This window comes from Macrotis lagotis, chromosome 4 (genome assembly GCF_037893015.1).
Source record: "Macrotis lagotis isolate mMagLag1 chromosome 4, bilby.v1.9.chrom.fasta, whole genome shotgun sequence".
NCBI lineage: Eukaryota > Metazoa > Chordata > Mammalia > Peramelemorphia > Peramelidae > Macrotis > Macrotis lagotis.
This window is the reverse complement of record NC_133661.1, coordinates 72,489,977-72,562,065: the sequence shown is the minus strand read 5'-3', so window position 1 is coordinate 72,562,065 and position 72,089 is coordinate 72,489,977. Positions and strand designations below refer to the sequence as shown.

Sequence of the window (72,089 nt, the reverse complement as noted above, 5' to 3'; positions counted from 1 at the left end):
TTCAGCAAATATTTATCTAGTCTACCATGGGCAAAGCACCATCCTCATGGAATTCATAGACACTAACATTCTAGTCCTTCAAAGCATCTGTTTTATAGGAACAGTAGTATAGGTGAATAATTTTTATCTTTTAATCTAAAAAAGTCACCCATAATGTGATATTTTCTTAGATCAGTTCAAGTTGCCATATAAAATTATAAGCAACTCCAGACTTTGAACGGTTCCAGAACTCAGGAGCAATCTATTGTATTGTAACTCTTACCTAGTCAAGAAATGCTGATCACTTCAACATCTCTGATTAGTGGTCATCCCCCATTCTTTACTTAATGACTTTCAATGAGAGAGAAAAATCTGCCTGGAGAAGCAATTCATCTGACTTCTAGATAGCATTAAATATTTCATTCGTTTCTTGTGTTCCCCATAAGATACATATTATCTCCATCCTTGCCTTTTCAGAGAGAGAAGCTGTGTTATCTCTAGTTGTTGGAATCTCTAGTTCCCTTCAATGCTCATCTTGTGACATATCCTTTATGAGAACTTTACAGATTTTTCCCATTTATTAGTGCCTCTCCTCGATGACTTTGTATTCTATAGATATTCTCTATTCTGCTGATAATATGTAAGGTTGGTGAAGACAGACACTGCTTCAATTTTATATTTGTATACTCAAAAGTGTCTGCACTTATTACATACCAATACTGGTGGCTAATTGCTTGCTTGAGATATTATTTATTTATTTATTAGTTCTCTCTACCCTCTCCCATTATACAGTGAGGTTTTATATTAAGCAAATTCATAGTTGTATAAAGAAAGAAATTCAGACAAGAAACAAGAGATCTAATAAAAATCACAGCATTTTTGGAGTTAATACAACCCTTCCGCCAAACGCTAACAACCCTTACCAATATTGACAATATAGTTTTGGACAAGTTTCTGGTCCAACCTAATGGGACAGAAAGAATCCCTGACTCCCAAGTACACTATATCCCATAAAGGCAGAAAATCAGTTTATAACTTCAGAAAAATGAGAAACAACCAGAAGAAAAAAACCCTGGATCTCTGTTTCCCAACTTCAGTGAAGCTCCCAAGATAATTTGCAAACAAATGTAGACTCCACATCTAATTCTAGCAAACGATAACTGAGTTAAAACATATCTTGGTAGCAAGTCAGGCACTTAGGGAGACACATTAGCTCTGGGCTACCATTACTGCAAAGCAACAGGAATGAGCTCAACAGCTCCCTGGCGGCCTTCCAGAGCAAACTGGTCTCCCTCAGCACCCACATGACTGGGCAGTGACTTCAACATGGGGAGAGCTCAGTGAGCATTGAGTATAACTCTGTTAAATAATCTTAAACAGTATTTATCATTTATGGTCTCTCTTGATAGCACGATTCAGAAACGATATTAAATCTGTAAAACATCATAATGGCTTTGTACATTTCTAATTCTGGATATTCTATCATATTTCCCAAGGGCTGCCTCTCAAATAAGGTATCTGTGGGTTAGCAAGCTAACAATATACTCACTTAAGGAAATGTGATGTCCTTTTTTTTCAGTTTTGACAATAGAACATCCAAACCAAATAAAACAAAGAGATCTCCTATCATTTGGGTATCATTTTCAATGAAAGAGGTGAAATCCTTATATTTAATCAGTACAATTCAAAATTCCTAAACTGGGAGGTCATGGTATATCAGTTCCCAAAAAGAAAAATGTGATATGGCCCAAATTGTATAAGAGGGGAATTTTTTGATCTCTCTGCAACTATGTAACATTCAAATCTGACCAAATACATATAACTTTTCCAAGTATGTATTCTGTTATTCAATTCCTTTTTTTTGTTTTCACCATTTACGTAGTAATATATCATATAACTTATTATGTCCAATGGGACAGTAACTACAGCTTTCTGAATAATATTTTCCAAGTTTTTACTACAGAACTGGGGGGAGGGGTTCAATTGTCAATGGAAATGGGGTAGAGGGGACTATGCCCTACATTTGAGAGTACACCATTGGATAAAAACCAACTATTCGAAAAATATTTACAAATGGCTACAAAATATTTCAGACATTGTTCCAAGAAAAATGAAACAAACCATATCCTCAAAGAGTTTATCATTTATCCCTGTAGGCAATTTTTCATATGCAAAAATGTATGTATTCATATATGGAAGTGGTTTTGCTTTGGAAAACTATTGATTAAAAGCTCAGTAGGATTCAATAGTGTAACAAAGTCAACAAAGGAATCCATAGATTGGCAGAATCCAGGAAAAAGAAGGCAATAATTTCACTCTACTCTGTGATGGTCAAAACATACATAGAGGACATGATCTGCAACACAGTAGAATATAAGCATCTTAAGGCAGGAGTTCTTTATTGCTTTATCTTTTTATCCCCAGTGTCTAGGACAAGCAAAAATATGATTGGTGGGATTGTTTTGAATCCAGAAGGCAACTTGAATGGGGAAGTATCACCAAAATATTTCACAGGAAGATCAGCTGAAGTAACAGGATGTTGACCTAAAGAGAAGAAGCCTCAAGGGGCCATCAGAGTTCTTTTAAGCATTTGATAGTCCATCACAGTCAAGACAGATTCAATTTATTCTGAGACACTCTAGATAACATGGGACCAATGGGTGGAAATTAGCTGAAAACAAATATCCACTTAAATATGCCAATAATGAAAGCTGTCATGTAATTTAAAAAAAGAGAGAGCATTGGAATTGAAATCAGAAAGCCTGTATGTTTGAGTCATGGTTCCCAAACATGCGTGCATACCAGACATGTGACTCTGGACAAATCACCTTAAACTATTTCCTCATCTACAAAATAGGAAATATGGTATTCCTACTACCAACCTCACGAGGCTGTTATGAACAGAGAGTTTTGTAAACCTTGCTTGTTGCCTGTCCTCAAACAACTAAGTCAGGAAACTTGTGAACCTCAGTTTTCTCGTCTTTCAAGTTGAGATTATGTACCTCATAGGAATAATATGAAAATCAAATCAGATAGTGTATATAAATTGCTACTTGTAAAGTTTTATAAACGTCACTTAGTAGTAATATTATATCATTGATCAAAGACTAAAGGGAGAAATATGCACATGCATGTATTGATAGTTTAAAAATTTTACATGTGTGTACTAAAAATGAATAATTGATATTTTATCAATAATTAATGTTAAGAGGAAATATGAAATAGTAATAAAATTAAATATTAGATTTTAAGGAATAACAGTCTATAGGGGACAGAAATGGAATCTCTTTTTTTCTATTGTTTTCTCTCCAGATCACATGAAAAGAAGTATAACAAATGTCTTTGAACAGTTTTGGGGGGGTTGGATAGACCTCAAAGAGTCCATCAGAAAACCTGGGTACTAATTCTGCCTCCTTGACTGTATGACCCTGTTTTAGGCATTTCATACTGGATGGACTACAGGAGATCCTGGAGATTTCCTCTATCACTAAATAAATGAGTCCATTATCGGAGATGATTTCAGACTGCTCTCAGAAACAAATGTACCACTAGTAGTAAGCATGAAAAGATATGGAAAATAAATGAATGCAATTCAAAAATAAAATGTCTATTTTCAATAATCTGAAAAACCAGTAATTTCTCAAAATTGCTGTCTCTTTACATCTGCAAAATTCTCTTTTTCCTCTCCTTGCTCCAATTCTCACCATTAAACAAGTGCTATCAATTTTACTTCTCTCCTATCCAGCTCCTCTCCACTCACATGATTGTTAAAAAATGGTCCTGGCCATTTCACCTGGACTATTGCAGTGACTTAATTGAACTTCTTGCTTCTGGTTCCTCCTCCCAACTATCCTCTAGCTACAAGCAATCCACAACACTCCCCAGGGCTATCTGAATCAGATTAATATGTAATTGAGAAATATCTAATAAAATAAATTAAAATACAATAAAATATAGATCATATTACATCTTAAAACTGTCAATACGCAGTCTGCAGGGATTCTTATATATGGAGTAATGACCCTTCCTCCATCTCTGGATGAATTTGACACTATCACTCTATAATTGACAATCTTACTAATCTGATCATATCACTTCTTTCTCCAAAAATATTCAAGCATTCTCTATCGTCTCCAGAATAAAAACCTTTTTCTTCTAGTATTTAAAGTACCTGCTTCATAGTACCTACCTCCTTTCCTAGACTTATTGGACATGCAATTCCTTTCATACACTCTAGGTTCCTGCCAATCTAGTTCTCTTGCTGCTCCCTGAACAACACTTTAGTTTTTACCACCTTTGTGCTCTCACAGGTTGCTCCAGTGTTGGGCCAGGCATATCCCTCCTCATCTCTACCTCACAAAATACTTAGCTTCCTTATCAGATCATAGCTCTGAGGCTGAACCTACCTTGGAGGTCTAGAGGCCAGCTCTCTCATTCACAATTGAGAAAAGTGATGCCTAAAAATAGAAGAGTCAAGAGCCAACAGCTTTTCCATTGTGCCACTTTGTTTAGTCTATGTGACATCTCCTACATGAAGTCTTCCTTCTTGATCCCCCATTTCTCTCTCTCTTGTCTCTGTCTCTGTCTCTGTCTCTCTCTCTCTCTCTCTCTCTCTCTCTCTCTCTCTCTCTCCCTCCCTCCCTCTCTTTTTTTCTCTCTTTCTCATTATTTGCTTTGATTGCATACCTTAGTGTCTAGAAAAATTCATCATTGCTCAGGCAATTTCAGTCATGTCCAACCCTTCATGACCCTATTTTGGTGGTTTTCTTGGCAACGACACTTAAGTAGCTTGCCATCTACTTCTCCAGCTTTTTCATAGATGAAAAACTGAAGCCTTGAAAAGAGTTAAGTGACTTGTCAAGGGTCACATAGCTAGTAAACATCTGAAGCTAGATTTGAACTCAAAAGTCTTTCTGATGCCAAAATCAAATCTCTATACACTGTGCCATGTAGCTGCCCTTGTCTAGCAAGTAATAGGCACTTAATAAATACAATTGGTTGACTAATTCTTGACAATTTCCATAAGCTAAGAACTTAATATGCCCACTTCATTTTTAGGCAGATCTTATTGTTAGGTAACATGTCTCATTGTTAAAAATATACTATTATGCCCAAGATATACTGAAAATTCAAATATATGGTAACCTAATTACAATATTCCTTGTTATTGTTTGTTCATTGTTCTGTAATCAGGAAGGTAATACCATGATATGCAAGTGATTTGGATTTAAGCGAGAGAGGGCTGTACAAAATCACCAGCCTCATTTTCTGGGTCCAGTGGCCAGATATAAATTGGGATAGCTAGAGATGGTCCTGGATATAATGGGAGACCTGGGCCTTTTTAAACTTAGTTCTTGGATATTTCCTTGTTAACTTATCTGAAATATAGAGGCCTATTAGGGTATATCATAAATAGATGGCCAAACCTTTTTTCAAATTGTACTTATTCTTTATAAAAGCAACCCATTAAATAAATCAATTCATATAAAACAAAGAAAATGGAGGCTTAAACCATACAGCTTAAGTGAGAAAGAGATTTTTAAAAGCATTTTCAAAAGTTATAAAGCTAGGACCTGATAAGGAATTATAACACTGACCAAGGGAAATAACATACAGATTGGTCATAAGCATGTGATGATGACAACTTGTATGATGCAACATGGATATACGTGGGAGTCAGGCATGTTATGGTGACTCTGGCACTCTATTTATAATCTTATTATTAAAATGGAGAAATGCAGTATGATAGTAAAAAATTTTGGAAATGGTGGCTCTTTGGATAATGAGGCATCATTAAATTGTGATTCTAAAGTTGAAATAACAATAGCCTTATACTTTTTAAACTAACCTAAATGGCTAGAAAATTTTTCTTTCCAAAGTAATTGCTAACTTGGAATTTATGATAATTTGAGAGTTTGAACTAAATAGGAAGTGATAATTTTATTTTATGGAAATTATGAACAAATAGGAATTTGATTTTAAAAATGTAAAAATATTTTAAATGGAATATTTAAGAGAACATACTATCTTCAAGAATTGTAGATGCATCTCTTTACAAGATTTGCTTTCACTACATAAAAGTGAAATGCTCTTGAAAAAGCCATTTTAATAAGCCTCTACTTCCTTAACTGTAACTACAAAATGCAGATGAAATAATGGAGAGATTTTTTTCATTCTATGAGTTGCCTCATCATTGGTGTCAAACTCAAATAGAAATAGTGACCACTTAATCTATGAGTCACATATTGACTTAGAAACCACATTAACATTGCATCTGGGAAGCAGCTAGGTGGTGCAGTGGATAGAGCACTGGCCATGGAGTCAGGAGGATCTGAATTCAAATCTGGCCTCAGACATTTAATAATTGCCTAGCTATGTGACCTTGGGCAAGTCACTTAACCCCATTGTCTTCCAAAAAAAATTGCATCTATTCTATTGTATTGAGGGTGGGGGACAGCTAGATGGCACAGTGGATAGAGCAAAGTGTCTAGAGATAGGGATATCTAAATTTAAATCTGGTATCAGACACTTACCAGCTATGTGACCCTGGGCAAGTCATTTAAACCTGTTTGCCTTAGTTTTCCTCATCTGTCAAATGAGTTGGCAAAGAAAATGGCAAACTACTCCAGAATCTTTGCCAAAACTCCAAATGGGATCATGAAGAGTCATGACTGAATATCAAATTTTTATTTTTTTTAAAGTTTCTAATTACATTTTAAATCTATTTAATTTTTAAAACTTTCCCCCAGCTATATGCAAAAGCAAGTTTCAACATTAACTTCCAAAATCCTGAGTTCCAAATTCTCTTCCTTCCTTCCATCCTACTTCCCCTTCTGAAAAAGCAAGTAATGGTATAGATTAAAAATGTGCAGCCATGAAAAACATTACTATAATAATCATGTAGTAAAAGTAAACATACTCCCCCACAAAGAAAGAGAAACCTCAATAAAAATAAAGTGAGGGCAAAAAAGGTATGCTTCAGTCTGTATTCAGACTGTCTTTGGAATGAATGGCATCCCTTATATATTCATCAGAGAAATTGCTTCAACATTTTCCCCCCACAGTTACTATTGCTAACTGTATTTCCTTCCATCCTACTTCCCCCATCCCCATTTATTCTATTCTCTCCTTTCATCCTTTCCCTCTTCAAAAGTGTATTGTATTTGACTACCATCTCCCATAGACTTCTCTCTCTTCTATCATCTATGCCCCACTGCTCACCTCTCCCTGTCCTGCCTTTCTCCCATCCCTTTATTCTCCTATTTTCCTCTAGAGTAAGATAGTTATCTATACTCAATTGACTGTGTATGTTATTTATTCTCTGAGCTACCTCCAATGAAAGTTAAGGCTCACTCATTCTCCCTCTTCCATTCCACTGCAAAATCTTTTTCTTGCCTTTTTTGTGTGAAATAACTCACCCCATTCTTCTCTTTTCCCTTTCTCCCCTTTAACTTCATCATTTTAATATATTTTTTCCTTGAAATTCAACTCCCTTCTGTGGCTTGTCTACATGTGCTCCTTCTTACTGCCCTAATAAATGAGAAGGTTCGTGAGTTATCAGTATCTTCTTCCCATTCAGGAATACAAACAGTTTAACATCATGAAATCCCTCATAATTAGTCCTTCCCATTCCCCCCTCTGTGCTTCACCTGAGTCCTGTACTTGAAGTTCAAACTTTCAGTTCAACTCTGGTTATTTCATCAGAAAAGTTTGAAAGTTCCCTATTTCATTGAATGTTTATCTTTTCCCATGAAAAAGTATCTTCAGTTTTGTGGGGTAGTCAACTCTGTCTTAATCCAAGCTCTTTTGCCTTCTAGAATATCATATTCCAAGTCCTATGAGCCCTTAATGAAGAAGTTGCTACATCTTGTGTTATCTTGACTACAGTTTCACAGTATTTGAATTGTTTCTTTCTGGATGTTTGTAATATTTTCTCCTTGAGTTGAGAATTCAGATCTCTCTTTCAGGAGGAAATCAATGGATTCTTTCAATTTCTATTTTCCCCCTGCTTCTAGGATAGCAGGGCAGTTTTCCTTAATAATTTCTTGAAAATGAGGTCTGGGCTCTTTTTTTGGTTATGACTTTCAGGTAGTCCAATGATTTTTAAATTATCTCTCCTGGTTCTATTTGAGATATTTTACATTTTCTTCTAATTTTTACATTTTTTTGGTTTTGTTTTATTGTTTCTTGAGTTCTCCTTAGCTTCATCCTACATTTGAAGGAATTCTTTTCTTCAAAGAGCTTTTGTATTACTTTTTCCATCTAGCCAATTCTGCTTCTTCCTCCTCATTGGTCTTTTGGGCTTTTTCCATTTGACCTAAACTGGTATTTAAGATGCTATTTTTTTTCAGTACTTTTTTATATCTCCTTCACCCTGCTGCTGACTTGGTTTTCATGATTTTCCCACATCACTCCCATTTCTATTTCCAATTTTTCCTCCACCTCCCTTACTTGATCTTCAAAATCTTTTTTGAATTCTTCCATAACCTGAGACCAATTCATATTTTTCTCAGAGCCTTTGGATTCAGAAGTTTTGACTTTGTTATGTTTTGTGTATATATTTTGATCCTCCATGGGACCAAAATAATTGTCTATGGTAGGATTTTTTTCTTCTTTTGTTTGCTTATGTCCCCAGCCTATGATTTGATTTTAATTCTTTGTTAAGATGAGGCTCTGCTTCTGAGACACACTTCCAAGTTGCCAGGTCTCCGATATCTCTCATCTAAACTGATGAAATCAAAGTTCCTTATAGAATATTAGTATTAAAAAATCAATGTGTATTTAAGACTTGCAAAGCACTTTCTGTTTTGCATCATCTACCTCACTGATATGTCCTTAGACCAAAAAAAAGTTATTTTAGGTTCTAAAATGTTATATTAATGTGAATATAATTGTTGCTGGTGGTGATCAGTCATTTTGAGTCATTTCTGACTCTTCATGACCCTAATTGGAAATTTCTTGGCAAAGATCCTAGAGTGATTTGCCATTTCCTTCTCCAGCAAATTTAAAGATGAAGAAACTGAGGCAAATAGAATTAGGTCTTATCTAGGTTCACACAATTAGTAAGTGTCTGAGGTTAGAGTTGAACTCAGAAAGGTGAGTGTTCCTGATTTTAGGCCCTGACACTCTATCTACTATAACACCTCACTGCCCTGTGATAATAATTATTACTATATAAATACCATTGTAAGGGAAGTAGAATCAATTGCTTCTTAGGTAGGTGTTTTAATATGGAATTATACATTGACCCCAAACTTTTAATTAAGGAAAAGACCTTACTACACAAATTGCTGCCAGTTTAGACCTAGTCACTATAAACAGTTGCCTGTAATCTGGAACAAATATTTCATAATTCAAGTTTTCCACCAATTTAAATTGCTCATCAATCTAATTTATCATAATCAATTCCACAAATACAGAATTCCACATCCAAGGAATGGATGACTCTCCAAGCTGATAAGTTCCCCATCACCATGTGTTCCAATGCAATGCAAAGGCTCACTTATCACACATATTATCTTTTGAGGAAAACTTAATGTTCACCAAGAGTTCAGAAGATATCTAAGACTGGTACCACACACATAGCTACCACTTACAGTATGCCAAGAAAATACCATTCAAACCCAGTAGGAGCCTTTCTATCTGGAAGCTCACATTCTAAGTTAATAGAATCACCTTGCAAGAAGGTATATACAGATTCCAAGGCACATAGAAGACACAGTAGATAGAATGGCAGACCTGGAGTGAGGAAAACTTATCTTTCTGAGTTCAAATCCTGCCTCTGACACTTATGGACTGTGGGACCCTGAGCAAGTCACTTAACCCTGTTTACCTCAGTTTCCTGATTTGAAAAATGAGCTAGAAAAGAAAATGGCAAATCATTCTAGTATCTTTACCAAAAAAACTCCAAATAGGTCTTAAAGAATTGGACACAACTGAACAACAGTAGCAGAACAGAAGTTGATTATAAGACCATAGAGGAAAATAAGGAAGGAAGGTGGTACAACTATTTTAGATAACTGAAGCAATGGAAGAAGCCTAGATTTGGAGTTAGAGAACCTAGGTATAAATTTTGTCTTTACCATTTACTACTTATAGTTTGTTCATTTATAAAAATAATGGAATAAAGGGAATTTCATTCACATAGTGTTTAAGGTCCTTTCTAACTCTATATTTATAATCCTGTGAATAAGAAGAAACCATTGGAAAAGAAGTATTTTGAAGACATCTGAAAAATATCTCCTTAAGGTGATTAAAGCATCTAGGTTCCCCCACTTGACAAAGAGGCCTCTGCCATCATAATATCTCTTGACCTTTGTACTTTTTCACCTATTTCCTTAGTTAGAAAAGAAAATGACTTGCAGTCTGGAATTGAAGCAGGAATTTGAATACCATACTTTTTACAATTATATCATATAATTTTGTTTGCAGTTCTGTGAGTATGTTGTGGGGATAGGATGTTATACATCTTTTAACATTTCCAATATTTCAAGTATAAAGGAGAGACCTACAGTGTCAGAATGGATCTCCAATACTGGAATCATTGCAGGATCAAGTCTTGAAAGGAGTATATTGTCTGACATTTATATAATGAATTTTTTTTTAAGAAATAGCATGGCATAGTAGATAGATTAGTCTAGGAGTCAGGAAAACCAGAGTTCATTTCCTAAAAATGATTATCATAAACGTTTTGCATAGCTCCTTAAGGTTTATAAAATCCTTTAAATATTTTAATCTCATTGATCTTTCATATTAGATATTGTGATCATGGGCAAGTCCCTTAAACATTTTGTGATTGTGGTGTTGAGTCAATGAAGTACAAAAGAATTTCTGATCTCCAATGCCAGGAGTTTTCACGCTAGAAGTTCCCTACTCCCATGAAATCAGTGTTGGATTTGCAATTTAAAGATTTGCAAAGCACTTCACATGTTACCTCATTTGAATCCATAGTAATCTAAGAGGGAGAAAAAATATTCTTGCCAACAGAGCATATAAAAATGAAGACAACTCACTGCACAAAACTAAATGGAAAATTCGTTTAGGAGTCCAAAGCTCAAAGAAAATTTTCAGTAAAATTTATATTCTATTATTAAGTAAGTAGAGAAACTGCTAATGAAGCAAAACCTTAAAACTGTATTGTTATTTGCATTTCAGTAACAAAACTGTTTTATCCACAGGGTGCTTATGAACTTGCAGAAATTATTTCTTTTTATGCTTGCATTTAAGCTTGCATTTATGCTTGCATTTTTATTGCTGCATGTAATTATGAATTACATGCAGAGATATATTTGAAGTATCTGTTTGTTTTAAAGCCTATATCACAAGATTTTTTATAAACTCTACTTGATTTTTATTATAACATTGGCACAATTTCTGCAGTCTCATTTTATTGCTTTAGGATACTTAAATAGCATTCTTTCAGAATAAGATAAAAAAGAAGAAATTATAGCATATGGAAAATTTCACACAGCATATGTTGTATAGAAAAGAGAATAAAAACACAAAAGAGGAATTTAAATCACCTTAAGTAGATCCAATTTCAGATGTAGCTCTCCTTGAGTTGAAGAGCACAGGGCTCCAATGATTATGCTCATATATTCTTCAGTGTTAATGGTGGAGAGTTGTTCCAAGATACTTAAAGAATCACTTCGATAGCATTCATCATCCAGAAAAATCTTGATGAAAGGAATCATACCATGATCTTTCAGGACAACTAGGAATCACAAGGAAAGTTTAAGAAGTGAATGAAAGAAAATGGTGCAAAGATAATAATACGACTCTATCTTACAGTGCAATCCTCAAAGTTCACTTTTCCCTTGCTAGACTACTTTTTTCTTTTGATGACACATAATTTATTTTTAAAAACATATTCTAAAAAATTAAATGGCAGCAAATTCAAAGATTTTAAGATAAAAGCAACAAGAATATATTTACTCTCCTGACTGATGTTTTGTGTTTGTTTAAGGAAAAATATCCACCATCAAAGTCTTATCCTGATGACTCATCATGACATGAAAGGAACCCTATGCTATTAGAATATAATTTCTATCTTACTACCCTAGAAAAGTTTTGAAAATAAGTACAGTCATCAATTGTGTCTTTTTTTTCCTGAAGACTAGCTTCATCAAGTTCAGAAAAGCTCATTACCAAGGAGACTACACAGTGTAATAGATTTGTTTGACTAGAACTCCCTAAGATCATCTGTGATCTATGTCAGCAATGCATACATATATAAAACACACATATACGCACCAATGAAATCACAGATAACTGAAATATAGGCATTAAAATATAGATATAAACTATATGAGCTACCTCTAACCTATTCTTGTTCCCATACATTATGCTAACTTTATGAAATGTCCAAAATATTAGTTTTTATTTCACCCCATTGATATTTCCAACTTCATTCAGAAAGATATAAAACTAAATTCTGGAGCATTTTCCTCTGCAAGTCATCATAGGAGAGTAGCAAAGAAACCCAAAAGCTAGTTGTAATAGGAACCCCACAAACTAGACAAAGATTTATTCCATGGGTTCCTTTGACTTTGAGTAGGTTGTTTTTAACATCTTAAAATCTTCTTTGAAACTACGGATTGATGGAAATATTTCACACTTTAATTCCCCCACCTCTTTTGCCAAGAGGTGGGAAGTTTGTTTCATCATCTATCCTTCATGATCAAACTTATTCTTTGATGTTTCTTTACAGTAGATAATATTTGAATTTCTCAGAACAAAGAAGCCAAATACATCCTTGTTTCGTTTGATACTACTTATATTCATAGACTGATAGAAGATTAAAGCTAGAAGGAATGTTATATTGATAGCTCTATTCCCAATCTAATACTTTAGATACTTAACTAAATACTCCATAGGCCCTAAGAAACCTATTAAATGCTGAAAGGACTACCAACAATACATGTATGCATTATTTTCATTATGAGGTGTTATCACATCAAAATAATATTTAATGAGCCAGGCAAAAACAACAAATTTGAGTTTTTTGTTAAGTCATTTCAGTCATATCTGATTCATTATAACTCCACTTGAAATGTTTTTGATTAAAATACTGGAATGTTTTGCCATTTCCTTCTCTAGGCTATTTTATAGATGAGAAAACTGAGTTAAATGATTTACTCACAGTCACACAATTAGTATATGTCTAACATCGAATTTGAACTCATGAAGATGAATATTCTTGATTCTTTGCCTATTTAATGAACTTCCTAGTTGCCCATTCCTGTATCTTCTCTTCTGTTATTAAAGCTTAAAATATTAATATTTTTAATTCAGGAATCATTGGAGTGAAAAATCAGTTGCCAATAAATCCACTAATTTGTTGATGTTCAATAAAATCTTATAGCTACCGGATGTTAGCTATGATGTCTTCATCAATGACTACTCAATTGGAGAATAAGCAGACAATAGGTAGATGATAGATAGATAGATAGATAGATGGATGGATGGATGAAATAGAAAAAGTGCATTCAGAAAGAATTAGGAATTCTGTTACTTCCATATTTCCTAACTAATTCTTTCTGAATGCATTTTTTATATTTCCATCCTTCCATCCATCATCCATCTACCCATCCATCTATCCATTCATCCATCCATCCATTTATCTATATATCCATCTATCTATCTGTCTATCTATCTATCATCTATCTATTGTCTGCTTATTCTCCATTTGAGTAGTCATTGATGAAGACATCATAGCTAACATCCAGTAGCTATAAGATTTATGAAGTATTTACATTGTGAATCTCTCTTACCTGCATTTCGAACAGAACCCTGAAGTAGAGAAGCCACAATTTTCAGCATCACACAGGTCAGGTCTTTGTCCATATACTCAAAACTGGACGATCCTCTGTTTCCTTCCATATAAAAAATGAAATAATGATTGTTTTATATCACTATGATTTAAGACCTTTTATTTTAAAGGATAAGAGAAGAACAAACTTGTGATTAATCTGCATTATTTGTAACATCATAATCAACTGGTCCAAAGTTATTACCAAGAAAAGAGATTTTAGACAGCTCAGGTATATTCATTTCTCAGAATTTACTGTATAAGAGTCTTACATGTTCAACATATCAATACAAAAAGCTCTAAATACCATGTCTGTTCTTCCTCAAGGCATGCAGATTTAACTTTTAGTCTTTGGCCTGATTGCTTTTCTTTTTTTTTTTTTTTTTGAGTCCTAATTGCTTTTCCCTTGCTGATTAAGAATTCTAGATATATAGGGGGGAAATAGTGAGGGAATATTCAAATGAGGTCTGGAATAACAGATCAAGGGCTAGCCTTAGAACCAGTAAAACCTAGTTCAGATCCTGCTTCTAAAACATAGTAATTGTGTGACTATGGCCAATAACTTAATACCTCTGTGCTCAGGTAAATTTCTAAAGTTATGCTTCAGATGAGTTGCTGAATTTCACTGGTGAAAAAAGTTTTGAGGCTGAGAGTTCTTAAAAGAAATAAAATAAAAGTCAAATCTGTATATTTATTTTAATAAGGAAGATATATGAGAATGACTATAAACTGATTCATTTTATGCTTTCAACAGTCTATTAAGTTCAAAATAATTAAGTTCACGTAGAGTGGACAAGAAAATGTCAATTAACTTGGCATCTCCTCTTACACCCTATATCTTCCTATTGATTCTGGAAAAAAATGGGTCCTTTCAGGTCAGCTTCCAAAAACAGAACCATGAAACAATTCCATTCATAAATATTTACTAAGTGTCAGCTATCTGCCAGGAACTGGTGTTATAAAAAGAAGGAAAGATGGGTTCTGCCCTCAAGGAGCTTGCAATCCAATGGAAGAGACAAGATAAATAGGAAATAAATTAAAAAGGGGAAAGAAATGAAATTAAGAGAAGTTAGGGGAGGCTTCCAGCAGGTAAGATGTTAGTTAGGAGTTAAAAAAAAAAACCCAGCAAGGTCAGGAAACAGATTATTCTTACTGCGATCTCTGAACCATACCCGTCTTCCTCATGATCTTTGCCTGTTTTCGTAGCTGTGCCAGCAAGAGACCCAAAAGCCCTGAGTCCCTGAATATGTCAGTAAAGAGTAAATTGTGAGCAATGATCCTGTGGAGGCTCCGCAAGGCCACTAAGGTACAGGATGGTACTAGGCTCTCCTTGATCAAATTCTGCACTTTTTTGAGAATTTCATGTGGAATAAAAGACAGATCAAACACCACAAACTCCAGCAACTGGAAGAGCTGCATCTGAGCCAGGGCAGGCTTCAGGTGGATGATTTCCATAAACTGGGAGATAGGCTGCAGGGTCCACTCCAAGAGGAAAAAGTTCCTTCCATTCCAGGTCCATATTGTTTTGATGCTGGATAATATTTTTCGACAGAGAAGGGGATTACTGGTTTTCAGGAAGGCATTTTGCAGCACTTGAAAAGCCTGGAGGTTTTTCACTGTCATCTCTGCAGAGAAAATGAAAATACTAAAGGCTTATATATTTCTTGAAATATTTGTTGCACTAATTATAATGTTAAAAATAGTTAAAATGGTATTCCTTTAGGGAATTAGCCAGAAAAAAATGGAAGAAGACTCAGTCTTTGACTTGTTAGAGTTTTAGTGTGAATTAGGTAAAATAAACGAATAGTAACAATAATATTTATATAGTGCTTAATCCATAACCAGGAACTATATTGCATTTTCACTTAATCATTTTTCATTTGTATCCAACTCTTCATGACGCCATTTGGGGTTTTCTTGGCAAAGATACTAGAATGGTTTGCCATTTCTATTCCAGTTCATTTTATAGATGAGGAGACTGAGGCAACAAGGTTAAGTGACTTGCCCAGGATAACACATACCTTCAATAGATACAAATTCACTGCACAGTCCCCCACCTTTTGTTTTAGTTTAGACGTTTGATTTCATGAAAGTAGGGGATTCCCTCTGTCAAAATGAATCAACACCATTTTTAATCTATAAATTCTGCTAGGAAGTGTCCTAGGATGGTAAAAAGTTAAGTGATTTCCCTAGGTTTCCAGAATGTGTCATAGAAAGGACTTAAACTCAAGTCTTCCAATCCGTAGGTCCTAAGGGAGGGTTTGGAAAGATAAATTATCCTTAGTGAACAGAACAAAGCTTCTCCCCGCCAAGGGCCCCTGGGCTCACAGTTAGACTAAGCCCTAGATCTCAGGAGACATTTATAGTAAATATATTTTGGTCCTCTTTTCATGGAGTAGGGGGAGTTGGTCTTTAAACTTTTATTTGGCTCTTTCTGGCATGAATGGCGAGTTCCTTTGTAGTGGGAGAGGCTGTCTTTGACCTTCCAACCTTGACTTCATACATGTAGATATAGATGAGTTCTGAGTAAGATGAATTTAGATTGACCCCTATAAATGTATTAATCAGTTGATTAATTAAAATAAAGACCATTGGGTTGATGCAATTCATGTAACAAATCACTTCTCTTTATAAAATAATAGTCAAATAGAATGAGTCATTTAAAAGCAAAAATATTGTTTTCTATGTGTAAGATTACAGGAATTAAGGCCCATTTTCTAGGTCTATCAGAGCACAGCAAGCCACAATACTTTACGGACCTCTAATTCTATGAGCATCATGGCTCCTCTGTGACTTAGTTGATGGTCTCTAATAACAATGTCTGTGACAGTAATATAATCATGTCCCAGTGACTAGCCTGGCAATGTGCTTCCTTAGTTGGAGCTGGGCTGGTCTAAGGATAATGGAAGCCTCTCAGCTTGGCAGAGGCAGTCAGAGTCTTGGATCTACTGCCTTAGTCTTTGGGAACCTGGAGTCATGTCTACCCCACAATGAGCCATCTGAGGAAACATTCAATGGAAGCACAACAAATCTCAAGAATAATAAACTACTAGACAAGAGAAGAGAATGAGAAAATATACTCTACCTGAGGGTTCATACTGGAACTTAAAACTATCTAGCTGAGGGTAAGTGACACTGTCAAACACCTTCAGGTCTGTCCTCCCACAGATGGTGAGCCATACCAGCAGCTCCAAAAGCTCTTCCAGATTGGGCTCTGCTTCATTGTCTGAAATTTCCCCATACCTAGGGAAAAGGAATGCATTGTGTCATTGGGCAAATATGCCAAAGTCATTGGTTTACCCCAAACAGCTCTTTGGGGCTATAGATATACCTAGAGGATCTGTGGCTAAACTAGACAAATTGTCACGAGACACCTATATCTGCTATAGAAGGTGAAGACAAGAGAAAGCCACTAGCTATACAGGTTCAATAGCAGCAACATCAAAAGGGCACCCTCTCCCAGAAGAAATTAGGAGTTCCAACAAGCCGGAGGAGAACCAAGGAAATTTCCCTTATATCCTTGCAGTGCAGAGTACTCTATAATTCAGATGGGGGACGTTAGAACTCTGCCTCAGTTTCTAGTTCAGCTAAATCATTTCTTTTCTTTATGAAGATTAATAACTGATAGTATATTAGTAGCACTCCCCGTTAGGATATTATGATTGCTTGGTCATGTTCAGTTATATCTGACTTTTTGTGACCCCATTTGGGGTTTTTCTTGGTAAAGATACTGGAGTAGCTTTCCCTTTCCTTCTCCAGCTCATTTGACAGATGAGGAAATTGAGGCAAACAGGGGTAAGTGATTTTCCCAGGATCATACAGGTAGAGATAATAAGTGTCTGAAGCTGTTTCTGAACTCAGGAAGATGAAGTTGTCCTGACTCTAGTCTGGTACTCTATCTACTGCAGAAATATCCTCTACCAATGCAGATCAGCAACATCTTTATAAAAGAGTTGCCCCGGGGTACTGAGAAGCCCAGTACTTGGCCCAAAATCACATATGCAGTATGCATCACAGGTGATACTAGGACCCAGGACTATCTGAAACCAAGGGCATCCACTTGCCATAATTGTCTCTCAATCAACCATTATATAAACACGCTTCTGATTATTCACTCTGTGGTACTATGAGTTCAGCGTAATAACGAGATAACATTCTCATTTTTCATATCAGGAAATTGATGAACAGAGAAATTATCAGAGGTAGGATTAGAACCCAGGACTTCCAAGTCCAGTAAATCCAAGTCCAATAGTATATTCACTAGGTCATACTACTATAGACTTCCTTCTTTTATACCATGTTTACTATAGTCTTTTTCTGTGGAAAAAGACTTCAAATCTGGTATAACTTCAACGTGATTTTAGGCACTGAAGAGAGGATATTGAGTTAAAATGACTTATAATCCCTAAAGCTGGAGTAGAACATTTTAGTTCCTTTCTCTCTGCACATTTCAGTCTTTTATCTATTCAATACAAAGTTGACTATCCAAGAAACCAACTATTCTTTATTGTGGACAAGTTCTGTAACTTTAGGCATATAGCCTAATTAGTCCGTGCACATCTTCCAGAGAGGAGGACATAATGCTGCACTCTTCACCTGCTCCCTTCTCCAAGCGAAACCTAGGGGTTTCTCCTATTTGATCAAAAAGTTCAAAAGTTCTTCCTGTGGAGTCTAAAGAGTTACCTAGGAAAATGCCAGAGGTAGAATGTTTAAGAAGACCAAGGATCTCAAGCTGGAAGAGACATTGGAGGCCACCTAAACTGAGCCTAGCATTTTACAGATGAGGGGCTGGAACAGATTCTGAGTCACACAGATAGCAAATAGCAGCTACCAGCCAGCAAACATTTATTAAGCACCTGCTGTATGCCAGACATCATATTAAGCCCTGCCTACATCTTCTTATTCCAGAGTCTGTACTCGTAGTCTTACTTACTAAAGGTTCATGGAAACTCAGAGACCTTCTAGTCCAAACCCCAGAACAGAGGTTCTGAAAGGGGACATCATTTATCCAAGGAGCCATAAGTGGTAAATAAAAAAGTCTGGATCATCTGACTCCAAAGTCGGTATTCAAAGTCAGTATTTTAAGATTATAAATTTAAAACTTCAAGTAACCTTGGAGATCATATATTCATGATTCTAAAGATGAGCAAATGCAAACGCCATAAGGTTAAGTTCACATGGAATAAATGAGTAAGAGATCTAAGATTAGAAGTCAGGTCCTCTTACTCAAAAAACAAGGTTCTTATCACTGTATCCCTTCTCCTGAAAGAGAGACAGACAGACAGACAGACAGAGACAAAGACAGAGACAAGAGACAAGAGAGACAGAGAGGGAAAGGCAGAGACAGACAAATTCAGAGACAGAGACAGAGGGAGAGAGAGGTTTATACGTGTACAGAGATATGTATGTAATAGCTAAGTGAAGATTTATATACACATCTACTTATATACATGTGTGTGAATGCAAGTGTGCAGATAGGAAAAGAGATGTGTATATATGTATGGTAGATAGGTATAGGTATATACACACATACAAACAAGAAAGAAAACAGAGAGAGGGAGGGAGGGAAGAAAGGAAGGAAGGGAGGGAGGAAGGAAGGAAGGAAGGAAGGAAGGAAGGAAGGAAGGAAGGAAGGAAGGAAGGAAAGAAGAGAGGGGAGGGAAGGAAAGAAGGAAAGAAGAGAGGGGGAGGAAAGGAAGGAAGGAAGAAAAGAAGGAAGAAATAAAGAAAGAGAGAAGAGGGAATAGGAGAGAGAGAGAGAGAGAGAGAGAGAGAGAGAGAGAGAGAGAGAGAGAGAGAGAGAGATGATCATGGATAGATAGATATGGATGGATGGATGAATAGAGCTCCTATACCACATTCTGGTTATCTAGAGCTCTATAAAAGTGATATGATAATATGATAATAAATGTTCGGATGTCATTAGTGTCTCTGATACAAGAATATTAGTGCATATTCACTTCCCAAGTATTCATTGAATGACTCCTGGAGTCCCAGCAGATCCTTACAACTGTCTGCTGGACAGCAGCACTAACCTGAAGCTAAAGGAAAGGCCAGTGTTCACAGATGACAGGTTTCTTCATTCTAGTCTCCTCAAAGAGCTGAATATCAATTTTCTTTTAATGGACCATAGGTTCCCCATCCTCTGTATTTTTAGTAAAGCAGGCAATTTCTTTGGATTTCTGAAGCCAAGCCCAAGGGCAACACACTAGTCAGCCCCATGAGAGACCTGCTCCAGGGGCCACCCAGAGAAGTAGAATTTCAATTCTGGCTAAAGTCTCACTTCCTCCAAAATTCCATTTAACTGTGAGCTCTCTAAGAGCAGGCACTTAATAAATACTCATACATTGATTGGCTCACCTTTCTGCTGGAGGATTGCTACCACCATGAATGGCAGGAAGTAACTTGAATCACTGCCCATCTTATGAAACTTGGTTAGAAATGACTCTATTAGTCAGTGAGTCAATAAGCATTTATTAAGCCAGGCAGTGCTAAGCCTGAGGATATCAAGGAAGACAAAAAAAAAAAAATAGTCCCGGCCCTCAAAGAACTCACAATCTAACTAAAGGGAAAGTTTGGAGCAGATAATGATGTTTGTCTTTCACCTCTAACAAGACCACAGCATCAGGGAGGTGATACCATGACATGCATGTGGATTGGATTTGAGTGGTGGGGGGCGGCTGTTCCACCAATCTTACTTTCTCCTCCATCTGGATCCAGGGGTCAGATATGAATCAGAAGAACTGGAGGTGATCCTGGATGGGAGGCAATCAGGGTTAAGTGATTTTCCCAAGGTCACACAGCTAATAGTATCAAGGATTCAAACTCCTGTTCTGACTCCCGGGTCAGAGCTCTGTTCACTGTGTGACCTATGACAAAGTGGATAAGGCACTGGCCCTGGGGTCAGGAGGATCTGAGTTCAAATCCAGTCTCAGATACTTGACACTTACTAGCTGAGTGACCTGGGGCAAGTCATTTAATCCTAACTGCCTCAAATCCAGGGCCATCTTCAGTCATCCTGATCCAAATCTGGCCACTGGACCCAGAAGGCTCTGGAGGTAAAAATATGGCTATTGACTTAGCCCAGCACCCTCCCACACCCAACCCAAATCCAATCTATATGCATGTCAATGGCATCAACTCCCTGATGTCATCTTCCAAAATGAAGGACAAGCAACAACAAAGAAAACATGCAGCAAAGAAAACCTTGACTGTAGAGTTCTTGGGCTTGACTTTAAACCTTACTTCTAACATTTACTTCCTGTGTGACCTCTGGGTTTTCTTTTACTCAACTATAAATAAAGAAATTGGATTGGATGACCTTTGAAATTCCTTCCAAGTCTAAGTCTATAGGCCTATGAAAGGGCCTTCCAAGCCCCTAGGGGTTAAAATATTTATTTTCTTACCCTGGATCTCCTACCCTACCAACACCTCCCTCCACATGGGCTGCCATCTAAAAAAAGCTATACTTACCGAAGTAAAATTTTGAGCAACATAGGGTAGCCGTCACTGTTCTCAAACTCAAGAAGCAGCATGGATGAAATGGAATGGGAATCCTTCACAAAATACAAGATGAGGCTGGCCACTTCACTGGCTTCCCGGGGACACAAGGTGTCCAGCAGTCTTGAGAGATTCTGGATGGCCATTTTAATGGAATTTGAAGCTGCCAGAGAAAACAGTATGTTTGCTTAGCTAGTTCAAAAACACCAACTCCTACCAATGCTGGTCACAGACCAACTGGACTAAAGCCCTCTAAATTACATCTTGAAAAAAAAAATCAGTAAGTCAACCAAAAAAGAAGCTTTTCAATTTAGCTTTTTGTTCAAAGAAAAGTAAGGATCATTTTAATGGTGAGACTTTCATCTAGCCCAGATGAATAGACATAAAATCACTGCTTTCAGCCTTTTAAGTCAATCCTTTTATATGTATGCACATATATATATATATACATATATATATTATATACGTGTATGTATGTGTGTGTTTGATGCATGCATATAAGTGCTTACATGCATATATGTATAGCCACTAAGTGTATTGAAACTTGTGTGTATTATTATATATGTGCATATATGAATATCTAAGAATATATTCACACACAGAGCAGCAGCAGAAACAAGTTGTGTGTCTGCTTCTCTATATGTGTCTATTTATATATCCCAAAGATATGCACCTAAGTATATACTTTCTTACTTACAAGTTTAATATCTATGCATGTATGTATAATATATATTCACACATTATTATCATCCAAGATCTTTAATTTTATTAGTATAACAAACTCCTGATGAGGTTTTGCCAACACAGAGCCATGTCTTGTCCACACCTTAGTTCACTAAGAGGTTAAATGAGAGTCATAGTTCCCATATTGTCAGAAGCAGCTTGACCCCAAGTTGTTCTCAGCCAACTTTCTATCTCCTATTCCATGCTGCCTATCATTAACTTAAATTCATCAGGGCAGGCCAGCACACTGTGCATGAGCAAGGTATTCTGAAGTATAAATTGACAACACTGACCTATGTCTAGTCTTCCTGGATGAAATTTCCCTTAATACACTGAGCATCTCTCAGTTTTCCTAGATTTAATATCTCAGATTTGTGAAACTACTTCATTAGTGACCAATAGCACCTATCTAAAAAAATAGGGGTGCCATATTTGGCCCTAAAACATAGCATTGTTAATTGGTCTTATGGAAACCTTGAACCTCCAACCTTGCCTCCCTTCCCAACTAGCTTCCTTCATGGTTCATATTAGGCGCAACCTCCTATATGGATTCTTAATTGTTTCTTCTAATTATTAGCATTTTCACCTCCAATTATCATATATTTACTTATCTATTAACCTAATGTACCCTTGCCCCCTCCAGTGCCATACTCCCCTCCCTGGGGAGAGTAACTATCATTCATTTTATATTTATAAAGGCTCTTGAATTTGCTTGTTGAATTGAATTGAATTTATTTTTATCTCTGAATCAAATCCATCTCTTCAAGTCCCCTTTTTGTGGCTGCAAGTGGAGAGGAAGTAAAAAGGGAGTGAGAGAAAGAGAGAAGGGAGAAGGGAGAAAAGAAGGAAGGAGGAGGATGGGAAGGAGAGGAAAGTACCTAAATGTTACTTTCCATAATTTGTAGACTCAGACAAAAGTCGTCTATCAAGAAATCTGAAACAGTGCCATATATCTGCATAATATTCTTCCTTCTTGAGCTGTTATAACATCTGACACATCTGGGCTTCACCTTTTTTAAGCCACTCACCCCTGCTGTCTCTGAGCAACTTTTACTATATAGCCATATTTACTAGCATGGCACGATGCCAGGACAATGCTATACAATTTAAAGTCCTCAAGTGATCCATGGTCAGTATAACCATCAATAAATAATCTATTGAGCTGAGAGCAGTCTTGAAGTAACTACCAAACTTGGAAAGAAAAACACTTGGTTGCATCTCCTCTCCCCACTCATGAAAGTAAAGGTCCTAATGTCCATATCAGTGATGGGTCTATTGACGTCCTTACCTCAGAAGCTAGATTTGATTTCTAAAAACCAGAGTCAACTGGATCACGGAATATTCATTTTTTAAATTTTTTTCTGTAAATAACTCCCTTTTAAGGAAGTCCCAAACTATTTTCCATTATCTTGTCTGTTTCCAGCCAGAGGAAAGGATTTCATTGGTTTCATTGTAAGAACTGGTAACTGTCCTTTCCCTTCTTGATTGTGCTGGAGAAGCATCCCTCATCTGCAGGTATTCAGAGACCATGGAAAAAGTGGATGCTGAGTCCAGGGGCTGTTGCTACTACTACTACTACTACTACTACTTCTACTACTACTACTACTACTACTACTACTACTACTACTTCTACTACTACTACTACTACTACTACTACTACTACTAGGCAGGAACAAATAACTCTTATAGGCATGTTTCCCCTCCCAGTTGTTCAATATTTCTTTAAATCTATGACATAAATCTGAAGATTGATCACCAACAAAGCAGCATCATTCTTTAGCCATCAGAAAGAAGAGTGTGCTGTGGATGGCAGTGACAACATATGGGCCATGCTCAGATGTGGTCTAGTCACACACTCTTATTTAGGGGTTTTTCAGGTTATTCTAGAGGGCACTTTTCACAATCTGGCCCCTGCCTAGCTTTCCATTCTACAGTGATTCAGTCATAATTGTCCACCATTTGGTCTATACATAATGCTCTATCTCATATCTCCACATCTTTGCAGTGACTGTGTCCTTAGTCAGGAATAAGATTATTCCTCTTCACCTCTGCCTCATAGAATCTCTAGAATTCTTCAGGATTCAACTCACACACCGCCTTCTGCAAGAGACCTTTCTCTACCCTCAGCACTAAATACTGGTTAGAATAATTGGAAAGACACCAACCCAAAATAGATCAGAAGACACCAGAGCAATATGACTGGAATAAGAGGAAGGTTCATGAATAGGCTCTATCTAGTTGCCTGGTCTGTCTGCCTTTTATGACAAACTCTAATAGGATTATGGGTTACACATTAAGGATAATTTATTTTGTGTATCTAATATATAAATCCAAATACCTTTCTGTTCCAATCTTTTCTCTTAGATAGTTACAACTCTCCTCTAGATCACTTTTCTAATCAGGTACAAGAAACTATATAGACAATTTTTTAGTTTAAAAAAGTATGGAGATAATTGAAATTATATGTGTCAGTTCTTTGGCAAGAAGGTGTTATATAATGCCAAAGTCATAATAACTTCATTATTATTAGGTTATGGGGGCTGCTAGGTAGTGCAGTGGATAGAGCACCAGCCCTGGAGTCAGGAGTACCTGAGTTCAAATCCGGCCTCAGACACTTAATTACCTAGCTGTGTGGCCTTGGGCAAGCCACTTAGCCCCATTGCCTTGAAAAAAAAAAGAAAAGAAAACATAATATATAATTAAGGGTTATTGATATAGACCCTGGAGGAAATGGCTTAAAATTGAATTAATTTTTAAACCTCAACTCTTAGACATAATGTATTTGCAATGAAGATTTGTTATGAGGAATTCAAAGACAGCTTTTCTGTTCAGCCAAGTTCTATGAAACCTACTTTGTAAGTAGCTGATGACACTTGGGCTCTGGGCCTTTGAGATGGCCTTAAGCACAGTGAAGGTTGGTTCTTTCCAGGAAAGGCTGCTCTGTTCCCAAAGAGAAGATGTTGCAATCAGAAGAGACTGGAGTTCACTGCCAAGGAGAAGTTCTTCCACCCCCTGTGGGTCACTGTAAATGTTAAGCATCATCTGAAAAAGAAAATCCAATTGTTTTCTGATTAGAGAAAGTGTATCCTACAAAAATCTCAGGACTTACCTGACCATATAAAATATAGCACAATATCATTCATAATTTTATATAGAAATTTAATGTCATCTCTATGCAGAATTCCTAATATGGAAACTTCTCTCAGATCTCCTGAAGTAAATCCATGGGGAGAGGGATTAACTGACCAGTCCAAGGTCATAGGGCTAGTATTTGTCTTAGGCAACACTCATAACTAAATCTTATAAACTTCAAGTTCATCTCTTTATCCATTGCCAAGATGCCTTCTACAATATTGTTATTCAGTCATTTTCAATCATGTCCAACTCTTTGTGACCCCATTTGGGGTTTTCTTTGGTGGGGAGGGGAGGTTAGTAAAGATTAGTAAAGATTCTGAGTAATCTTAGTAAAGATTCTGAGTGGTTTGCTATTTCCTTCTCTAATTGGGGAAACTGAGGAAAAGGGTGATGTGACTTGTCTAAGATCATGCCTGTTTAACTCCAGATTTGTAAACAGAATATTGGAGCAGAATCCTACTTTAAACATGTGCTAGCAGTGGAACCTTGGATTATTTTTTCTCTCTGAGACTGACTTTTTCTCATATTTAATAAAAAATAGCAGCACTTTCCCTCTCTTGATTAGCTCCAATTGATCTGGGTTGTGTCTTATATGTATATGCTTCAGTGTTGTGTCCTCCATAAGACTGTGAGCTCTTTGAAGGCAAGGACTGTTGGGGTTGGGCCTTTCTTCCTATCCCCAATCACAACTCATAAATACTAGTTGTCTTACTGATTTCTTTTCTTTACTATCTATTTCAAGCAATAATACATCAGTATTTAAAAAAATAAATTTGTAGCAGACACAAGGAGTCTATAACTTTTACTAGCCATGTTTTAGAGTCCAGGAGAAGCAGAATCAAGAAGGGTTTGGGTGGTAAGTGCTCTGTCACAATGAGAGTGATTGGATAATAGATTTGGAGCTGGGGAAAACAAAACCAAAAAACCTTAGAGATCATCTAATCTAAGCCAACTCTCTCACTTTACAAATGAGAAAACAGGGACTTTAAGGTGGAATGACTAGCCTCAGGTCGCATCGGTAATAAGAATCCAAACCCTAGATCCTCTAGCACCCACTTTCCATTATTCCATTTTGAATTTCTGGATACAAATTACAATAAGTAACTGACCATGATGCCTAAACAACAGAAAGTACAATATAGCTAGAAAAGACTGAGTGAAGTAAGATGGATCAAGAAAATAGGGATCAATTTACCCATAAGCAAATTACCCACAAATCATTTCTGTAGATGTGAAATAATGGAAATTTTTCATCAAAAACAGAATTGAAGGCAAAGGAGCAGGAACATGGATGAAGGAGAGGAGGGAATGTTGAAGAAGTCAAGAGAATTGGTCCCCGAAAGAGTCAATCTTGCCCTTAGCCAGAAGTTGTGCCCCATTCTGCCACAACTCACCTGCACAAACATTCTCTGAACTTGAGAGTCACCTTCAAACAGCTCATCTTTATCCAATGGAAAAGCAAAAAATATATAAAGACATTGCAATAGCAGACCTGGGAGACCAGATTCGATGACTTTGCTGAGTGTCTCCTGAAAGGAGAAAGCAAAAATCATATATTTCAACTGTCCAATCAGTAGTCAGAAGCTGCAGCAGCAGCAAGAAGAATTTGTTGTCAGTCCCATTTTGCTTCTAAGAAACTCTCATTTCTGCTTTACCCCAAAACACTCAGAAGCTAGGGGTGACTATGGGATGAAATCAGACAAAACTTTGCTCTGGTAACAGTCCAAGAACCAGTTATTCATTGGTTCCCTGGTCCTTCAACAGGCTTTTCTCCCTCTTCCACTTTTTTTATTCTCCTTTTTCCTTTTTCTTCTTGTTCCTTGAGAGTTGTTTAATTGAAACTTATACAGCTCTGAACTATTCTGCTATTTATACTTTTCAAGAGAATATTTTTGGTAGTCTCATTTCCCATTTCTTTCCCTTCTTGTCCTTCCCTCCCCCCAAAAAAATTTTCTAAGCTAAGTCTCTTATTCCAAACATCCTTATTGCTGGTATTTCTAAAGGAAGTATAGGGCTAGAAGGTTAACGAAGTGTCATAACTCAGATACCCACTAGATTTTTGAATCTAGATAAGCTTAGCTTCTCTCAGCCTCAGTTTATTCATGTATAAAATAAGGACAATACGATCTATAGAGCTTACCTTATAAGGCTTCATCAATATCAAATTTAATAATGCATATAAAGTACTCTGGGAACCTCAAAGTGTTATATAATTTTCTATTCTTAAGGGGCATTTATCTACAAATTATAATCATAGAAAACTGCCCAGTGGTGAAAAGTCAAACAACTTATCTGAGTCTTTTAGAATTTGTTTTTAGATGAATCCAAGTCTTTTTTTAATTCTTAGGAAACTCCTAGTGAACTTGATACAGTGCTTTGATAAATATCTATCATTATTGTTATTATCAATGTCCAGAGTAGGGAGCAAGATTTACCAGGTTCTTTCTTCCCCCTCCTCATGGGCACATATATCCCTTTATTTTCAGAATTAGACTCTGTTGTTTTATGCATGACTATTTCTCTCATTACATAAGTAAAAAGTTAACTGATAATAAATGACTAATGGAAACCAAATCTTCAAACTTATAAATGTCACCATTCCAACCCAGAGCAATGATGACGATGATGTTGATGATGATTGTGATGATAAAAATTGAAAGGACTAGTCATTAGGGCAGTCCTTATATATATTTACACATATGTATGTGTATACGTATATACACATATCTGTAAAATGATGTTGTTCCTTCTGATCCTAAATCATTGAATCTATGATACTAAGACCTAATGAGATCAGGAGACCCTAAGTGACATTGGGAGCAGAATTCCCCATCAATATCCACAGGGATAATTAATCAACAATTCTACTTCTCATTCTTAAACCACTGCTCTTTCCACATCATCACTTCCTCATTACCACCCTGTTTTAACTGATCCTGAACTTGTCCCAGAGATGTTTTTTCAGCAAACTGACAAAAGATAAATTTACAAACCAATAATTTAATTCAACTGAAAAAATAACTATTTTATCTGAATGAAAAAATTGTCTGCAGGACATTAAATATAAAAAAATGAATAGCATCTAGGTGATACCCTATCTGAATTCCATCCAAGAGCATAAGAAAAACCAAGAAAACATTTAAAACTTCTCCCTTTCAAAATCAAATTAAAAAACAAAGGATAGTCAAAGAAGAGCAAATTGAGGGAGAATTGATGAATTGAATGGAGGAGGAAATAGGTGAAGAATTAAATAACCAGATAAAATCATAAAAGAAAAGGAAAAACTGATGATCTAAACTCCAAGAGGAAAGTGATAATAAATGTAAGATAGGTAGCAGGGATGAAATGAAAACAACTAGTGATAATAGGGTCATCTTAAAAAAATTAAGCTAAAGTAACTGAAGAGGCATAGTACTGAGTTTACTGCAGGAGGGGGAAAAGTCATAACTTGAAAAAATATTAGAGAAAAATTTTTAAAAATTATAACTGATAACTTTAAATATGAATGAATTAAACAATCCAATAAGATGAAAAAAGTATCAGATTGAATAAAACTTTACAATAACAAATAACAATTATATAAGTTTGGAGTTTGTAATATATTATAATATTTGATTCAACCTTCATCTTATGAAGAACCTACTACAGAAATTAGCATCTCCATTTTACATATAAGGAAACTGAAACTGAGTGGTAAGAAATGACCCATCTGTAGAGGTACAACTATTGGGTAGAGAAAGGGGGCATGAAAGTAGGTCATTTAAGTTTATTTCCTTTTTTACAAGACATATTTCGTCTTCTGATTATACTTTTGTTTTGCAGGTCAGACCTACTCCAGAAAATGTTGGTAAAGAATTCAGTAAAGAAATCTAAGCCGGGGCAGCTAGGTGGCGTAGTGGATAAAGAACTGGCCTTGGAGTCAGGAGTACCTGAGTTCAAATCTGGTCTCAGACACTTAATAATTACCTAGCTGTGTGGCCTTGGGCAAGCCACTTAACCCCATTTGCCTTGAAAAAACCTAAAAAAAATAAATCTAAACCATAAAAGGCAAGTGTACCTTTTAAAATATTAAGTAGGATCTTTACCCCAATGATTCCATTTTTAGCATAATATCTGAAAGTGTTATTAAAGCAAAAGAAAAAAGGGGTGAAGGAGAGGGTCTGCTTGCTCAAATAATTTCATTAATATGTTAGTGTATCATATACACTAAACCAATGATAAGGGAATGGTCAAATAAACAATGGTAAATTAATAGAATTAAATGCTATTATATTTAAGATAGGCATATGTAGAAAATAAAAATGAAAATAACATTATAAAACAATCCAAAACTTTAAAATGTAATAATAAGATACAAATAAGTATGAGCATATCAAATTGACTGTTTGACACAATAGGAAAAATATATTAAAATAGACAAGAATTTGAATGGGTATGTAGAGGAAACACCTAAATAATTGTAATACTTCATTAATTTAGTTGATTTACAAGCTAATGTCTCCTAAAGAACTTTATCCAATTATATTTGATGCTTATTTCTAAGCATTTTAACAGAGCATTTAATCTTTAAAGAAGAAAATAAAAACTTACAGAATCAGCTTGGGTAAGTAAATATACTGATTTTAATAGGAGGTAGCCATCACTTTCTTCTTCCCCTTTCCATTGGAGCAGCTTTCCAGTTGCCAATCGAGCCTCCTCTGCCATCACAGTGTCATCATGGGGAAAGGATATCATAGTCAAAAAAACATACTATTTCTAAAAACCTAAGAAAATATTCCCATAATCTCATATTCTTAAATATTGCTGTTCCATCATACATGGTCCTGTTCATCTGAGACAAGGTAGAGGCCAATGAAAACCTTAGAGATTTTTCTGAGGGCAAAGATTTTATATATCTTGACCTGAGATGTAGGAAAGTTAGACCTATAAAAGTCTAACACCAACTAGAAAATATCCATCCATATTAAAGAGATGGACCCAAGAAAATAGGGATGATATTTTATAGTTCACCTCATTAATCTGTTTTTTTAAAACAACAAAACTATTGTTTATTCTATCCTGGCATGTTAAAAGAATTGATTTCTCAATGATATTCCACAAATTTTATCTCCTCACACATACTTCCTTATACTCACACAATTTTAAAAAGTGGATTTATTACTTTTCCCTTCTTAATCACAAGCAGTCAAACATCAGCAACCATCATGTGCAAATTCTGAAGCCTAGGAAAGAATACTTGAAAGAAGTAAGCATTCTCTTTGCCAAAAAAGAAGGATATAATATTTAATATAAAGAATACTTCTTCAGCTACTCTTGCCAAACCTTCAAAAAATTTGCTGATGGTGATAGCTTTGGTGCTGGAAGTCTTACTCATTACATATAATCTCATCCCAGGATTTTTCTACACTCTAGGGTGAATCTACCTCTCTCTCTTCCTGCTCCCAAAGCCCATCGCTTTAGACCTTCTCAGTCACCAGTGCATTCAATAGGGTTTAGCAAACTAGACATCCTGGGATGTAGTAAAAATCCATAGCTTTTTTTCTGTTTGGCATTGAGGGAGGGAGAAAACTATTCACACAAGATATCCAAGAGATAGGTTAAATTTATGCCAGGATAAGCAGGTGTGGGTTCCAGATGAGTTAGAATAACAGAGAATTTTATATCTATAAGGAATCTTAGAGGTCATACAGTCTGATTTTCTCATTTTACAAATGAGGGATTTAGGCCCAGAGAGTTTATTAAATGACTTAACCAAGGTCACCTAGATAGTCTGTGTCAACAGAAGAGTCAAATTCAAGGCCTATGATGTTAGGTTCAGAACTCTTTCCATTATATTTCCTATGGCCAATATGCATACAAAGAAACTAATATAAAAGAAAGAACATGATAAATACTAGATAAAGATTTAGGTAAAATGGCCTGAAAATTTAGAGGGAAAGATTAATTTTGTCTTGGAATGCCAGTAAAAAAAGGGATTTTGCCAGTAAGAGCATAAAAATGATAAGTCCATGGATTTTCTTACCTGCTGGCTTGCCCCTAAGGGCCTTCTGTATTTCTTGGGCAAAATGCTTTGAAATCTCTTCTGCAAACTCTTGAATGCTAGGAAAGTAGATAATACCAGCAGATTTTTCCCAGGCCTGAAGAATGACAAACAGGGAAAGGTTTCAGCAGAATTTGATTTCAGACTTTAAATGTTAAAAGCAATCCATGATTGATATCTAGGAGGAGTCAAGATGGTGGAGTAGAGAAAGCCCTCATTTGAACTCTGCCAACATTCCCCACCAAATGCCTGAAATTGAATTCTGTAAAAAGCTGTCCACATCCAAAGAGATATCTGATGAACTTTGAATGTAGATTGAAGCATACTCTTTTACTCTTTATTTTTAGTTCTATTTTGTATTTTGCAGCATGTAAATATGAAAATGTTTTACATGACTTCATATATATATATATATAAAATCGAGATCAAATTGCTTACTTTCTTAAAGAGAGGAGGTGAGGAAGTAAATCTGGGATTCAAATTTTTTTAGAATTTATTATGAAAAATTTACATGTAATTAGGAAATATTTAATGAAATAGATGGTTTTTTAAAAAATCCATGATATCTGCCTCTTCCTTTGACAGAGAACTCATTATTCAGTTCCTTCTTTCCATGCTCATTAAAAAATTATATTTTTAGAGTTAGAAGGGTTCTCAGAACTCCTTAATTCCAACTCCCTCACTTTATAGATGAGGACATACAAGACTGATAGACATAAATTATTTGCCCAAGGTCATACAGGAACCAAATAGCAGGTACTTGAAATGAGGTTCTCTGTCACCAAGTCTAAGATCTAGTTTATTCTCCTCTACTGTTTTGAATATCCTGTACAATCTCTCTCCAATATTCAGTCAGTGACTTTAGTTCTGAGTCAGGGACTGTCTTTTGACTCTTTTTATTTTCAGTACACAGTACCTAATTATTAATGTAATAGTCACTTAAATGTTTATTGACTGACTGATTGATTAACAGAAAAGGGCTACACATTTCCTATACACCATATATGTATATATATATATATATATATATATATATATATTATATATATCCCTTCAAAATTGGGATTATTTATAAATTTGTCTTTTCTCTAGTTAATTTTCATCTATTCAATATATAAAATATATATTTATGTACCTACTCATATATATATATATTGTCTCCCTCATTAGAATGTAACCTTCTTAAAATCAGGGATGGGAGAATGCTTATTTTGTTTTTCTTTATATTTCTAGGATATTATACACTTGATAGATGTTTTTTGATTGATTAATTAATGGTGAGAAGTCATGGCAGACCCGAAATAAAGCAATATTAGTTAAAAGTTCATTACTATATGCAAGGCATCACAATTATCTTCCTATACAACCAAATTTTCACCATATTGTATTTATACCCTAGCTTGTATATCTTCTTTTTCTCTTCAGAGTTTGTCTTCATTCGATTGCATTGCATTTATTTTACTTCTAGGCACTGTACCAAGAGGTAGAAAAATGATATGGTTTCTACCCTCAGGAAGTTTACCTTCTGCCAAAGGAGAACAAAAAGACTGGTACTTAGATTTAGACACTAGTTACATGATCCACACCTTATCATTGTATAAAGACCTTATAATTAATGACACTGTACTTGTGCTAGTGAACTGTGTATTCTTCCAAGTTACCCTACAACAAGTTCTAAGTATCATATATGCCAACTAAGAAATCATAATCCAACATATCAAAAGCCAACAGAACTTTTTGCTAATCTACATTTTGGTTAGATTATTTGTTGCTTCCTTGCTTATGCATTTGAAAAAATCTGAAATGTGATTCATTTTATTTCTTTCTGTTAGGATGAGATGTAATCTGTTCTCTTTCTTATTTTGCACTGCATGTGTTAACCCATCCTTCCACGAGACATGTCTAAAAATAAATTGACCATAAGATAGAATATGATGGAATAAAGGCAATTCCCATAGTTCTCATGTCATTAAAAGGAAGAGAAACTTGTTTTAGCTAGGGATGGCATTGTAGAAGAAGTAGTATAGAAACTTGAAAAAAACAGAAATGGATTTTGATGAGGACCAGTGTGTTCAAACGTAGAAAAGTGGAATATGAAAAGTAGAGGTGGCCAATTTGGCAGGAATGTAAAGATTATGGAGAGGAATATCAATAAGGCAGCAAAAGTAGATTGGAGCCAGGTTACGATGTGGCAGAATATTTGTAGTTATGACCTCTTGACTTCCAAGACATTTTGCTTCCTTTCTCAGTAAGTTCAGTGTCTTCCTCCCAATCTTTCTCTCTACCACTACTCCTACACTCATTCTAGGGGATTCAAGATACATATTGGTATTCTTTCATGTATCATAAGTTCCAAGATCTACTTATTTCCCACAACCTGTTACTCTACTCCACCTTGGCTACTCACAGGGACGATCATACCCTTGAACTTGCCATCACTTACAAGTGTTCTATTTGCACATTTGTGAATTCCAAAATTCTTTTGCACAATCACGATCTTTTAATATTCCATCTTTCCCTCTGTCTTGATCTGTAATCTCACAACCACCACCACCCCCATATCATGAGCCCTGCAGTGGAGATCCTGACTTCCCTTCCCTACCCTGAACTGGTTCCAGTCATTTTTTGCTCTACTATGCTCTATCCTTCAATACTTGCTCTGTTGTCATTTCATCCTCAATGCTTTGCCAAACCTCAATCTCGGATTTTTCTTATTCATGTACTGATGACCAATCATGAAATTGCTGACTGGACATGCTACAAATTTATGTTACATTATCTCTTCTTGGCTTTAAATATAGCAAGGTATTTTTTTTTCTTTTTCTTAATTGATTCACCATAATATTCACCACAATGGTTGTTCCAAACACTCTTGTTTCTTTTCAAGTTTTCCATAGCAACTCACCTCCCAGCTAAGTATTTTACCAAACATTTCACTGACAAAATTGAATCCATTTACCCTTCCTTCCCATTTGTCAAAACAGCACCTTCAAATGCACTCTTAATCCAATCATTTCCAAAAGATTCTCTCTCCCTCTCTCTCCCCCTTTCTCTCTCTGGCCCTCCCTCTCTCCCCTCTCTCTTCCTCTCTCTCTCTTTCCCTCCCTCCCTCTCTCCCTCTCTCTCACACACACACACACACATAGACTAGCATGCGCTCTCTCACATTCGCACTCACTCTCTCATCTTCAGTCTCTACCTACTAGTCTACTTGCTTCATTGTCTATAAACTTGCCCATGTTCCTCCCCAATCAGATTATGATCACATAACTGCCAAATCTAATGGGTTTTATTCTATTCTTATCCTTTATAATTTTCTATCTGCAATTTTTGTCTCTGAAGATCATTTTCTCCTCCTGAATACTCTCTCCTCTCAAGATTATTACAGTACTTATCCCTTATGGTTCTCCTCCTACATAACTGACCACTTTTTTAGTTTCCTTTGCTCGATCTTCATCCTAGTCTCCTTCACAATCTTTCAGACTCTCCTAAGGATTTTGTTGGCCCTTTTCCTTTCTCCCTCTTTACTTCTGTAGCTGGTGAACTCATCAGCTTTCATAGATTCAATGATCGTCTCTATGATGATTCTCAGATCTATATATCTATCCCTATGTCCTCTCAAACTCTAGATTTATAACATCAATTAACTTTTGAAGTTCTCAAACTGGATGTCCAGAAGGCATCTCACACTCAATATGTCCTAAAAATAAATCATTGAAGATTCTCTCAAATTAACTTTTATGTTATTTTTAAAATTACCACCATCCTCCCAGTTACCCAGGTTCATAATCTCAGGGTCAATCATGCCCAGTCACACCACCTATCTGACCCTATCTCCATCTAGCTGATGCCATCTTTTCATTTCTATCTTCACCACATCTCTCACATAAATTCCTTTCCCTCACCTCACACAACTACTACCCCAATGCATGCCTTTATCTCCTCAAACATGGATTACTGAAATACCCTTGCAACTCAGAGGTTCTTAACTTTTCTTATGCTGAGGACAGTTGTGGCAGTCTAGTGAAGACTTTGAATATCCAAGAATAATTTTAATGCATATGATAAAATTCAAAGGATTACCCCAGATCTTTATATAATGATAAAAAATTTTTCCTCAGACAAGTTCATAGAACACCCAAAATCTAGCCATTGAATTGAAGGTCACTTTCAATTCCCTTTAAATATACCCCTGATCTAATTCAATCACACACACACACACACACACTGAATCAGTTCCAGTGGCTCTTCATTTATTCCCCAGAATCAATTATCAAATTGTCTGCTTGGCTTTTAGTCATTTATAAACCTGTCTCCTTCCCACCTTTCTACCTTCCTACCAAAAACCTTTGGTTTTCCCTCATCCGGCTCCAACTTGATATCCATACCGAGGCACTGACTTATTGTTCCATACAGCTAGAATCCTTTCTTTACTCATCTCTGGATCATAGATTCCCTAACTTCTTTCAGGACCTGGTTCAAATCCTAAATTCTTCAAGAGACTTTTTCAGGCTTTCCATTTCTCTCTTTAATTTTCTCCCTCCATTCTGCAAGTCCCTTCCCTGTGAAAACACTTTCCATTTGCACTGTATATCTTATATATTCATAGTCATTTTCATGTTGTCTCCATCATTAGAATCTTTTATCCTTGTAGTCAGAAACCAGATCTTTGCTTCTCACCTAATATGGTATCTAACACATAGAAGGTGCATAATTTATATTTGTGATCTGCCTAAGTATTTTTTTAAATCTCCTCCTCATAAATCCAAAATGAAAGTAACCAAGAATTCAGTTCCCTTTACAGTATTTATCAATTGATTTTGCAAAGTCTCCTTGTTTCCCCCCCACAATGAATTTTAAAGATAACCAAAGAGTTACGGTATTATACTTTTCCCCTTTTTTACTATATATTTGCTGAATAAACTTTTCCCCACTTCTTCCAAGTTCTTTGAAAACATGAAGTGTGAATAACAACTACTTAATTAATGACTATAAGATTTGTCGAAAACAGGTAAGGAAACTGGAGTCTGAGTCACAGAGTCAAGGGTAGAATTTATACTTGGAGATTTAAGTAGATTAGAAAGATAGATAGATAGATAGATGATAGATAGATGACAGATGTAGTTGATAGGTGATGGATAGATAGATAAATGATAGATATAGATGATAGATAGATGTAGATGATAGATGACAGATAGATATAGATGATAGATAGATAATGGATAGATAAATATATATGATTAGATAGATAGATGGATACATGTATGCATGGCTGATGGATATAGACAATAGAGATATATACATACATACATAGACAGATATATAGATAAATGCATATATATAGTTCTATATAGAAAGAGATTTCTATATATCAATATAGATATATATATATATAGAAATATATGTACATGCATTATACATATAAATATCACACATATACTTGTATGCACACATACATCCATGAATATATATAGCTATATAAACACATATGTGTGATTATCCCACAGACAATATTTATTTGCAATTTAATTTAACACAATTTAAATATTTAAGAAATACTCCATATAAGGCACTATGATAAATACTGAGAACAAAAAAGACAATACATGATTCTGTCCCTGCCTTCAGAATATTATTGTTGGTTTAAGGGGGTGGGTGGAAGGTCCAGGCAACACATACACTAGAAAAAATACAAAATCCGCAAAATGATTTCAAATCAATTTTCAAAGAATGTAACAATTGTAGAAATCCGGGAAGACAGAGATAACATTTACAAATATGGTATAGTGAATAGAGATCTAGATCTGAGTTTAAGTTTCAAGTGCCTCTTATCCCTGATGATTGTGTGACCCTGGGGCAGAAGGCTTAACCGTTCATTGTTCTAGGACCTAGAATAATACTTTAAATCTAGATAATTCTTTTAGATTATGTCATAGAGAAGGTGTCAACCTGCAATGGAAAAAGAACTTTCCTCACAAGGGAAATTCCTAAATGAATAAAATTAGATCTAGTCCCCATCCCTATAAATGCAAACATAAGTAACATATAGAAACATATCCATACATATACACATACATACATACATATATATATATACACACACACATACACATGTATACAAAAAGACAGGATTTGTAAAGCTAAAAAGCTTTTCACTGTACTAGAAACCATCACTTAGAACAAATTAAAAAAAAAAAAAACTTGGTAAAATCAAACCCTAGAGGAAAAAAGTCCAAATCTTCTGACTCAAAAGTTCCTTGTGAAAATTGCTTTTCTTTCCATTTCTGAGAACTCCACTGTGATATTTTTCTAACAAACGCTCTTGCCCACTCCATGCACTTGCAAACCCCTCAAAGACCAATTTACAGTAGGTTGACTCAGGAGTATTTGCAGCAGCTAGTGAGCAGTGGGACTGTAAAAGGCACGATACAATAACGTAAACTGGGCCACTGTGAGTTGAACAGTAATTGTAAATTGAGCCAGCTTCTCCCTGGACACAAATTCCTTCCTGGGAGCACGTTGGGCACTTCTGGAAGCCGCATTAACTCTTTGAGGCCACGAGGGTACCATTTTGTACACTGAAACAATCATTTATCAGATGGTACCCTCGAGGCTTGAAAGAGTTAATGTAGTTTCCAAAAAGGCCTAATTTGCCCCCAAAGAGGAGCTTATGTGCTGGGAAAATGTGGTTTAATACTTCTTAGAACTTCTCTTTACTGACATTATCTAAGTTGTACTGGGATGCCTTGTGAGGCTCCATGCTGATTCCTTGCAAGGAAACTGAGAAATGAAATTAAATGTCCAAGGAAAAGTCAGAACAGATGTGAGGAAGATCTTGGGAGGTAAGAAGGTAGAGGAATTCTATCTTTGGATAATCAGATTTATCAACGTAATGGCACAGTAATGACTGATAGTACCATATCACTGCCTATTTTCTGACTTTTTCATCTTCAAGCATCCTCTAAGTATATGGGAGGAAGTATAAAGAAGGATTCTAGACCCATGATTTTTCTATTCCAGAGACCACTTGGAGAAGGAAAATTGGCCAGTATAGGTCAGTGCCTTCTCTGAAACTGTGTCTTAGAAAGTCACCTGGAGCCCAGAAAGGTTGCCATAACTTGACCAGGGTCACACAGACAGTGTGTATCCAAAGTGAGACTTGAACTCCGATCTGATTGTTTTGAGTTCAGGTCTCTGTCTACTATGACATGTGTACCAAAAGAACATTTTTGTGCCCACTATTCCAACTGCCCCTATATGTATGTAATCATAATATTATAAAATGTTAGAATTAGAGAGGAATTTAGAGATGCATTGGGGGTCATTTGATCTGGGTTCAAGACCTAATTCTTGTTTACTTAGCTGGAACTAGAAGCTAAGTCTTTTGAGTTATCATTGTTTTCATTCCACTCAAGGCTTCAATTTCCTCAACTGGAAAAATGAGGAAGTAGGGGGGAGGGTCAAATGGGGCAATTGGAGGGTGATTTCTGAAGTTATTTCTGGCTTTAAATCCAGGATCTCATGATCACACTGAATGGTTCAGATATAATTTTTTTTCATCCTCACCATCATCCCCCCTGAAGCAAATAGCACTATTTTCCCTTATTGCATATGTAGGAGTAAGCTAAGACACCATTATGTCTTAGCTTAGGAAATGATTTTCTCCTTTGCCTCACATCCAGGGCCATCTCAGTCATCCTGATCCATATCTGGTCACTGACTCAGATGGCTCTGGAGGATGTGAGCATGGTGACTTAGCACAGCACCCCTTACTCAAATCCAATTCACTTGCTTGTCATGCCACCTCCCTGATTGCCTGATGTGTGTTCTTCCTTGAAAATGGAGGACAAACATTATTATTATTATTATTATTATGATTATGATTATGATTATGATTATGATTATGATTATGATTATCTTTGGTGCTTTAAAGTCTGCAAAGTAGTTTGTGCTATTTCATTTGATCCTCATAAAAAACACTTTGAGGTAGATGCTATTACTATTCCTATTTTACAAATGGAGAAATGGAAGCTAGGAGAAGTTAACTGATTTACCCAGATCACACAGCTGGTAAATGTCTAAAGCAAGATTCAAATTCAGGTCTTCTTAATGCCATGTCCAACACTCTATCCACTATGCCAAGGGCCATCAGATCCAATCTTTTAAATCTATAACTGAAGAATCTGAGACAGAGAGGAATTTTAACTCAGTCTCAGACTCCAGGTCCAGTGCTCTTTCAACTCTATCTTTTAACAGAGAAATGCTACCTTAATAACTAAATCACACTTCCTCGCAGAAAAGGGATAACCACAGAACATGAGACTGGTTTGGAAGTCACGCATAAAAACCTATCTTGTTACTTAATAATGACATTTTCTATTTTGGTTCCAGTCTAAATCTTTCATCTGATATGAATGGGATGCTCAACCTGGAGCATGTTCTTGTAAGTCCTTCCAACCTAGAAGGGCTTCAAACATAAGTTCAGAGATGGAATGTTATCTGAGCTTCAGCCTAGCTAACTTCAGGAAGACTAATCTAGAAGACTGACCATCAGATAATGGATTCTTTTTGCTACAATATAGAGAGCCAGAGAGAGAGGGAGAGAGAGAGAGAGAGAGAGAGAGAGAGAGAGAGAGAGAGAGAGAGAGAGAGAACCATAGACTTCATCAATGGAATGAGTGCCAATACTAATGAAGTCATGGATCTTTGAGATATTATTAAGAAATATTAATGTGAAGGAAAAGGTACAATGCCGTGAATAGGACACTGACTCAGAAATCAGAAGATATGAGTTCAAGTCTAGGCTCTAATGCTTCCTAGTGAACTTGGGAAAGTCATTTAACTTCCCTGGGACTCTGTGGCCTTTAAAAAATGAAAGAGTTGAAGATGCCCTTTGAGGTCCCTTCCAATTCTATATCTATGATCTATCCCTAGTCCTTTAGTACTGAGAATGTAATGAATATAGGTGTTTCTTTTGTATTACAAGATAAATATGCAACCATTTATAAGAAATCTGCTGGACTTAGCATGTGGACATGTTATATTTCTTTTATGTGCTCCACGATTGCTGCTCAAACCAAAGCAAAAAAAACCCATCAAGTCCTATTTTGCCTCTGTTCATTGGTCTCACCTATCAAAAGGAATGATCCTCAGAGTGAAATATTAGAAGAATAATGAGAACCAAAGAATTGAAATTTAACATAAATGAAGTCAATAACAAAGCACTCAGCATTTCCCTTAGATAGTACCAAATGAGCTAACTTCACAATATATGCCAGAGTATTGAGAAATAAAGAAAAAGAAAATATTGCAGCAGTGGAGAAGGGCAAATGTTATGTCCATTTGCAGAAAAGAGGAGAAGATGGATTCTTGAAATGGTATGATCCTGAGCTTTGGGTAAAATCCAAGAATAATAAGTTCAATGTCTGGCTTGTGAGTACTTAACAAAAGAGCTAACTAAGGACAAGTCATACCAGAAAAAAACTTCATTTTCTTTTTTGACATCATTATTAGATTCATAGATTAGGTCAATTGTGTAAATCTAATACATCAGAATTTCAACAAGACATTTAACAAATTATTCAATAATATGCTTTGAACAAGGCAAAAAGAAATGTGTTGGTTCCTGGGGTTAATGAAGTCTCAGTCACTGTAACTCCTTGAGGCAAGGTTGTATGACAACTTTTTGGGAAATGTTGTAGAGGAGATCCATAATTCAGGTGAGTTTTGAAATACACAACTCCTAAGGTCCCTCCAAACCAAAAAATGTATTTAACAGTGGTCATCCCACAGAGCAGTCATACACATATGCTCCATAAGATAACCACTCTTCTTTAATTATATGACTCCTGTGGCTTTAAGATGGGTCGCATGACCTCAAATTGCTTTAGGAAAGAAAAATAAAGTGGAGGGGGCAGAGTCAATAAACCCTTCAAAAAACAATTAACAAAAAAAGTCATCCACTTCCTGAAAGGATTGTCTACCATTTGTTTGCTGCTACAGTTTGAAAGTCTTCCTCTAAACTTAGTAGAGGCATCTATTATCACAGAGAAGAAAAGGCCAATATGCTAAAGCAGAAGACACAATGTAAAGTGAGAAGGGGCCTTAAAAAGAGCATGTTCACTATTTGCATTGTCACTGTGGAACCATACCAGGAATGTGGTTTCTACAGAAATAGTCAACATATAAGCATTTGTCGTTTTTTGAAAGTGACATGAACAGATAATCTACCTTTAGAATCCTGAGAATCTTGCCAGAAAATAAGTTTAAGTATTAACTCTTTTATAAACTAGCATAAAAACAGGAGGAGAATTAAGAGTGATTACTCTGAGTAAGATAATATCTACATGTGTACAAAAATGACCAATTATTTCAGGGAAAAAGTTATTATAATAGAAAATAGTCTCCATTTAATTTTACACTATATAGATACCTAAGTAGTTTTATTAAATTGCTTTTTGACTAGTTGCCTTAGCATTATATCAAAATAGTCTGATACTAGCTTTAGAAACCAAAGTGACTTCTGCGGATTCAGACATAAGAAATAAGAATATCAGGGCAGCTAAGTGACTCAGGAGATATAGAGCACTTAACCCTAGAGTCAGGAGGACCTGCGTTCAAATCCAGTCTCAGACACATAATAATTTCCTAGCTGTGTAACCTCGGGCAAGTCATTTTTAACCTCCTTGCCTTGTCAAAAAAAATGAAATAAGAATATCTCTTTCTAAAGTGGAAGTAAAAAATTAAAGAAATTTCAAATTATGACTATAAAGGGAATTTCTTTGGGGAGATTATGAAGGTTGATTGAGATCATCACCTCCTGAAACTTCATGGAGTAAATACAATACCAATATAAACAGCCAAAGATGGACATGGTTTCTCTACAAAATTTTACCCTAAGTTCATCTTTTTATTCACTCTGTAATAAATATTATAAGGAGACTAAAGAATTTTCACTGGTAAAAGCACAACAAGACATCAAATCATCTAGGTTTAACTCTTGATAAGTATGCATATTTAAAACAAATGTAAATTAGTGAATATTAGGCTTAGAATCAAAAAGATTTGAGTTTGAATTCCACTTCAGATATGTCAGTAGCTCTCTGATGCTGATCAACTTGTACCTCATTTTCTTAATCTGTAAATGAAGTTAGACATAATGATATATAAGTCATCTCCTGACTTTAAATTTATAATTATACTACTGGATTACTAGATAGATCAAGAGTCCTGAACTTGTATTCTTATATTACCTTTTGAAATAGCTCAACACAATTTAAACCAAAGATGGAAGAAATATTGAGGAAATGAAAGAATTGCTAATCTAAGATACTCATCTATACAGAAAGTTTTGAACCTTAACTCAGACAATAGAGATAGACAGACATAGACCTAATCTTGTCTGGTTTGCAGACTTCAACTATGACTATTGATCTATAGAGCTGTCAGCTATACTTGAGCAGACTGAAAACCCAGGAATGCAGGAACCTTCCTTCCCCCTGCATCTAACGGAAACCGTGTCCCATCCAAGAAAAAAAAACAGGTGGAACAATATACTAAGCAGAGACTCCACATTTAATGAACAACAAGCCTACTGGGAAGAGTGCAATAACATCAGAAGACATCATCCTGCAGTCCTTGAGGTATAAATAGTCCTTCTATTCCTTCACGCCTTCTTATGTATAAAAGCCTGTGCACACTCACTCTCTTCACTGATTGTATGTAGGTACTATTGGAAATCTTATTACATTAAATACCTTTGCTTTGAACTCATTTCAGTTCTGGCTGCCTAGGAAAAATGTAGATACCTAAAGACTCATGAACTTTTCTTTTGAGTGAATGAGAAGAAACTTAAGCTGGGGAGTAGCTATTATTTAGATGTTCGTTGATTGAAAAGGATATGTCACCCCCTGTCAGTATGATATATTCATAATTACACCACTGATTTTTCTTCTTCAGCCTGATACCTTTGGAAGGGCAGCACTTTTCTGGGTCTAGGTACCTTTAAATGTAAAACACTGCCAAGTCTGACTTGTCAAAGCTCTTGAAACTATCCAGTTATTGTAGTCAGGGCTGGTTTCTCCTGATACTTAGTTAGCTGTGCTGATCCATTTCTCGACCTCAGAAAAAAATAGAGGTGACAGTGGAAGAACAAGGAATTATGATTCTTTCCTTAAATATTTTTGTAATAAAATAAAATGCTTTCTTTATAAAAAACATTTCTATGAAATACTTATAATGTTAAATAAATTCAAATTGTAAAGAAAAATAATTGTTTATCTAAGCATTCAAACAAGAATGAATCCATTATTTTAATTAAAGCTTCAATCTAAAACCTCAATTAAATCTAAACAAGCATTCTTTTTTAATATTAACACCCTATATTAGATAAGGAGATTAAGTGTGAGCTGTCATTCAGGCCCTGAAAATCCCAAACCAAAAAGAAAATATTCATTAGACAAAATACAGATTATTTACTTCAGAACATGTTTTATATATATGATGTGTTGTGGATATATCAGTGATTCTGGAAACTGGTATTAGTATTTTTTAAAAATATTTTTATGTGCCTCAATTTTATGGCCCATTGAAAGGAAGAGTAATCCAAATGCTTAATTTTTTGTTGTCTATTTCTCAAATGCATTACTATTGACAAAGTAATTGATATAAAGGATTTAAAGCTTCCCACAAAATGAGATTATAGGATTTAGAAAATGAATGCCTATAGTACTAATTATTTTCATTATTATTACTAGTATTATTATTATTATTATTATTATTATTATTATTATTATCAAGGAGTTCTAAAAACTTTGAATAACCTTTGGATATTCAAATAAAATGGAGACAAAAGTTAGATTTTAATGTATTTGTGACCATCCTATACCTTGTCAATTCTTAAGTGACATTTTGACCAAAGTTTTTTACTAAATGGGTTTTTCCTGATCAAACACTAAAATGCTGTTAGATCCTCCCTCTCTCCTGGCCTGTTTAGCAACTCCTATGGTCAACTCTGCACTTTACTAGCACCTGTTAAAGTAACTCCAAAGTGCTTTGTATCTAAATTCATAGCTTTCCAATAACAACCTTCAATTCAATACTCAGACAAAAGACATAAAAAGATACATTTTAGAGCATTCCAAGAAGGTAGGCATCCTTGATGGATGGCATTGTGTGTATCTTGGGGACTACAACTCTCAGAAATTATCTTTGGGTTTTTTTTTTCCCTAAACCGGTACCCATCCTCCATTCTCATCCAGTTCCAAAAATAAGAATACCAACCTTCAGGAACAGAGGCAGAAGCTTCAGCAAAGTCCTCTGTTGTTTCTCTGGGTTGAGGAATGGGGCTATCTGTGCATATTCTAGAAACTGCCTCTCTAGCATTTCCCACAGGGTAGTGGGGCATTGGGGATGCCTTCCTTGGAGGAGTTCAGGCTGCAAAAGGTCACCAGAGTTTGGTTGTTGATCTGCCTTGTTAGGCACATTTTCTTGCTCCTTTGAGAAGTCTTCTTTATCCATGACTCAGTCCAAGTGGCCTATTACGGAAAAAAAAAATGTTACCATCTTATCACAGGATTTTCTGGCTTTTAGCCTCAATAATCTATAAAACATATAATATTCATGCATTCATACTCGATGTATGTATTATGTGGAATTAAACAGATAAGAAAGCCAGGCAAAGAATAGAACCAATAAATATACTAATGATATCAATACATTTAAAAGTCCTTGTCTCAGGGGCGGCTAGGTGGCATAGTGAATAAAGCACCGGCATTGGAGTCAGGAGGACCTGGGTTCAAATCCGGTCTCAGACACTTAATAATTACCTAGCTGTGTGGCCTTGGGCGAGCCACTTAACCCTGGTTGCCTTACAAAAAAAAAAAAACCTAAAAAAAGTCCTTGTCTCAAATTTTAGCTTCCTTCTTTTCCATCTTACTCTGGACTTAATATACCTTTTCACTTTACTGTACCCCACTCCTTCTAGATTGAAAGTGATCTGGTCCCTCTGAACTCCAAAGGAATCTTCTCTAGAAAATCAACTTGAAAGGAAGTTTTCCAAAAAAAATGCACAAAGGAGACACTTGGGTTATTTTGTATATAAGAATATAAAAGTATAGAATAAAACAACGTAGTTGTAGTCAAATATAAACATTTTGGAGGAGGGTAATCCTAGAGTAGGCGTAAGTATAAGGGATTACATTGGAAAAGGAAATTTCCAAGTTAGGAAACTTCTTCCACTAATGCAATTTGGTACTTTTCCCTGCAACATGTAGCCATAATGTCAATAGGGCAGGCATGGGATTTAAACCAGGTCATTCTCACTCTGTCCTCAGCTCTCTTTCCACTACATTATGCTACCTCATGAGAGTACCTCAATATAACTAACTGACAGTGTGAGAGAGGGAGGAGAGGTAGTCTTGAAATGAGGAAGATGTAAATTCAGAGAAGTTAAAGAAGGTGAAGAGGGAGAAATACCTACACAGTATGCTGTCATTATATATCCTTATTCTGTAAGAGGCTTTTAAGAGAGGTAAATTTAGACTTTTATATCCCTTGCTTCAAGTCAATCATCTGTATTAATTCTCATATCTCAGCTTCAGAAAGTTCCTGAGTTTCCTAGAACTGTCCCCTTTCCCTCAAATTGTTTTTCCTTTTACAAAGTCTTGCAGTCTCTGATTGCGAATGCACATATGTGTGCATGCATGCATATTATGTGTATGTGTATTATACATAGAATATATGTAAATGTTCATGATGCCACAGTGAAGAGAGAGTTGAAATGGAGTCAGATAGAAAACTGTCTTCAAATTATGCCTCACATTCCTATTTTCAAAATGACCCAAGACTAATCAGTTATCCTATCTGAGCATTGATTTGCTCATTTGTGAAATGGGAAGAATAGAACCTAGATCTCAAAGAGGTTGTATGAATCAAATGATAATATATATGAAGCAAATATCAGCTAATGTAAATATGCTCATATGTACGTCTATAGACATACATATATATATATATATATATATATATATATATATATATATATGTGCATAGTATCCCAAAAGTGTTAGTGTAGTTTTAAAAAAGCTTAAAAGGAAGTATTCCATATAATTCTTATGATCTTATATATTTAGTTATGCATGTATCATCTTCACAATACATATGTGTTTAATATATGCATATCATATATAAATGACACATGGATGTATTATGTTCATATGTAATATACATGCATTTGTGTCTATATAGAGATATAACTACCAAATATATCTATTTGTATGTAAATAGAAAATATGCAATATATACATATATATTTATATTTTGTGCTGATACAGTCAATCCTCAACTTTCATGGAGGTAACATTCTTAGAAAATGGTACAAGAGGAAAACTCAAATGTTGACACAGTGAACATAAGGGGTTAGGTTCCCATCATCTGTGCAGTACCAACCACTGTGAAGCCCAGGAAGGGAGAGAGGAGGGAAGCAGAGATATCACTGGACAGCATAAACACCAGCAAGAGGGTAGAGGTGACTATCATCTCATTTACCCACAAACTTAGCCACTTTTCTGTTTCTTTTTTCAATTCCTTCATTTTACACTTCCAGAGGGAATTCAGGAACACTTTCAATTGTACTTTCCTCTTTTTTGCAGATATAATGAATTTTGATTCATTAATACCAAATTCCTGGCCAAGAGAGACTACAGACATTCTAGCCTGAAATGCATCTAATACATTTATTTTCTTTTTTTTTTTAAGGTTTTTGCAAGGCAAATGGGGTTAAGTGGCTCGCCCAAGGCCACACAGCTAAGTAATTATTAAGTGTCTGAAGCTGGATTTGAACTCAGGTACTCCTGACTCCAGGGCCGGTGCTCTATCCACTGTGCCACCTAGCTGCCCCTTACATTTCTTTTCTACCTGAACTTATTTTGTATGTTTGGTCTTAGAGCCCCAAAGAACTTGTACTATGTTTTGGAGGCTTATTTACTACAGAAAACTTGAGTTTTAAAGGTAAACAAAGACAACATGCAACAAAGGCACTGGGACTTTATTTTTCTGTATGCAACAAAGTCCTGACAAACTTACTTTCTCCACAGAATCTTTTTTCCCAAGCTTATTTCTATGCACCTATCAAGGGCATTGTTTATATAAATTAGAAGAAAACTGGCACATTTTTCACAGATGACTGTATACACTGGAGGAACACAACTTACTGAAAGATTCATATATATAATAGCTTTTGTCAATTGTTTGTGAATTGCTAAAAAAAATGCACCAGATGAAAAAGCACTGATGGGCTTTAATCTGTACCCTTAGAGAAAGTACCTAGCTCAGTGAGACCAGTGATCTAAATCATGAAAGATAAAAAAAAATTTACTTGGCTAATAATAAAATCATAAAACTTCTTACTCTTTGAATTGATAGACTAAGATGAATCCTGGTCTTTGCTCTTCCACATTTCTTTCTCAACCCTGTTCCGAATACCCAATACCATCCAAAGAATCTGACATATATGTCACCTTCTTTCTGATCAAAGAATTTCTACCCCAGTTTTGGACTTTACCAATTATTAATACATTATAGCACCAGTCTCTCAAATGTTTATCTGCTCCCAAATTCCCCTGTCTCCAATCGATCCTTCATGCAAATTTAAGACTGATATTCCTAATATAAATGGGTATATATGTGTGTATATATATATAGTTAGTCATATGTATGTATAGCTTTGTACCTTTCCTAATCAATCTTTACAAAATCTGAGTTCTCTCTTCTTAAAACTATAATACTTTACACTTAGTAAAATGTGTAGTATCACTCTAGTAAAATATAATCTCTTAGAGGGCAGGGATGGATTTTTTTGTCTGTGTATCTCTAGTATCTGAACTAGAACCTTGAAAAGAATTGGTGCTTTAAAAACATGTTAATTTGAATTGAATGTATGATACATCACAAATTCTTAAAGTTTATAAGAAATCACTTCCTTTGGGCAAGATGATGTAGAGGTGATTCTTTTATTAAACCAGGGTATGGACTTGGTAATTTCATTTCCTTTCAGTTTTAGAATATTAGCAATCTAAGAAATGAAAGGTGACTACCACAGCCCTTACAATATTGCCTCTAATCAATAAAATTAAATATTTATATGGCAGATATTATGATAGGTAACATTCAGAATAAAGAGACAAACAGCAAAAGAATTCCTTCCCACAAGGAGCTCATAGTGTCTGTCAGAGATTTGGTAAGTGGTTACTCTGTTGATCACTATGTCAATATTATGTAATTGAAAAAGCATATATAGAAATACAGGAAAATAAATACAAGATAAGTTCATGAGGGAAAGACATTCCTTGCTAGGGAAATCAGGGAGGGTTTCAAGCAACATATTGCTTGAATTAAGGTTTGAAGGAAATAAAAAGATTCTAGGTGGTGGAAGTGAAGTGGGAATGCCTTACATTATAGGAGGTGAAAGGGAACAACCGATGCAAAGCCATAGAAATGAAAGATGAGATTCAGACAAAAGAGTGAACTAGGTAACCAGGCACTGTTTTGACCAACCTAAAATTCCTCATTTCTTCTTGTTTTTAATGTCTATGTTGTCTTTCATGATATAATTAAATTATATTAAATTGCTTTGAAATTATAAAAATAATCCTACAAACTTGAACAATAAACAGAATAAAGATGCCCAAATTCTGCTGCATTTTTATCTTATTCATTGACTGCTTTGTCATCTGGATGAAGAATGCAGCCAGAGTGGTTTCCTTAACATATTACTTTCCAGGATGGCTAGGTGGCACAGTGGATAGAGCACTGGCCAGGAGTACCAGGTTCAAATCTGAGCTTAGACATTTAATAGGCCATGTGGCCTTGGGCAAGCCACTTAACCCCATTGCCTTGAAAAAAAAATTTTAAAAAACATTATTTTCCCCCAATTGCATGAAAAGAAACAATTTTTAGCAATTTTTAAAGTTTTGAACACCAGATCCTATCTCTCCCTGAGACAGTTAACAATAGCAAGAGTATTTTAAGAAGGCTTCAGGACATAGGATTGGCCGACAGAAGTCACAGAGTCCTGGTGCCTGTTTCCATTCTCATGCTCCAGTGGAGCCATTCCTACTGAAGTAAAACAGTCCCTTTTACAATGGTTTAAACTTTTATTCCAAATCAGCACCTAGGTTATTAGCAAGGACCACAAACTGCCTGGTTCTAGCCTGAGAGCTGAACCAAGCTACAGTGGTCATGTGGCAGTCTGCTACCATTATGGTGCCATTTGGGGACAGAGGGGAGGACTAACATTACTGGCATTAAAGAGGAGAAAGGACAGTTATAATAATAATAATAATGATGATGATGATGATGATGATAGTGACAGCAATTGTATAGTGATTTAAGAATGGCAAAATATGAAGAATGTAAAACTCTAAAAAGACAATAGACATAAAAATAGCAAATTCACATGTATGAAGCACTTTACAATTGATGAAACTGATTTCTCATGACAACACTGTGAAGTCAATAATGCAAGTATTATGAGACTATTTTATAGTTAAGTGACTTGGGTCCAAAATCACAAAGCTAGTCAATCATGAGAACTTTCAATCAAAGTCTGAGGTTTTTGCCACTACATCATGATGCCTTTCCCTAGAGTCCACCTCGGAGGGTAAAAAAGCAAGCCCAAACAGACACTTGCAAAAAGAAACTACAAAGGCCATAAGAAATGAAACAGAGGGGATGACAGGCTACTTGTCTACTTGTGACTAGAAGAGCAGAAAAGATTCGTCATACTTTATTTTTAGCTCTGGGAAAACACAGAGCTTGGTCATTTAAGATTTTAAATGGCAGCTTAGATTGAAGTTGGTAATTCCTTCATATGATGCCTCTCACAAAGCAGCCCTTTTTCTCCATCTATTTTTCCACCATCAAGCAAGAGTTCTATTCCACTGTGTACCAGATAAAAGGGTGGCCTTTATGCATTGGAATCCAACTTAAGGAAGCTACAAAAGCCAGTAAATGGATAACTTCCAAATTTTCCAGCTCAATTTAGACCTTTTAAAGGCCAATCTCTAAACACATGGGCTCAAGTTTTTTCCATTCCAGTTCATCCTCCTTTCAACTGTCATAGTGATTTTCTGAAAGAGTTGGTCTGACCTTGTCACTCTTCTATCCAGTAAACTCCAGTGGTTCCCTAATAATTCCATGATTAAATACAAAGCCCTCTCTTGATTTCTTCATAACCCGGCTCTTTCTATTTTCTGTTTTACTCCTTATACTTCACTTCTCTTCATGAACTCTCCAATCTAGTTACACGGAGCTATATGTTGTTAATCCTAAACAACACATCTCCAGTCTCTGAACCTTTAAATTGGCTATCTCCATGCCTGGAGCATTCGCCCTCTGCATTGTGCCTCTGAGTTTTTTCCAGCTTCCTTCAAGATTATATATCCCATCTTCTGCAGGAGACCTTGCCTGGTTCTCCCAATTACAAATAACTTCCACTCTTGGAGGACCTCTCATCTACTGTGTATATATTTTGCATGTACCTAGACATTTTCATGATGTCTCCTTCATTAGACTACGAATTCCTTAATGACACAGACTGGTTTTGCCTTTCTTTGTTTTCCCAGGGTGACACAGGAGAGAACTTAATAGTTTATGTCAAATACAGGGAAAGGTATTTGAAGACCAGTCTAGATAAATTCCAAAAGACTCATCATTAGAAAGTTGACTGTTCAATTCTAGCATCTATGGAAGAAGGTTATATGAGGAAAGGAGCCAGAGAAGAAATTGAGTTGAAGAAGAAAGACTTGTGAGGGTGATTTGAAATTGTGAGGGACAGTTGGTATATGGAGAGAGATATGACTCCTAACTGCCTGAAAGAATGCTAATTGCATCACTGAGGACCTATATAAAGGAGATTTTTTTGTGTAAATATTGTATTAGTTTTCCAATTATATACAATAATAGTTTCTACCTATCATTTTTAGGGGTTTTTTTGCAAAGCAAACAGGGTTAAGTGACTTGCCCAAGGCCACACAGCTAGGAAATTATTAAGTGTCTGAGACATCTACCTCTCATTTTTGGTAAGGTTTTGAATTTTGCACATTTTCCCCACCCTCCCTTCCCTCCCCCTTCCCTGCCACAGAAGGCAATCTGATCATCTTTATGTTGTTTCCATACTATGTGTTGAGAGAAATATCATATACTTGAGGGAAAAATAAAATATCAGAGACAGCAAAATTATATAGAACTTAAGGCAACTATTTTTTTTAAAAAAAGATGGTAACAATATTTGGTTTTTGTTTAAATTACACAGTTCTTTCTCTGGATACAGATGGTATTCTCCATCACAGATCCCCTAAAATTGTCCCTGAATATTACTCTGATGGAATGAGCAAGTCCGTTAGGGTTGATCATCACCCCCAAGTTACTGTTATGGTATACAATGTTCTTCTAGCTCTGCTCATCTCACTCAACATCAGTTCATGCAAGTTTTTCCAGGCTTCTCTGAAATCCCAATCCTCCTGGATTCTAATGGAACAATAGTGTTCCATAATATACATATGCCACAATTTGTTCAGCCATTCCCCAATTGCTGGATGATCACTCAATTTCTAATTAGTTGCCATCACAAACAAGGCTGCTATGAATATTTTTGTCCAAGTGATGTTTTTACCCATAAAGGAGCTTGTTAAAGAATATACTTTGGGACAAGTTTTTGAGAGAAGCAATTGCAAGAGGTAAGCAAAAATGTTTGAATGGATATTGTGAGTCCTTAGAAACTCTTTTGCTTCATCATGTCCATTTACTTCTAGTACTTGCTATTCAGGAGATTTGCAACCACTTAAAAGCAGAGCCACTCTGGGAACATCATTTTGTCTTTTCCTGCTTAAGTTTAAAAACTTTGACTACCAGTCAAAGAACGTCCTTATTATTGGGTTCTCATTGATTTACCCTTCTTCAGGACAGTGACTCTTATTTGCCACGTTTTTGTATCCCTACTGTTTAGAACAATACCTGCTAAATAATGGGTTCTTTAATAAATCTTGGCTAATTGATCTAATAGCTATTTTGGTATCTATTTACTATTTTACTGGTTAAATTGGTTTATTCACTACTTGCCACATGATCCTTTAGCTTGCCAGCCTTTGGTAAAAGAGAGCAATGTTGACTATTATAATCTCAGAGTCACTCTCCCCTTGAGAGAAATCAGAGAAATCTCTTTTGTTCAGAACCCTTTGGAAGTGTAACTCTAAACTCACAATCTTTGTAGGGTAGCAGAGAAAGTCTAACCTGATAATCTTCTAAGTAGTAGGAGAGATCCCTCAACCTCAATGGCCCCTAGATCTTGACTGTTCTTCCCCTGTCACCAAATGGTGTGTATGCTCCTCCCCTCTATTTTTCATAGAGATGAACCAGATTTCAAGTCACATTTATTCATATGACCTAAGATTCACATTTACATATTAAACAGACCCACATCAAATATCTTATATACAGTTGATAAAAAGTCAAGTTCAGAATCAAGAAGATCCATCTTGTATCTGACATATACCATTACTCAGTTTTTCAGTGTCCCTGATCATTATTTAAGACTATAAATTAAAGAGAAACTGCCAATGTGCACTGGAGGAGGGAGTTTCTCATGGAGGGAGTTTCTCATTGGAATGAATTCACATTTATGAAATCACAATTCTGATGTCATTCTATCCCACTGATGACAAATTGGAACATATGAACAGTGAAGTATCCACGACGATAAGGGATCCTGAAACTATGTCATATGAGTAACAAATTGAGGAACAGTGGGCAGAGAGTAAGGATGGGAGGGAGGGGGAAGAGAGACTAACTTATTTTGGTTATTATGTCAAAAGAGGATTAGATTTATTTTGAATTTCTCCAGAAGGCAGAACTAAGATCAATGAAGGAAATAATTCTCCAGAAGGCATTGTTTGATTTGAGATGTTGATGAATATTCTACCAATGACAGTTGTCCAAGAAAAAAACAACTTTTGGAGAGTAAGGGTGTCCTGAGAAGTATTCATGAAGAATTAGACGAAATGTTCATTAGGGATATTATTGTAGAGATTATTTTTTCATGGGGTCAGTGTTGCCTTAGATGGCTTCTAAATTTTTTTTCCAAATTACAATTCTCAGATTATTATCTAATTATTCATATATTTTCCATGGAGTGACTGGTGGTTAGGAAGAATTCTAAGGCACGTGACTTAAGAAATTCTTATCTCTAGAACTTAAAAAAAATCTTATTCCTAGGCTAGTATAGAAAGAAAATATACAGAAATCCTCTTCATGCAGAATTAATCCAAATGAAAGATGAACATCTATTATATTCTTTTTTAAAAATACCCTCTAAGCCATGAGTAAATGATTGTTTGACCAAATTAAAGATAAAAATCGATTTCCTCTTCTGTCACTGTCACCTTATATGTTTTCAGATAGAAAGCTTAACAAGCAGAAACTGTATTTTTTCTTGGTGGGTTTTTTATCCTTGTAATATACATGGTTACAAATTGCCCAAAGGCCCTGATTGTGAGAACAGCTTGTAAATTTAATGAATAAATAATAAAAAACATTCATTTTTCAGGGTAGTTTAAAATAATCTGTTTCTTTTCCATTCTAAGGGCATGTTCAACATGACTTTCTTGGTAAAGTGTTTGGAAAACAATTCCTATATTTATCAAGGCCCATGACACTCAGTTCTTAAATCAAAATTTCTTGGCTCTAAAATACATTAACATGGGAACTGCATTCATCAACCCTACTAATTTGCTTTTTTCAAGTTGCTAGGGAGAAAACAGTCCAAAGTATTTAGGTATTTTTAATATTATTTATTAAGGCAATGGGGTTAAGTGACTTGCCCACGATCACACAGTTAGGCAATTATTAAATGTCTGAGGCTGGATTTGAACTCAGGGCTGGTGCTCTATCCACTGTGCCACTTAGCTGCCCAAAACAGTCCAAAGTATAAAGTATTTCAACATATACCCTAATAAGATAAAGTAAGAAGAATATTTCTCTGAATCTTTCTTGGAAGGTATCTAAAGCTAAATCCACACAAACAATTTAAAGAAGACATCTTACTCTAATCTTGATTCTATGACTATAACTTCAGATGGCACTTGGTTATACCAAATGCCATCACAACATTTTATTGAGAGGTGAATAATTCAGGCATATATATATATATATATATATATATATATATATATACATTACATATATATATTGTCTATACTATGAATTAGTTTGGTTTTTCCATTGAATTAATTAGTTATTTATACATTATGTAAGCAAATCCTATGATAACATGCACACTATTCTACACATAGAAACATCCCTACATGTCAAGAATGTCATAGGCTCTTGGAGCTCAAAAAAAATTCCAAGATTATGTTTTTTAAGTTTGAAAATGACTGAACTAGTAAGTCATTGTAGATAGCATGGCTCTCCTTGTTGAATTTGGAATACCAAAAGATGCACAACTGCATCCATTTTAACTCAACTGTAGGATTTCCTGAATATTATACAAACCAGTTAGATTCTTACAGAAATGGGTATGGGAAGGTATATGCATAATTAACTTATTGTAATCCTCTGGGTCTGAGCCAGGGAAATGAAGATGTAAATATAACTACTCCCAGAAGTGTCTATCTGTCCAGATAATGACAGTTCAGTTTCCAGATGACCTACTATTTCTAGTAGCTATAAATTTGCAGAGACCCAAGATACTTGAGCAAACCATATTTAAATGGGAGCCAACATTAACTTTTGTAGTGATCATGGTAAGAACAGTCCATACTTCTAAGATATTTTTCTTCAGTTCTTGTGAAATCTGTCCTTACATTAGTAATGGGTACTTTGTTAAAATGGATGCAGTTATGCATCTTTTGGTATTTGCAATGCAAATAAGCAAACTCTAGCTGCCATTTACTACTTCAATTATAAATAGGTCAGATAAACTTAAACTTAGAAGATGATAGAATTCCTTTGGAATCAGGAATTTTAATCGTTGTTATTTATCAGTAATTATTATCTGTTTCTATATCCTCATGGTCCTGTTCCCTCTTTTTTCTTTTGGGTGAAGGGACCTGTTTTCATCAACCAGAATCAATGGTTTAATGGAGGACAAAATCTATTTCAAAAAATATTTAAGTGCCTACTATGTTCCAGAAACCATCCAAAATAAAAATAAAATAGTTTACATTTGATTTGGTAATGGTATGGTGTAGTATGAGAACATTAGACTGAGAGTCAGGAGGCTTGAACTATAGACCTAGCTTTCATAAGTGATCTAAAGAAAATTACTTCATTTAATTAACTTTAGTCCCTCACCTCCATACTTCCTAAATTCACTACTTCTGTCAAAGGAACCATCAGTCTTTCAGTCACAAAAGTTTGTCACTTCAGGGTCCTTTTTGTCTTTTCATTCTTCCTTGCTGCTTGTGCCAGTCAGTGATCAAGATTTATTGATGCCACCTTTGTGATATTTCTCACATCTAACCCTTTCTCTCAACTCACACTAACTCGGGTCATTATTACTTCTCTGTGAGTAAAAATAGTCTCTTACTTGACCTCCCTACATCTATTCAATTCATTCTCCACAAGCAATCACATGGATATTTCTAGGTCTGATCATGTCCCTCATTTGCTCAAGAAGCTTTGATGTTTCCCTGGGTCATTGAGGAAAAAATTCAAATCCTCTCTTTGACACTTAAAACTCTTCACAGTTTGGCTTTAATCTACATTTGTCAACATTTCTTCCTAATATGCGCCATGATTTTTTGCAAAGCTAGTATACTTATAGTTACCTCTATATGAACTTTAATTTTCTAACTTCTACCTTTGCACAAGCTCATCTTTGTTTGCAATGTCTGCACCTTCATCTCTTGATATTTCTTGCGCCATTCAAAACTCAGTTCAAGTGCTACCACCTACAAAAAGGCTTTCATAATATCTTCTGTTATTAGCATCCCTCTTCCTCCAAAATTACTTGGCATTTACTTTGTGAATATACTGTAGTTATTTATTAATGTACATATAATTTTTCCCTGATAGAATGTTAGCTCCTTAAAAAAACAATTGTTTTCACTTTTATCTTTGTAACTAGGAATGGCCAATAAAGTTCTTAATAAACTTTGGGCAAATTTCGTTGTATTTATAAAAATCAATGAGTTTAGATTACAATTATCTCTGAAGTGAAGTCACTTACAACAAAATTCTATGATGTTTTTGTCTGAAGTTAAAACTAAAACTAAAACTGGCCTCAAACTGAATCTGGAACAAGAATATGAAGGACTGAAGATCAAAGAGGAAGGCTAGGGGCAGCTAGGTGGCAAAGTGGATAGAGCACCAGCCCTGGAGTCAGGAGTACCTGAGTTCAAATCGGGCCTCAGATACATAATAATTACGTAGCTGTGTGACCTTGGGCAAGCCACTTCACCCCCATTGCCTTGCAAAAAAAAAAACCTAAAAAAAAAGAGCAAGGCTAGACAGGCCAGAGTCTAATGCAGCTTTCCCTGAAATAATAACCAGTCTTTACTGTGTTTGAAGACACATGAATCTCTTTATGTACATTATACTTTTTGATAGTCATAACAGTCCACTCAGCCAATGGGTAAACAAACATTTATTAGGGTATCCAGTTTACAGATGAGATAATGGGAGCCCAAAGAAGTTAAAGTCACAACTTGGTCAAGCAGGAGGGTCCAGTTGTCCTCACCAGTGCTTTAATCACCACATCCGAGCTATTGAAGCATAATGACTATGGACTTATTTTCACATCCAGAACTGTGTGAACTATCCCCCCCTTACTTAAACATAAAATTTATACACAAATAGATAATAATAGTTGGTTTGCTTCTATCTTTCCTGCTTTGCTCTGAAATGAAAAAGCCTGGAGGGCAAGGATTATTTCTCATGACCTTGACTTGGTTATTGCCACACTATAACCATGAAATCATTATAGCATTCATTAAATCCTGCTCCTAACCACAGTGAAACTTTCTCATAACAGTAAAAAAAGCTCTCTTCTCCCAGCCATGAAGAACCCTTCCATAGATCAGTTATCGGAGCCCATAAAAAATTCTGTTCTTTCTTTCTAATTGGCCTTTGCAGAAGCCTCCCTTGACTTTTCATGTCTACACATTTCCCCTACCCCCAAATTTCTTTATAGAAGAGGAAGTGGGCACAATAAAGTAGGTACCTTGTCAAAACAAGAATGTTTCTTTGAAATGAAAGTTGGCTAGGATGCCGGATTTGCATCTACTTCCTAAAAATAGCAGAAGTTAATCTGAAGATTCATGTTCTCTCTTCTCCTATAGTTAATGAAGCATGAATCACTTCTCATAGGTTCAGAAGGACCAAAGATACTTGAGCAAACCCTATTTAAAAGGGAGCCAACATTAACATTTGTAGTGATCATGGTAAGAATAGTTCACACTTCTAAGATATTTTTCTTCAGTTCTTGAGAAATCTGTCCTTACATTAGTAAGGGGTATGTTGTACCTTAGCAATTGGGTACAACCTCCAAAGAGAAATCACAGAAACTCTGGGACTTGGCAGAGTATCATGCTTAAAAATTCACCATCTTCTGACCAACCTGTTGTTGAGATTCTGGTACTTCAAGTAAGTTGGTACTTAAACAAGATCTACAAATAGTTTGATCGTTGAGTTTATATTATTTTCCACACCTTTCCAACTTGGTAAGGCTACAGTTCTGCTGAAGAAGCCTTGGAGATCCAAGGTCACTCCCTCAGCAGGATGAGAAGACAGAAGAAAATTGAAGTAGAGTATATAATACTCTACAGGAGTCAGTCTACAAGAACTTCTTAAGGTCTTATTATATGCTAGCATATAAGTTAAGCACTGGGGATATAAAAAACTAAAAACTAAATAAAAAACTAAGAAATGATCTCTAGCCTCAATGAGTTCACATTTCATTGAGGTGTATGCAAATAAATGTGTTCATATAAGATACATATATACATATTCATATATAGAGGGAGAGAGAGAGAGAGAGAGAGAGAGAGAGAGAGAGAGAGAGAGAGAGAAATGGATGATAGCATCAGAGTGAAGATACTAGCAAGGAGATATAGTGAGTGGGAAAGAGGGATGGGAAAGGAGAGGACTACCTTTTCCCTTCCATTTGATTCCCCAGTTCTAAGTCAATGTCTAGCACAGACATAACTTTTAAAATATTTGCTGACTGACTGAAGGTAGGGTTTGAGCTAGATCTTGAGAGAAGTCAGGGAAGCCCAGTGAAGAGAAGGTAGAGCATTCATGGCAAAGGAGACACCCAGTGAAAAAACTGGGAGATGGAGTTTCATGCAAGAGAAATAGAAAACTAGGTTAGGGGAGCTGGATGGCAAAGCACACTTATTGGAGGAAAGCATAAGAAGACTGCAAAGGTAGGAGGGAGAAAGGTTAGTGAAGTGGTCCCAATGTTAAGAAATTGAAATGGGCTTGCCTCACAATAACCCTAAAAGCTTACAGTATTAGCTCACAAGATCACACAATCAGTAAGTGGTGGATTCTGGACTCAAAGTCAAGACTTCTAAATCAAAGACATTCTCTGTCATCATATCCGCATTACCTTTTTTACTGCGGGTGGAGAGGGGATGAGGGAGAGATCAGGATTGGGTGATTTGCCCTTGGTCATACAACTACTAACTATGTGAAGCTGGATTTGGACTCAGATGCTCCTGACTTCAGGGTTGATGCTTTATCCATTGTACCACTGAGTAGCTCCACCTCCACCTCTTAAATAATAATGATAAAAACTGGATCTGTGATCTCACTAAAAAAGGGAAATTCCTGATGAGGAAATCCTTTCTATTAATGTAGGTTGGCATCTTCTCATCATCTTATAGTCTTAGGAATAAGACCACGGAATTGAAAGGTTCAAGTGACCTGTTCAGGGCTGCAGAATCAGTAGGCATAAGAGGTGGCTTTGAGACCAGTTCTCTATCTACAAAACCACTAGTGCCTCTAAATTATGCCACATTGATATGGTACTTTATAATTTACATGAGAGGTAGAATGGTATAGAAGATAAAAAACTTATCTTGGAGAAAAAAAAAGACTTAGGTTCAGGGCACATCTCTGAAACACCTTTGCTGTGGGATCTTGAGGAAGTCATTTAACCTCCTAGTTCATTAGGCAAACCTCTAAGACTCTAAACTTAGAAAAGGTATTGACCTATATAAGTAGATACTATTTCTTTTACTGTAAATTCCCTATATTTAAAAAAACACAGCCCCCAATCCTCTCTCTATAGAGTCTACAAAATACTTTCCTTATCGCACCTCCACAGGATGGTTTGTGAAAACAATGTTATTTCCATTTTGCTGATGAAGAAACTGATATTTTGAGTTCTGTCGCAATTCTTTTTGTAATGACTAAAAAATTCCATTTCACCCGTGGCAGATTAGGGAAGCTACTCATAAATAGAACATTCCTAAATGAAGATTAAAAATAAAAACAGTAGTAGAGTCAGAATGCCAAAGAGAAAGTAGTAGTTCATAAAATACAGGAAGCAAAATGTGCTTAGGTCTCTTCTATGTTCTCCCAGATCTAACTGCTATTCAAATCATTTGCTATGGATGAGCTAGCTTCAAGAGGCAAGTCCAAAGCAATGAAAACTATGAATGTTCCTCAATAAAATATAGTGCACATTTAATAGACTATATGACATGAAGAATGCTATGTGAGATGTAAATTTTAAATGAAACAACATTCCTGTCCTGAAGAAGCAGAGGATTCCCCACAAGGGAATAAAGGAAATTAGTAGATGCAGTGGAGAAGACAAAGGTAGGAAAGGCTAACTTGGACATTGTCATTGGAAACCAGGCTTGTAGTAATGTTATTCTGAGCTAGAATAATGAAAGCAAAAAAATGGAAAAAATAATAATATTGAAAAGCATATCTAAGAGAAAAATGATCAGCACATAGTGATATTAGACTCAACATGTGAAGGAGATGGAAATATCAAAGATAATTCTTTGAGAAGGTGGAAGTAGCACAGAACTAAAACTTAGAAAGGTAAAAGACCAGCAATGTCCCCCCCATTTCCATAATACTTCAGTGACATACCAGTATAGCCTTATTGTAGATCTTACTAGGGAGCTGGATCATCTCCAAGATTCAGAACTTTGAAATTCTAACCCTTGACCACAGGCTCCTATTTCCAACTTCTCCACTATCTCACTCACACTAAATCTTCTCTACTATCATTATGAGCTCAAGTAATCAATTAGAATTTATGATGGGACTATGATATGCCAGGAGCAACTAGGTGGCGTAGCAAATAGAGTGATAGAAGTGAGGAAGACTCATCTTCATGAATTGAGATCCAACCTCAGACACTTAGGAGCTGTGTTACCCTAGGAAAGTCACATAATTCTGTTTCCCTCAGTTTCCTCATCTGCAAAATGAACTAGAGAAGGAAACAGTAACCACTGTACTAATTTTACCAAGAAAACCCCAAATTGGATCACAGAGTCAGACATGACTAAAAATAACTGAACAACAACAAACTAGATGGCAGATATTATGTTACGAACTAGAGATATGCAAAAATAAAAAATAAAACAAACAAAATAATCCTTGCTCTCAAGGAACTCAAATCAAATCTAGGAAAGATCAAACAACATACAAACTATATGCAAATAAGATATAGACAGGATAAAATGAAGTTAGTCTCAGGGAGAAGGTAGATGCAGAATGTATGACTTTAACAAAAACTTGAAAGAAATAAGAAAAACAAGGAGGCAGAGTTGAGAAGGCAATGAGTAACAGGCATAATGGATAGCTAGCAAAAATGTAAGGTTTAGGGGCAGCTAGGTGGCGTAGTGGATAAAGCACCGGACCTTGGAGTCAGGAGTACCTAGGTTCAAATCCGGTCTCAGGCACTTAATAATTACCTAGCTGTGTGGCCTTGGGCAAGCCACTTAACCCCGTTTGCCTTGTAAAAACTTAAAAAAAAACTTATTTAAAAAAAATGTAAGGTTTGCAGAGAGAGGGTTTTCTTCTCATAATACTAAGGAAATTAGCATCACTGGATCACAAGGTAGAGGGATTAAGTTATAAGAAAACTCAAAATGTAGAAAGGGGAAAGATTATGAGGATCACTAAAGGTCAAAAATATGATTTAAAATTTGATCCTGGAGGTAACAGGAAATCACTGGAGTTTTTTGAATAGGAGAGGGACAAAATCAAATCTGCCCTTTAGAAAGATCAACTTGAGAACTGAATGGAGGCTAGACTGAATGGAGTAAGAAGAGACTTGAGGCATGCAGACCAACCAGCAGGTTATAGTAATAGTCCAGGTATAAGGTGATAAGAGCCTAGACCAAAGTGAGTGCAGTGTCAGAAGAGAAGAGGGAGCATGTACAAAAGGTGTATACTGTGAAATGACAGAGCATCATTGATTGATAATAGGGGGGTGGTATGGAATGAAAGAATAAGAAGTGGGGGATGATAGTCTGAGTGGCTAAGAGAATGGTGGCACCCTTGACTGTTTTAGTTCATTGACTTATTCCTGTTCCCCTGATTCACTTCACACTTTGGCTTCATTTGGCTTCCTATTCAATCTCTACTCTTTCTTTTGCTACTTGAAGGAAGCAAGGTGGTTTACTGGACAGGGGACTGGAATCTCAGCTAATTACTAAGCTGTGAGAATCTAGGCAATCTTGTAATTCACCTGGGCTTCAATTTTTTCATCTATAAAATGGTAATTATAGCAACACCTCCCTCATAGTGTTGATGTGGGGAATCAAATGAGATAACATATGTAAAAGCCCATGCAAGTCTTAAAACACTCAATAAATGCTATTATTAAAAACTCAAAAGCTATCATATTAAAATTCTTGAAACTTGGAACCTTCTTCTGTGCCCAGACAACTTGCTAATCCTCAGGTCTAGACAAACTCTGAGTAACTTCTCAGGTTACCAAGTATCGCTGAACAAAATCCCCCAGTCCTGCCCATTTTGCAAATTATGTGTTTTCTTCTGGATCTTCACTGTTTTTTAAGGGGTTTTTTTTGCAAGGCAAATGGGGTTAAGTGACTTGCCCAAGGCCTCACAGCTAGGTAATTATTAAGTGTCTGAGACCGGATTTGAACCCAGGTACTCCTGACTCCAAGGCCGGTGCTTTATCCACTATGCCACCTAGCCACCCCCCTGGATCTTCACTGTGGCTCAAAATTCCTCCTCATCTCCATTCATGGATTCTTGACTTCATTTCCCACACTGACCACTTCAAACCTTTTCAGACCACAAGCCCCTAATCTCCATCAACCCCTTTCTACATGTACCTTAGATAACCAAGGCTACTTCCTTAACAAAATTGAATTCTTTCAGAAGCTCTCATCAACTCTTTTACTTCCCTTCTAATGTGGAAGTAGATCCAGATTGGGAGCTATCACATCTTTGATTCTGCACATACTATGTCTAACATTTTACCACATGATAGAAAAATAAGTCATTGCCCACATTAACCACTATCTGAATCAGGTAGAGCTTTAATAAACTTTACTTTGTGCATGATTCTTATTCCATAATCCCTCACTGAATTTGAGGCACAAATGTCCTACCCACCACCACCAAAAAAAAGACAGATTCTTAGCCTCTGACAATGGAAATAATCTATGTAGAGCAAACTTTTGAGCAGGGTCATTATTTCCTCTCAAGTTAGGAATATGCCTGAGGCCAGGGGACCTATAGGGGAATTTTAGAAACTAATAACTCACTAATAAATGTGCCAGCCACATTTCCCCAAGAGGTCAATATCTCAAAACAAAAATAGATTGGTTCCATATTTGCCAAAATATCTGTAGCAACACTTTTTTTATGGTAGGAAAGAGCTGAAAACAAAGTAGCTGTCCAACAATTGGAGAATGGGACATAAATGGAATGGAATATTACTATGCTGTAAGAAGCAATAAACATGATGAATCCAAGAAGCATGGGCAGGCAGACTTAAGTATTATGAACTATTATGAAATGAAGTGACAGTATCAAAAACATAATTGACCCAACAACAACTATGTAAGTGGAAAGAATAATCAAACACCTATGAATCCAAGAGTTGAGAAAAAGCTGGTATATAAATGAAAAAAATAAAGAATATGACAATCCAGTGAAATATGAGAAGACCTGTAAGAAGTAATGCAGATGATTGCACATTTATAACCTATATCAAGTTTCCTACTGTCTCTGGGAGCGAAGAGATGAAGGAGGGGGAGAGAAATTGGAACTCAAAAGGTTTTTATTTTTTTAAAGAATGTTAAAATTTGTCTTTACATGTAACTGGGGAAGAATTAAATACTATTTTAAAAAGAAGGGAATGGGGATGGGGAATCAACTTCTTTTAGAAAACCTGAATATATTTTAGGTAGACCATATTTGGAGATAAAATAAACTTAAAAAGAAGTAATGCAGAGTGAAGCATAATACACACACATTTTAGCTTCAACAATATAAATGAAAATAATGTCAAACAGCCACAAAACTTAGGTACAATGGACAATGTTGTTACAGATCTAATAAAGTTAAAGTACCTGTTCTTGCTTTTCACACATAGTAAATTTTAAAAGTGTAAAGTCATATGAACTATTAGTTTTTATTACTCTTTTTATAAAGATCTGGAATACTTCATAAATCTGTCATCCTAGTGCAGGAGTCTATCTTCCTCTGTAAAGTTTCAATGATATATTAAATATTCTCCAAATCAAGAACACTTTTATACTTCTTTCATTATTAGGGGTGGGATTATTTATTCTAGAGGGTTAAATTTGTTTAGGCTTGTCTACTGTGTCAAAACAAAAACAAAGAATTGAAAGACAAAGGAGTGGGTAGTCAGCCATGTCAAATTTTTAGATAAAAGAGGGTTAAAACTGAAAATCTTTTCTAAATTTGGCATAAGAACATGTGACATCAATTTAATTCAATAAATAGTTATTGAGCACTTACTATATGTGTGGCACAAGTGTGCTTTGCATATGTACTAATGAGCATTTTCATTCAATTTTGGAACAGAAAAAATATTCCATTGCGGTCAGAAATGGAGATTCTGATGAACAAAAAGAATCATCCAGTTAGGAGGAACTTACTCAATGTTATCTATACTTCCTTTTTTAAATAATACCTATATATTCTGCCACACCTTTGTGGTTTTTTCCAATAGTAAAATAATAGAGGAACACAAGTGAGTTCTCCTAACCAGGTTCAGTTTCTTTTTGTGTATGTATAGTAACTTCCATATTATTGAGTATACATAGAACATTTTGATGGATTATAGATCTAAAGGAAATATTGGGAGAAAGAATACCAATTTTCCAAAAACAATGTCTTAGCATCCTTAGGTTATTTGAGAAACATAAAAATTTATTAAGTACAACTTGGTTTGCTTATAAAATGTCTATATCTACTATTTTAGTCTTAAACCTATAGATTATTCAGATGATGACAATGATGATGATGATGATGATGATGATGATGATGATGATGTCTGGTCCTATAATTTTCCCAGGTTAAGGAACTTTTGGAATGGAAATTTCCCTATGCTGATGCATCTGGGCAAAACATTTGAATCTTGTAATATTAAAAGATTTGCCTGGTGCTCCAAGAGGTTAAGTGATCTGCTTTTAGGCACTTAGTTAAAATGCACAAATGCACATACATACTTACACATGTATATGTATGTGTGTGCATGTGTGTATAATACACATCATATATATCTATGCATATATGTATCCTATTTCTGTATACATATTTCTATATATGTATGTGCATGTATATGTGTGTATATTCTAATCAGACAGTTAATGAAAATCCAAGAGTACTTCTGTCTGAAAGGAAGAAGGTAAAATGGAAGATTTTTATAAGAATATATTTTTGTTGTCAGACAGCTGATGCTAATTACAAAATTTGGAGATCAAGATCCCAAAATAGAAGTGCAAATACTGCCATTGCACTTAACTGAATTATAAATGAATTGACTTAGTCCTGAAGGAAGTAAACTGGAGTGGCAGGAGTGAGGTAGTACAGTCAAGTATGAATAGTCAGGGTGGCTAGGTGGCACAGTGGATAGAGCATTGGCCCTGGAGTCAGGAGTCCCTGAGTTCAAATCTGGCCTCATACACTTAATAATTACTTAGCTGTGTGCCCTTGGGCAAGCCACTTAACCCCATTTGCCTTGCAAAAAAAAAAGAAAAAAAGAAAAGTATGAATAGTCCTAGATTTGGAGACAAAAATAGACCCAAATTAAAATTCTAATAATAATACTTCCTGGTTGGTTATGCCACTTAATCTCTGTGAGCTTTTATTTTCTCAAATGTTAAATGTCAGGGACCTCTGATTTATGAGTATAGAAACTTCCTCTCCCAATGGCAATCACAATAAAAATTAACTTTGAGTTTTATGGAGTTGCCTGAGACCCAAAAAGGTTGCAACTGTCTCTTGGTCACACTAGGATTCAGTTAGTTATAAGAAGAGTAGCCACATTTCCCCTGCCTTGTTCCATAAAATATATTCATATTAGTAGTCTTAAAGTTCTGTGTTTATGTGACTTAATTACAATTATATGGAAGAAAAAATAATATTAAGATAAAATACAAGTTTCCTAGAAGCACAAAAATGCCTGCCAATAGTCTTCAATTTGTAAATCTGTTTGATTAACCTCTCCTCATTAGTCATCAAGACTTAGCAAAGCAAATCATTGTCCACTATGACTGCATTGCGTCCACTAAAGGGTCCTCTGGCCCTAGGATTCTCCTCTTATCCCAATTCTATAAAGTTTCATGAAGTCATAGATCAGGAAAGAAGTTCAGAAGTCATCCAATCCAACCTTTCATTTGGGAGATGAGGATATTGAGACCCAGAAAGGTTGAATGATTTGCCCAAATTTAGTAAATGCTGAGCCAGGTTTTAGACTCAAGTCCTGTGAAAGCAATTTTTATACTAAATTGTGCAACCTCCCCAACCATTGCATTTTTTTGGATTGAGCCAATTTGTTCAGACAAACTATCTCAAAATGAAAACATGTTATGGAAAAGGAGCAACACTTGAACTCATTAGCATATAACTGAGAGCAACTCATCTAGACTTTTTTTCTTTTTAGCATATCTATTATTTCACTGACCTAAGAAACTCTCTGTGAGGTATCTCCCGGATTACCTGCTTTATAAGCTGTAGGCTACAGTCATTATTTTGCTCCTACAATAACAAGTGTTTTTGTTGTTGCTGTTGGGTCATTTCAGTGGTGTCCAACTCTTTGTAACTCTATTTGGCGTTTTCTTGGAAAAGATACTACTAGATTTATTTTCCATTTGCTTCTCTACCTCAACTAACAAATGAGAAAACTGAGGCCAACAGGGTTAGGTGACTTGCCTACTAAGTGTCTGAGGTCAGATTTGAGCTCATGAAGATGAATCTTCCTAATACTAAACCCCAGGCTCTACACTTGGCTGCCACAATTGACATTTTACCAAGAAGTTAATATCAAATCACCTGTGCAAAAAGTAGAACACAACTCAACCCTGGCCTTCAAGGAATTTATTATTTAGAAGTGAGTAAAATAAGTCATGCACTAAAAAAAGTTCAAAATCATAAGAGAAGTACAAAACTTTATGAGAGCCAAAGGAGGAAATGACCAGTTAAATTAGATTTATTAGGTATCAGCTATCAAAAGTCAAGGACTTCAGAGTATGGGACAAAGGACAAGTGATAGAGAATTAAAAAAATGAAAGCAGAAAAACTATCCAAAGCATGAACCAAAATCAAGGAAGACTGACCTAAATGATGTGATACAATGGAGGAAAGCAAACACAGGTCATAATATCCTGTTAGGTCTAGATATGATCTTATAAATTATATAGAAACTAGGGGCAGGAATAATTAAGCACAAAGTGGTTCACAATGTACTTGGTGTCAGAACTAGCCTATTGACTCCCAGGTCAATGGCTTTTCCAATACCCCCCCCCAATTCAGGGGGTTCAAGGCACCTGAGCAGAAAGTACAGAAGGAGCCCAAAGTAGAACATTAAACATTGTAGTCAGAAAACTTGATTCTCATTCTGACTGCTATTGATTATCTTTCTGGATAAGTTAGTTGTTCTTGGTCACAGTTTCCTCATCTGTCAAATGGGCAGCTCTAAGCTTCTGTAAGGGAGAACACACTAGGCAATTTTTCTCTCACGTCTACCCAGGTTGATGTTACACATGGCCTGCTCCTGTTACAATCCCCAAAAGGAAGGAAAGAATTCTACCAGTTCCTTAATCTGGGGGGTTGATAGCAACAGTTGGATATACTACTCTGGGAAAAACTGAAGGAAAGTGAGCTGCTCTTCAGATTACAACAAAACACATTAGACACAGCCTGACCAAATGATGTTAAAAAAAACAAAAGATGAATCAATTTAGAGCCTCATTCCATCTTAATATTGTAACCTTATGGGTTTATTCAGTTCTGCCTTTGCTAGAGCTCACCTCCTCAGTCCCAGGTTTACAAGGAACCAACCATCCTGAAACACACCATATAGCTTCTTTAGCAAGGCAGACGCCAAGGCTTGGCCCTCGTCTACCCTACATGGGCTCAGAGCCCCAGAGGACAGCCTTGGCCTTGCCTGGGCTGATGGAGAAGCCTGAGTGACCTACCTGAGATATCTTTCCTGAATCTCCCACACTGGGGAGACTTCAGCTGCATCGGAGCCCCAGAAATCTGCTCTTTCCTGGAGGGATTTGCCCAGAAGGCCCCAAGATACCAGAGCCCCTTCAGTCTTCAACAACTCTCACTGGCTCTTTCAGCTTCTCTCTGAATCATGCAAATAAACTCTAGGCTTATTTCCTGGGGAAAGCAGAAGTGAGGAAACAGGGAGAGTTTCATTTTATACTTAATCCAAACTGGTGACAACAGCAGACTTAGTTACAGCAGAGACAGCCCAGGCTCTCTACAGGAAGGTGACCCTTGACTTCCTTATAACCAAAAGAACAAAAGAGCCCAACTAATATGCACTTCTTACTCAAAACCAGTAGAAAGACTGCTTCCTATCTGCACTGTGGAAGGGCAACAGGTAGAAAGAGCAAGCACAGGATCAGATCATGGAACTGAGGGATTTTTTAGGAAGGGGTCAGCTATTTTTTCCTCCAGAGATGGGTCTGCATGTGACTTGTAAGGGCAGGAGAGAAAATCATTCAGTGAACCTAAGCATTAAACTGGAAACCACACCTTAAGAGTATTAACAGTAGTTCCTAGTGTGGTACAGGAGAAGGGTCACTGGTCTCCCTTTTAAATACTAGGGCTTCCATCAGAGCTGTAAAACATCATTTATTAAACACCTACTCCGAGCAAGGCACTTTGCTAATGTCTCAGGTGAGATATTATCTGATCTTCCCAAAAACCTTGGGAAGTAGCTGTTCGCATTACCGTCCATTTTACAGTTCATGAAACATGGCTAGGTTAAATGATCTGCCATTTTTTCAGGTCACACGACTAGAAGTGTCTGAAGTTAGATTTGAAATCTAGTATTAGGGGGTGACTAGGTGGCACAGTGGATAAAGCACCGGCCCTGGGCCATCTGCCCCAAGTCATTGGCTCTACCTTTATAACCTGGGGTAAATCATTTACCTGCTCTTTTCCTCAGGTTCCTCAATGATAAAAAATGAGAGGATAGGATAATAACTGTCTCTGAAGGTCCTGCCAGCTACAAATCTATGATTCTATGACACCATTTCTCTGGGCCCTAGTTTCTTTATCTGTAAATCAGAAGCATTTCTTTCTGAGTTGGATTGGGAGCCTCTAAGATCCCATTATATTTAATAATACTACTATTAATGAGGATAATAGTAGCAGCATGTCCCAATACTTTTATTCAATTCCAGAAAGCAATTATTTTATTCATTTTTACAATAGTCTATAGAACACTGAATATAAAGGAATAAAAACTGGATAGCAAAGTGGGCCGATCAAGATTAAAAATAAAAGGCAAAGATAGATTCTCCTCTCAAGGAACTTATAATTTAGTGGGGAGAAAACAGATACGTACAAGCAAGATATGCAAATATTCAAAATGTACATATATATATATATATATAATATGTATATATATATATATAATGATAAAGAGGAAATGAATAATTTTGTCCATTTTTTCCAGTTATGTTCAACTCTTTATGACCCTGTTTGAGGTATTTTTGGCAAAAATATTGAGTGGTTTGCCATTTTCTTCTCCAACTCATTCTATAGATGAGGAAATGAAGGCATTTTTAAAGTTTAATGCTTAAGTTATTTGCCCAGGGTCACACAACTAGTAAGTGAGGCCTGGATTTGAACTCATGAAGGTACATCTTTCTGACTCTAGGCCAGGAACTCTAATCACTGCACCACCTAGCTGCTTCCAATTTAATGAATAAGATAAGAGTAAGATGATGTTGTTGCTGCTGCTGATGATGATGAAGTTTTATTTCAAGGGATATGTCTCAAATATATTAAAATATGACTCATACCTGAAAGAATAAAATTGTTAACATATGGTAAGAAAAAATAAAGAGTGAATACTTTGACTTTCAGTCAAGAGATCACATAGAACCAATGAAAAAAAAGGTAATACAATCCTAGTCTTCTCTAGGCAAGATGTATTGAAAAATTTTCAATGAGCAATTTGTGACTTTGTGTGTGAAGAAACTAATTGATATCCTGAAGTTAAAACTCAAAAGGAACATACTTAGAACAGTTAACATCCCTATAGTGGCAATTTTAATGAACACCACTGCAAAAGTATAATGAACAAGCAATTTAGAAAGTATACAAAGAATTCATAAATTTAACAAAATACAGGGCCCAAATGTAGTCCACAGTGCTCATAGAAGAATGAATACTTCATTTATAACTAAAGAGGAAAAGGTGTGATAGGTTAAAAAGAATAGAAATGCTTGTTCCATAAACAAATGCCACATCACAGAACAATAATAAAGACAAATCAAACATGCCACTAAATTAATCACACATAATTATCATTGGTTTGCCACCAGACAGAAATGAAGAGTGATATAAGTGATATAAGATTTGGTCCTTCCTTGCTATACTTGCTACCAGATATCTTTCTGAATTTTAATAAACTGTGTGAATATAAGACTGACAGATGCAAAAATTTAGCACCTAGCAAATATATAACAGGATCAAGTAGCCAGAATTCTACATCACAAACTTACTTTTAAAAAACTGACAATGCTTAATATCATATAAACTCCCTAAATCTCCTTAATAATTCAGCAGACAAACTATATTATAATTACAGTGTTATTATAGATAAAACAATCACACACAATCACCAGATATGTTTTTAATAGAAGACATTCCTCTGAATATTTATAACATCCAAACTAAAGGGAACTAAAAGTTCTTAAAATGGAGAACTAGTGAAATAAATAAAAACCATAGGAGAGCCTGCAATATCTATCATCCCTTTTATTCAGTTTGCTCTTAAAACTATCCTGAGAATGCCCTTATTGCACCAAAAATAAACTTGCATCCCATCACTTTCATTCCCTTACCTGCAAAAAAAGGTTCTATGTACCTGTGCAATGGTTCACTGAAAAATAAATATAAAAGAATGGTAGGGTAGTGATTATACCAGGATCATTTCCATGTTAACTTGAACATAAAAATGAGAACAATATAATAACAGCAGCTGATTTTTACATTGGATATTAAAGTGTGCAAAGACTTTCCATATATTAATTCATTCAATATGCCAACAACTCTATGAGGGTTCTCCATTTTAGCCATAAAGAAACTGAGACTCAAAGAGGTTCAGCCAATAAACTCTTATTATGTGCTAGATTCTATGCTAAGTGTTGGAGATACAAAAAAAGCAGGGGAGAAGACAGCTGACAAGGAAGTGTCTGAAGCCAAACTTGAATGAAGGTTTTTATTATAATTCCCAAATCCAACAATCTTTGGGGACCAGGGTGAAGACAGAGATCAGGGGTGAGGCAATCAGAGTTATTTGACTTGCTCAGGATCACACAACTAGTAAGCCAAATTGGAACTCAGGTCCTATTGACTCCAGAGCCAGCCCTCTCTCCTCAATCCCACCAAGTTTAGCAGTGTTGCAACTTCATGTTCTGAAATTCTGGCTAAGTTTCTCACTGATAATAACTAGCAGGCACAAAACACTTTAAATTGTGCAAAGTGTTTTTCAAATATTTTCTCATTCAAATATCAAGAAGGCAAGTCAGGATTATATAGGATTTAGCAGCTTCAACATTAAAGGATTAGAAGCTTGGAATATGATATTCCAAAAACCAAAAGACCTTGGATTACATCCAAGAATCAACTACCTAGAAAAATTTAGCATAATTTTTCCATGGAAAAGAAGGTGAATTTCAACATTTCCTGATGAAAAGATCAGAGCTGAACAGAAAATTCAATCTTCAAATACAATATTCAAGCACAAAATGGTAAACAGGAAAGGAAGAAAAACATGTCATTCAATAAGGTAAAAAGTATTTACATCCCTCCACAGGAAGATGACACTTATAACTCCTGAGAACTCTATCTCTATTGAGGAAGTTAGAAGAAGTATCCGTAGGCAGAGGGTGTGGGTATAAGTTGAATTTGATGTGATGATAAGAAAAAAATATGGGGTTATAAAAAGAATTGCACAAAAGGAAAGGGAAAGGCAGAGTAGGGTAAATTATATGACACAGAGAGGCATAAAAGACCTACTAAAGTAAAAGGAAAGAAGGGAGGGGTGAGCATTATTTGACCTTACTCTCATGATTAATGAGGTATTAACATATATATACCCAGTTTGGTTTAGAAATTTATCTTTATCTTTATAGCAAAGTAGGGGGAGAAAGGGAAAAGAAAATACTGATATAAGGGGGG

General features: G+C 35.8%; 1 protein-coding gene across 1 annotated transcript; it reads right to left on the bottom strand.

Moving 5' to 3' along the window:
• Positions 1–11,464: 11,464 nt before the first annotated feature.
• On the bottom strand, positions 11,465–68,030 carry LOC141521025 (WD repeat- and FYVE domain-containing protein 4-like). Its single transcript, XM_074233117.1, has 11 exons — positions 67,856–68,030; positions 44,469–44,722; positions 31,170–31,284; positions 29,738–29,844; positions 26,542–26,676; positions 24,865–25,054; positions 21,263–21,452; positions 16,875–17,032; positions 14,962–15,414; positions 13,752–13,853; positions 11,465–11,692 (listed from the first exon to the last, which is right to left on the bottom strand). The coding sequence occupies exons 2-11, from the start codon at positions 44,703–44,705 to the stop codon at positions 11,493–11,495; spliced, it is 1,887 nt and encodes a 628-aa protein (XP_074089218.1). The 5' UTR covers positions 44,706–44,722; positions 67,856–68,030; the 3' UTR covers positions 11,465–11,492.
• Between the last annotated feature and the right edge of the window lie 4,059 nt (positions 68,031–72,089).

Coding starts and splice junctions, on each gene's coding strand:
- LOC141521025 (XM_074233117.1), bottom strand. CDS start 44,705: ATGGATAAAGAAGACTTCTCAAAGGAGCAAGAAAATGTGCCTAACAAG. Junction 29,845..31,169: donor CCTTAGGGGCAAGCCAGCAG/GTAAGAAAATCC, acceptor CTGTGATGGCAG/AGGAGGCTCGATTGGCAACT. Junction 25,055..26,541: donor TTCAGAGAATGTTTGTGCAG/GTGAGTTGTGGC, acceptor TTTCTTTTTCAG/ATGATGCTTAACATTTACAG.